The sequence below is a fragment of the Brienomyrus brachyistius genome, chromosome 15, assembly GCF_023856365.1.
Source record: "Brienomyrus brachyistius isolate T26 chromosome 15, BBRACH_0.4, whole genome shotgun sequence".
Classification (NCBI taxonomy): domain Eukaryota; kingdom Metazoa; phylum Chordata; class Actinopteri; order Osteoglossiformes; family Mormyridae; genus Brienomyrus; species Brienomyrus brachyistius.
The window spans coordinates 12,818,105-12,890,193 of record NC_064547.1 but is presented as its reverse complement, the minus strand read 5'-3'; the positions used below and the strand labels follow the sequence as shown (position 1 = coordinate 12,890,193).

The 72,089-nt window shown below is 38.4% G+C and overlaps 1 protein-coding gene across 1 annotated transcript; it reads left to right on the top strand.

Annotated features, from left to right (window-relative positions):
• Positions 1-18,316: 18,316 nt before the first annotated feature.
• On the top strand, positions 18,317-51,375 carry LOC125708925 (V-set and transmembrane domain-containing protein 2A-like). The gene is made up of 5 exons (XM_048976850.1): positions 18,317-18,602; positions 19,863-20,029; positions 42,446-42,493; positions 43,731-44,064; positions 49,444-51,375. The coding sequence occupies exons 1-5, from the start codon at positions 18,524-18,526 to the stop codon at positions 49,518-49,520; spliced, it is 705 nt and encodes a 234-aa protein (XP_048832807.1). The 5' UTR covers positions 18,317-18,523; the 3' UTR covers positions 49,521-51,375.
• The last annotated feature ends 20,714 nt before the right edge of the window (positions 51,376-72,089 follow it).

Sequence of the window (72,089 nt, the reverse complement as noted above, 5' to 3'; positions counted from 1 at the left end):
ATCAGACAAACTGCCTGTCCTGGAACTGGATTGATCAAACAAGCTGAGCCTCTGAGCTGATATACTGAAACAGTGTCAGTCCCTGAGCTGATTTGAGTCAAACAAGCTTACAGTATGTCTCTGCAGCCCGGCAGTCAGTTAAACTGAAGTTCCTGTCCTGAATTGACCAAACAAGCTGCTAGTTTGACCAAACAAGCTGCCGTGCTAGTGTATAGCTGCCCTGTAGTCGCATAATCAAGATCGGACTGGTTTCACATTATGTCAGTGGAAAAATCCGAAAGCGACAGACTGGCGAGGAATATGGTCTTGTAATCACTAGGGTTCTGGTTATAGTACTACAGTATAAGCATCCGTGTTGTGAAAAAAAACCTTAATTGTTTCGGTAAGTATCGGGCTACAAATAATGGTGACTCTAAAGCTGTAAGAGGCCATAAAAAACTACAATAAAAATTATCCTTATTGTCAACGTAATCATCACCATATATGAAAATGGAACTTGTTCTCCTAGGTACTGTGTTCTCCTAGGTACTATGAGCATGCCTTAAAAATATGTCAATCTGAAATACCTTTGCTATGCCAATTTTTTATATATATATGCATTGAACCATTATCAATACACAACACACGATGCACCAATAAATAATATTCCCCTTCAGGTTTTCAAATTTTTCAGCCAATCTATGCTTTGCTCAATCTTATCGCCAACATCTACATGGTCTCACTTCTGAGGGCACACTTTCTTATTCCATTGGTGAGTCTAATACCATCCTGTCATTTGATTTTCCAGAGAGCTGCTGAACAGCACAGAATATGAATGACGGATTTTATCAGATGATGCCCTACCCATGTCATTGCAAACTACTAGATAATCTATTTAGTTGCCAAACTTGATTCTGACTTTTACCCTGAGAGCCCATTTAGGGGTTTTGTGTAATGCAATGTGAATTCCTCTGATGGAAAATTATGGCCACATGATATTTTAACTGGCCAGCTTTGACAAAAACATTCAGGAATTTCTCATTTGTTTTAGGTGTCCTAATGGACATATTTTCTTGGCATAAAGATAATTCTGTTTGTCAGTTAAAGCTTTTTGTCCTGAGTCTGTATAGAATGTTTCTCCTTTAACATCACCAGGTCAATACATCAAAAATGTTGTATGACTATGAGAGAGATGAATATGCATTGTTTATTTTTAAAAGCAAACAATTTACTTAACATTAATTTGATTTGGGGGCGTCATGGTGGTGCAGTGGTTAGCACTGTTATGTCACACCTCTGGGACCCGGGTTCGAGTCTCCGCCTGGGTCACATGTGTGTGGAGTTTGCATGTTCTCCCCATGTCGTCGTGGGGTTTCCTCCAGGTACTCCGGTTTCCCCCCAAAGTCCAAAAACATGCTGAGGCTAATTGGACTTGCTAAATTGCCCGTAGGAATACATGTGAGAGTGAATGGTGTGTGAGTGTGCCCTGCGATGGGCTGGCCCCCCATCCTGGCTTGTTCCCTGCCTCGTGTCCATTGCTTCTGGGATAGGCTCCGGACCCCTCGCGACCCAGTAGGATAAGTGGTTTGAAAAATGGATAGATGGATGATTTTGATTTGGAGAAAGCTTACGTTTCTCTTCAACACGTTAACAAAGTGATATTTTTAGTAGGAAAAAATATGTAATAGACAGTATTGTGTTTATAAATGGATGCAATCTGGTGCAATTAGACTAATGAAATTGTCTAAAATTGTAACTGGAAGAAGAGTCTTGTTCCGACTGGCTTTCTGTCACAGTCTTCTCTTGACTTGTGCCCTTTGCCTTCTACAATAGGGTTCAGGCTAATCAGGACTGGATAAGATATTTATATATTTAGGATTAAGCATTTTGCTGTGCAGTGGGTTGCCATCCCATCCCAGGTTGCTCCCTGCCTTGTGCCTGTCACGTCCAGGATAGATTCTGGACCCTGGCGACCCTGCATTAGACAAGCGGGTATACAAAATGAATGGATGGAAGGACTATTTGTTATTTGCAAATTATATTTAGGCAATCATCCATCCATCCATCCATTTTCTGAAACCGCTTGTCCTATTCAGGGTTACAGGGGGTCTGAAACCTATCCTGGAGGCTATGGGAGCAGTTATGAAGAGAATGATGAATGACTGAAATATATATAATATATATGCATACATATACATATATAGATATTTTTTTCCTACATGACTTATGACTGTGGGGATTCTGGGATGGGAGCAGGACTTGGGGCATTTTTACAGTACAAATGGTGACGTACTTTTACAGGGGTAGAGCTCCACTTGAAGCACATTTACCAAATCTGTGGGCATTTCGATTAAGACTACAGAATCAAAATTATTCCATTAGTTGGGTCTATGTTTCCGGCCTGTAGTTTGGTTATCCACAAATTTACAAATAAGTGGTCCTTAATACCACAATGCATCTTAAATCCTGAAGGCAATGTTCAAACAAGAAAAGCAGCATAACTAGAGAAGAAACAATTCTTAAGTCAATAACATTTTTGTATTTTGGAAGCTGTACTCTAGTTTAAAAAATAATATTCAAATCAAATTATAATCAAAACATCAGTTCTGCAAATTCCAGTTCTCTTGTCACTTAAGGCACCGTTCCTACCATATAACACTCTGGTGAGGAATTGGTCACCACATCTTGTAAGACTAACACACCATATGGCCATTCCCCCATTTAACCTGTTGACAAATCCAGGTGGTTCAAGGAGAACAAAGAGATCAAGATATAAAAATATAAAAATGGGTCACAATCAGTGAAAATTGACTGGGCATTGACTGGCAATACAGAAATTGACTGGGCATATGTTCTAATTCCAAAGATGTATCTGTTAGTGGAGTACGTATCAAAGACTAAAAACTGTGTGGGAAAACAGGTGTGAATGGAGGAGAGCTGAGTGACAGAGGGAATTTGGGAAGGACAACCTGGACTTTATTCTCGAGGTTTCTCTGTTTCAAGATTAAGTAAAAGGCCACCATCTCAGTAGGGACTATAAAACAGAAGAAAAAGGCTGTATATAATCAGGACTGTGAAAACCTAACCCTAGTTCAGGCTTGGAGGATGGAGAGGATAAAAGAAAGAGCCACTCATAAATAATCATGGAAAAAGCAGCAAGAGAGTATATGTGAGAGCCTGTGCTTCTTACTCTCTCAGGAAAGAGACTAACGATAAGATCATCAGCAAAAGTTAATACTCTCTCCCTGAATATTTAATGATTTCCTCCTCAACCAGTATACCAGATATTGTGTACCCCATTTTTGGGTCATTCCTCATTGTTGGAACCTTCTTGATTGATTGTAGTGTGAGCTCTCCTGATACTATGTGGGATAGTAACACATATCGTAGTGACCTTTAGGTGAAACATGTAGATTTAGACTATTAGACTAGAGTATACCTTTCCTAAACGATGGTATACTCTTACAGCACCCACTCTATCTATCTTTAAAAATAAATCGGGGCACCATGTAAACCAAACAGCTCGAGCGTGAACAGAAAGAGCCATTGTAGGTTGCTTTTCCAGAGAAGGTCCTTTAGTCTTCATACTCTGTCTGGAAATTCTGTCCTGTTACTTGAAAATGAAAAACTGATTGATGTAGTATGAAGGGAATGCAAAGCATGACCAGATTAAACGATAACAGCTAAACAGCTACTGGTTAACCCTCTGGGGTCGAGTGCGTCGTCGGCGATGCAGCATGTTTCTCGCGTCTATTTCAGTTTATATCTCACTGAAATCTTTATGTAGAATCATGAAAAGAACACTGATTAAATCCATAACTTGTCCTCTTTTCAAAACTTCAATTATTGCAAGCATTAAAGTTTTAAAAATTAGGTTAAATTAGCAAAAATAAACCATGTCACCTTTCTTTGTTTTACCTGCATCAGGGGCGTGTAAAGCCGCCCTCACCTGAAGATCGCTATTCGCATTATAAATAGCTGCATTTCTGCGTATTCAAATTGCATTTGCATGGTAATTTGATTAACAACTCAATGGTGAAACGCGATCCAGATACATCTCCATCAGCGCCATAGAAGGAGGGGGGGGGGGGGGGGTGTGGCCAGGTGTGAATGGCTCATGCGTACACATAAAAGTTGCCACATATTCAATGAAAAGAGCCCAGAAATAGTGACATGAGTTTGCAATATCTATATTTTGATGTCAAATTACAAACTTCACATAAATCTGACATATTTACAAAGTACACTAAGATTAAGAGGAGTTTAATGCCAAAACAAATATATAAGAAATCATTTATTTGCCATGAATTAAGTTTATGATATTGAATGAAATGTGTGACTATGCCCCAGTCAGTGAAAGTGTGTTCCTTACCCCTGGACCCCAGAGGGTTAAGTGACAGAGAGCATTCAACGTTTGAAGGAAAAAGTGGACCAGCAACCTCTATCTTGGGAAAGTTAAAAAGACTGTGTTGTCCAACAGGAATACCCTGAAGGACTGCAAAGAACCTTGTGTTTTACTTACACAAAAATGTTCTGAGGGCAGATTAAAAAAATGATTCAGACTGATAACCAATCAGATTGTATAAGAGGGTCCAAGCGTCTGGAGTAGACAGGACTATTCAAACAAATGTCTTGGTCCTGCCTCCTCTAGTTCCATGGACCCATTTCCCCTAAAATTTGATTGGTTGTCACTCTGTACCAGTCATTTTTCGTTCTGCCCTTAGAGTACTTCAGTGTAAGTAAAACTTCCACAAGCTGAAAAGAACCAGAGACATCTTTCATGGGAGCAATATATATATATATATATATAGTTAGAGAAGGAGAAGAAGTTATATCAGTGTGACATAATCCAAAGTAGTACAGTGCTAAAATACAAGTAGCAGATTTTAATTTGCTCACTAAAATATATGGAATGGCTTGGAATATTAATAAGCAAAAAATGCAGCAAAACAATTCTGAACAATGAATCCAGCTCTGAGGGTGCTCTGTTTCACATGCATTGCGGTAATATGCATAATTAGTCCAAATAATTAATCTGGACTAATTATCCTGTCGAAAGTAAAATCCATTAATTGTGTGCACAAGAATATGTATATACTGCAGCAGCAACAAAAGGTGGGCAAATTAATTTATTTGCAAGTTTACTTTAAAATTTTGAAATATAGAACAGAATACTGATTCTGGGTTACACAAATGACTCGCAATGAGATGAGTCAGAGAGACAAGGCCCTTTACTAATTATCAGTAATTGTGTATTGAAAAACAATCAAACTTCCTTCAGTTCAACTTTTTTGACTTTGGCTCTACTGTGGCATGTCTATCAGCTTTACTTATGAATTACAGTTAGACGTTTGCCTTCACACTTCATAAACCTTCCATTAAATTATGGAATTTGCTTTTTTTATGAGGTTTCTTTTTGCAATTGAATGTGATTTGAAACACTACACAGTGAATAATAATTAACATTTAAGTGTAAATATTTTTCTCTGTGTGTCTAGGAAAATATAATTATACTTTTATGTAGTTACAATGGGTTTGCTGGAATGTTATATATCACAAACCTATTGAACCTTGTTTTAAATTAAGCTTTATAACTGGGGGAAAGGATAATATTGATATTTCTTTGAAGTAATATTTTAACTCCTTTTACTAGAATTTCTATTTTCAATAGTGTTGACTGATGTTAATAGAAGTGGTTTGGTGTTTCTCTCTTCGCTTTTCTTCTTGCATTCGGTTTGCCTCATTTCCTCCTTGTTTTATAGTATTCTGCTTGTATGTTGGTTCCTGCCCCCTTCCCAGTGTTAGCCTCCAGTTTATTAAGATTGATTAGTGTTCTTAGTTTTCTGATTGTTAGAGTTCTCTGGTTCTGTCTCCATTATTTTAACTCGCCCCACCTATTGCTTGTTGTTCTGTGTCTCAACCGATTGGTTAATTGTCATGTTCCACACCTGCCCACTCGTTGGCTGGTTACCTGTTTCTATTTAAGTGCCAGCCTGTGCTCTGGCTGATTTTGGTCCCTGTGGTTCTGCTTGTTTAGTTTCTTCGTTGTGCTTTATTTCATGGTTTTAGTTAATTCAGTGGTTTCCTCTGTTTGTTTCCTGACCCCTTGTGGTCCTTATGTTTTGTGGTTTTTACCCTGTGTGTTCAATGTTTTAAATAATCTCCTGTTTGTCTCAGAACCACAAGTGGATCGTCACCTTCCTTTCCCAGCCTGCCCATGCCCCGTGTCCGAAATAGATGACAGGTTGCTAGTGTTTAACAAGTTAGCCTTATTAGGCAATATCATTGTATTTGCTCATATCACCAGCATCCTCCTAATTAATTTTTGATTCGACCACCGACATTTCTCTTTCATTTCCCACCTGTCCCTGTTTCTGGATGTGTATTTTATATCTGAACTTTCTTTCTGCAGTAGAAAGAAGTATATGAAATTCAAAGCCATCTATGCTTTTATCACATGAATAACAAGCTGAATCTTACAGACGTCTAGTGCTCTTTCAGTGTTTGCCTGTAGCATTGGTCAAGGACACCTCTGGGATGGGCTGGTAGGTTTTGTGATGCAGGCTCTTCCATTGCCGTCAAGGTCATGCCTTTTCCTCAGAACCAATCAGTGCATGTGGCTAAGCCTAAGGCAAGGCTGATTTTAATTCCCTGGTATTCACTTAGTTTTTCTATTTAATAGCAAAACCAATATCTTCATTTGACAGCACTAAAAAGTGTTTCCAGACATTTAAAATGAGTTTTCTTAAATATTATATATTATAATACAGACTTTGATTAAAATGATACATGACGCAAAGGTCGCATCATGAACCAAATGTTTCCCACAATGTGATAAAAGCCTGTTTTAATGTTGTGGGGACCATTTTTCAGGTCCCCACAAAGATCTGTGAATGCAGTCAAAAAACCAAAAATTCCAAAAGACTCATTTTTTGTTTGGTTACTTAAGGTTAAGGCTGGGTAAGGGTTAAGGTTGGCATGTGGGGATTATAGTTTTCCGCAATAAAATGAATGGAGAGTCCCCACAAAGATATAATTACAAACCTGTGTGTGTGTTGGACTGACATTCAGTCCAAGGTAAACTCCTGTATTGTGCCCTGTGCTACCTGAGATACTGCATAAGTAGTGGGAAGACAAATGGGTGATGAATAGAATTTGTTTTATTCTTATGGAGAATGAGGAAATGGCAATTAATATGAGAAACAGAATATGCTTGAAATAATTTGGGGTATATTGATTAATCTGAAACACGATTGAAATGGTAACACTTTACTTGACGAGGCACAAATACTTAACTGAGTTATTATTGAAGTACAAATCATGAACAAATACAGTATAGTCATTACTTAAGATAAAAGATGCGTCACGATTCATTAAAAATGAACAAACAAGATCAGTATTTAACTTGTGTTTTCATGATTTGTTCCTTCAGTAGTTCATTCAGTTGTTCCTTCAGTAGTTCACAAATATTTACAGAATTAACAGATATACTAACTGCTTAAGATAAAACATGCGCCATGATTTATTAATGATAATTTAACATGAGATCAGTATGTAACTATTGCAAGATTTGGTTTGTGGTTAATTGATACATAAATAGTAGCACAACATTATATTATTTGTGTCCTGTCAAATAAAATATTAAAATGATTAGTTTACCTCTTTCAGTTTGTTAGTGTCTAAATAGCAGATAAAGTTGATTCAAAGTCAAACATTTCCTTCTTTTTTGTTAAAAATGCTTCTTTCCTCAGAAAGGACAAAATAACCTCTACTCAGAATTACTCTTCTGCTCATGTTTGCACTAAAATATTAAAAATGTGTCTTAAATCAAAACCATAATAAAGTGTGAAAAGGGGGAACGTGGAGGCCCTGATTATTTTGAAAGGATATTTTACCTATACTGAATTTTTGCAGTTCTGTCTGCCTGTTATATTTTGAGGTCATATTTGCAAACTGTTTTTTCATAATTTCAAGCTTATTTGATATTAGGCGGCATGCATGATTAATTTCATAATAACAGAAACAATATATTTTTTTGTTTCTGTTCCTCATGACAAAAAAAAATAATTAGTGATATTCCTCTGGTAATTCATCATTGATGTTTCAGTATCAGATTTGATACTGTATGTGTTGTATTTTGTCATGGAATTTTGATTATATGGGGTAAAATGTGGAGTAAGTTTCCCAAAAACTCCCATTATAGAGTAGAGATAGAGTTGGAACTGTTCAATTGTTAATATTATTTGTAACAATGCTTTTGGGAAACACATGTGTGATTGGATAATTGAACTCTGAAATTCACTTTTGTAGAAAAGTAGCACTGAAGTGTTATTGGTTTAAAAAGATCAGTATGTTCTGCATTTGTATGTGGCTAAATTCAGCATAATTTTATCGGTTGCTTGTTTGTTTAGGGTTTTTTGTTCACAAGATACTCAAAAAGGCAGCTGGCCCTTCTGACAAGCAGAATTCACGCTTTGCAAAATTTTTCAAATCCAGCTAGATTGCAAATGAAAATTTCATCCAATTACTCTTTTCATGTATAAGTGACATGATCCAATAGAAAAATATTTAAAGTCAAATTGAATTATCTATGTGCAGACATTGGAAAGAAAAACCAAAACATTGCTCCTTCAACAACTATTCAGACCTGGTGCTCTAGAAGCTTGAAATTCACAGCTGAAATGAATTGGCCTAATGAAGACCCCTCCCCACGTTACCGCCGGCCTTTGCTCACACACCGGTAAATAAAATGATTTCAAATCCGAAGTCAAGCACAAAGTCTGACAAAAAAAGCATAAAAGAGAAGAGCTTATAGAAAAATCTTCTTCCTTATGTTTGGTTTTCAAATATACTTTATTTTTAATTCAAACTTAAAAAACTACATGTTCAGGCTTTTTTAAGGTTCTTTTTTGCTCAGAACTGTTAAATACTCAATTGATGCTATTTAGGAGGGGTCTAGGAGTTAATAGTTTGTAAGCAACATTTTTTCCTGCTCTGTGACCCATTGTGTTTGGAATAAACTAATGTAGATGAAAATTCTGGGAGTTCAGCTAAAAGAGCATTGTATCACAAGGTTGAATTTTTGGGTTAGCAAAATAACTTGCCAAATTTAAAGTTGTCTGGACTGAATGTAAATGAACGAAGATAAAGTACCTTTAAACTGGGGTACCTTAAATCTTGCAGGCTATCTAGCTGGCCAGCAAATATCACTTTGCGATACAGGCCCCAGCAGAAGAGGAAACTAAGGTGTAAATCCGGAGATGGATTTTGATGGTTATGAGAACCTGTAAAATTGGTTGGTGGGATGGAAGGATCTGATTATGGTAGTTAAACGATGGAAATAGGTGAGTCGCTCTTTGAGGATCTAGTGCAAAGAAATGAACTGAAGTAATTGAGGTAGACGATTGTATGGTTGGAATGTAGCTAAAAATCACAGCTCCCTGAATGTAGGTTTAGACTGTGAAGAGGGAAAAGTAGGTCAAATTAAGATGAGAAGAAAAAAGCAAATTTTCGCTACTTTGAACTGACAGTAATGTTGATGATATGGCTGGCAGAATGACCAAGGTTAGGAAGAGACTGTTCTCAAAGTGCAAAGCTTGTGTGAGTCAGAGGGCGAAGAAACATCATCGAGCTGGACTTGAAGATGGAGAACAGAGGAGATCAAAGAAACCGGCATGGGAGAGAGAGCTGATAGCACTGACCACAGGCGAACAAGGGAGAGTTGGAGGCGAGGCCGAATACACAACTGAATGTTAGCAGGTGGCAAAAAATGATCAAATTTGCTGGGAAGTGAGATGAGTCTAGCTGACTTAGAAATGTCTACACAGAAGTATGTTGAGGGTGTTTTTTTTCTCTTTTAGTCCTAGAAGTAAATGTAATTCTTAAAGGAATAATAAAACAACATAAAATTTCATTCTTTGATTTATTAAAAAAAAATATTGGGAGGTAAAAGTAATACTGTAGCATCATGGTACTTCTTACACCAAAACTCCTTCCAGGCTGCAGTGGGATGAAGGGAATGTTAGACAATATTGTTAGACAAGGGACAATATTGCTGAATGTTACAAGGAGCTTAGAGAGAGTGTCTACTGTACTTGTCTGTGTGTGATATTAAGTATATCTAATGAACCACTAAAAATCTATACTAATTATTGAAATTAACTTGCATATTTGTCGTCTGTGTACAGAGTTATTTTGCTTAACCTGAGAGCTTTTAGGTCTCTCTTTGTTTTCTGTTGATACAGCAGATTTTGCGTTACTCCATCTAATTGGGTCATGACATCTAATTTTTTAACATTATTTGTTAAAGCTGGAACCAATTTTGAAATGTTATTACAGCTTCCAGCATAAAAGAAATCGGAATGTTAACGTGAAATTGACTTAAACCATTTTTTTTTGTTCCCTTTTACGCACCGTGAAAGATTCTGCTGTGCGGACGGCAAACAGAGACGCGGAGCCTTCGCAGCAAAGCGGCCTCTTTTATTTACTGTAACCTTCCCAGGGGATGGTGATCAAAGCGAGGTAACAAAAATGAGGAAACCACAGAGAAACCTACACAATAAAAGCAACAAAGAAGCAGCTTTTTCTGTACTTGGGGGGGGAAGGAGGACTGGGGTGACAAAATGACTGAATGAATACTGTCACTTCACTCGTTTCAGGAATGAAACACATAAACAATCGCCATATAAAGGATGGGTGTGGTAGTTATGGTTCACAATATGTGTTTGTTTGTGTGTGTGTGTTATATATATATATTACACACAATATAGTGTAACCCAGCTGTTTCCTCATCAATATAAATCATAAGCAAAGTACATGTACATATTTAGATGAAAAGAGTACCATATACCCAGACTGAATAAGTACCTATCAAAGATGCAAGCATGCGTCTTCTCTCACATGCAAAGAATTAAAGCTCAACCAGTGAACTCGGTGAGTGTGAGGCCGGGCTTTGTGATGTTTCCACTCTTGGTTCCTTTCTCACTTGGGCTGCCTGCTTCCAAGCCCTGTGTAAACGTAGCCCAGCTGCCTTTGGCTGTCTTACTGTAGGTGAGTGGCGAAAACTGACCGAGTATGAATGTGCTTCCTCACACGGCACTAGCATGTGACTGTGCACCTGTGTTAGGCAGATAGAAGAGTCAGTGTTAGTGATGTTCTTCTTGTGTTTTCAAAGCACTACTGCATTGATTCTGCTGTTGTGATTTATTACCCTCAATATCCTCTTATTAAACGTGTGCTACTTTCATAATATTGGTTCAGTGAAAATGCACTTTGTAATTACCATGTGGAATATTTATAGAAAGTAAACTCAAAACTAATTTAAAAATCCGTAAACTCAACAGACACAGAAGACGGAAAAGGGCTTCAAACTTGGATACAAGCGCACCAGCCGCTCGCCAAGAAACATAGCTCTGATTCCTGCACAAATCCAGACAAAGCTCCCTCAAATCCACCTAGCTGACCCTGTTTATACCCCGACAAGAGGCTCATCCAGGTCAGCTAGCTTTCACCACATACTGTACAGCAGTATCTGATGCCAAGTTGATAATGCATGTATTTTATAATAAATTTAAATGCTACTTCTGAAATGAGCTCTTTGAATTGTGTGCACAGTATTTTAATATTTAAACCAGGAGGTGGTTTTCCATCCAATTGGAACTTTAAAGACAAATAATAAATATATACAGTGTAAATACGTAGATTCCTGACTTCTACATTATACATGAAAACAAGGGAAGCCCACAGCTGCCAAAGCAGGTCATGTTTATTTCATTTCATGTTTAATCGACAGTTGTTGTTACAGTCTAAGAATTGAAGTTCTTAATTCTTGGCAAAGGCAGTTATACTTTGTATAGTATCCTGGCTCAACACAACCTTGTACTGATTAAGTAGTAATAAAAATGAGTGACAAACTTATACATAGAGCATTTGTCATTTGTGACCTGGACTCCAGACATCTCGTCACAGCTGTGAAAGGCCTTACCAAGGGATACGATAACTCTAGGATATAAGAATGATTTTTTTTCTCCCTCCTATATTTTCCTTCATATCAGAAATCACTTTATGTCAAAACACTTTAGGGATAAACACGTTTCTGTATGTGGTGTTGGCAGAGATATACCTGCATATAAGTAAGCTGTATGGCAGCCGGGAGAAGTCAATTCTGCATCCATAAAATCGGCGTATGCAAGAAGGGAAGTATTTTAGCCTTGGGCAGACCGTGTTGTGCGCCATCATTCCAACTACGGGTAATGGGAAATTTAAGGCCTACTTATGCTGGAGGAGAAGTAAATGTCAAATCTTCCACCTTATCCTCAAAACATCCCATATAGCTTCTTTAACTGGAAAGCTTTTAAGGGAATATATACTAATCATATCTGTGCTCTGGTGATGAAGACAGGAAAGGAAATCTGCGACACTGGCGGGCACAACCAAGTTTTAAACAAAATGGGTGGAGCAGAAAAAGTTTGGTGCAAAGCCCACACCATAAAAAATAATCAGCTGAGAGGTTTTAGGTCATTCTACAAAAACTGGTTACTTATGGTGCCTGGTATCTGAAACCTGTCCTAGATTACTACTGACATACCCTAAGTGGACCAAGCAAGTATTAACATTAAACAGTAAATACAGAACTATACACTTCTGCTGTTGACCATTCAACTTTTGAATGATAATAGTGTTGAAAATAATCTGAAGGAATACATCTGATCTTAAATAATTTGAAATGCCTGCAGGGTGTCTCCCAAGGGCAATGTAAGGAGTACTGACTAATGACATTCAATTTTATTAAAACTGCTAAATCACAGCCAGGCTGAATTCAATAATGATGCAAATATGCAGTAACAAAAACAACCATGGGACACCTTGTTCCCCAAATACTGACCATTTAAAGGTTATCCATCTTTTTCACACCGCAGAATTTCTATACAATTATATTTGCCAGATGTCATCTGTCATTCTTGGTAGCAAGTGAAATGAAATTACTACAATATATGAAGTGAATAGACATTTCAAATTAGGAGCATTAATTTCGATTCTGGATCTGAACATATTAACAATTTGTTCCCTTTCAGAAAAGAAGTATATTGTACAGTAAAATTCACCATCTCTCTACCCAGCACCTATTTCCACATTCCACTTGTGATGTTATGAAAGGTTATTGTTTATTTTTTATTTGGATATTTGTCATCAAAATTTACACAAGATCATTCAATAATTTAACGGTTCCTGTGGTTAGCAATTCCGTCAATGCCGTAACACAGTAACCTTTTGTCTGTCCAGGAATCTTCTCTGTTTGATAGTTGAGCAAAGGGGTCATTCCAATCACAGTCAGCACGTGCTTCAATTGCTCTATCAATCAAGCATGTCGACAAGCTAGGGGCCCCAGGACTAAGAGCACATATACTTGAAGCTCTCCTTTATAATACACTGCAGATACCTTCATAATGCATTATAACAGCCGGTATGAGAAACTAGGATGCTTTGTGCTGCATTATGAAGGTTGTCGTGATCGCTGGTTAAGTGGGTGTAGCGCACGGACAGGCAGGCAGGCAAGGAGGAAGTAGGTAGCCGTAAGTCGGGGTAATCGGGGTTTATTCGGGGAATAAGGCTACGAGCAGAACAGAACATCGACGAACATCAATTACGGACAAAGAACTAAGGCAAGACTTGGACTGAAATGGACAGGACTGGGCAAAAATAACAAGACACAGCTGGGTACGATCGGGGAAGCACACGTGGATAATCAGGGGGCGTGGCACACAGGAGGATAATCAGGGGGCGTGGCACACACGAGGATCGGACCAGCCGGGCATGACAAAGGTATCTATAGTGCATTATAGATAAGCGCTTCATAAAGCATTCATAATGGATAATAAACATGGCTATAACGTGTTATGCCTTTTTTATAAATATGTATAGTAGGGATGTAACGATACACTCAACTCACAATTCGATTTTCTCATGATTTTTTAGCAGAATGAACTGCAGACAAGTTTATTCAAAAATATTCCTTTATTTATCTTTCCAAACTGTGCAAAACATGTCCTCTTCTTAACAGTGCAACTGAATTTGAATAAAATACTGTTTTCAAAAAATCCCAAATCAAAATAAGTAAATAGAAAATCTTCAAATAAATAAACAAAGACTTGCAGCTTTTTAGCGTGGTTTGCCCTTTTAATAATCTTTGCCCAGCTCACTGTGGTGCCGGTGGACATGCAGAAGCATGTTCGTTGTACTATTTGTGTATGTTATCAGTCTTTTACAATGTTTGCATGTATTTTTTGTCTTGTCTGTGCTTTTCCCGCCGTTTTCATTTGTGATTACCGGAAAGCTAAAATGCTGCCACACCGCTGATTTAAGATCGGCGGTGCGTCCATCCATCCATTTTCTGAAACCGCTTAATGCCAACTGGGGTCGTGGGGAGACCAGAGCCTATCACAGGAACAATGGGTGCAGATGGGAACCAACCCTGGGCAGTCGCCTACACACCGCAGGGTGCACACGCTCACACAACTACTGGGCCAATTTAGACTCAGCAATCAACCTATCCTGCACGCTTTTGGACCATGGGAGGAAACCGGAGCCCCCTGGGAAAACGGGGATAGCGTGCGAACTCCACACAGAAAGGACCCGGGACCGAAGCCTGCTGTGAGTCAGCAGTGCTAACCACTGCGCCACCACGTCGTCCTCAATTTCAAATTCACTCGCCATCTCACGTTTGGTCAAAACCAAAAACTGACATACGACGTCGACACGAATACACAGTGACATCTGACGTCAAACTGACGTCGTGAAATCAAATGTGATATTTAACCAGTTTTTCTGTTAAAGTACTGTGAAGTACTCCTAAAGTAGCGATTAATTTTCCAAATCAGCCAGTTTAAATCATCATACTTTACATCGATTTTTAACCAATTCATGATTCATCATTACTGTACATGCCTAATGTATAGTCATGTTTATACTGCTTTATGAATGCATTACAATGTTTTATAAATGTGTTCATAGATTCTTACAGACATGGCATTCATAAAAAGTGTTACTGATATTCTTTTACTTAAAAAGAAACCATCTGTGAGTTTTTGGTATCCTGTATTACAAAGCCCAATTTCTTGCTGAGCCAAATAACTTATTGCATTTAAGGTAGTCTGGGCTAAACTCAAATAAATTTAAACTGGGTTACTTTAAACTGGACAGGTTATCCAGCCAACTAAGAAACCCAGCTTCAAGATACAGGCAGCTACAATTTGCGATTATTTCAACATACACTTAAAACTATGCACAATGTGAAGGCCACATGACAAAATGATTCATTATATGGAGGTGTGCATCAGGCAGATGCTTAATTTTATAAACAATATGAAAGTGCGAAATACTCTTTAGCTGGATGCATGATTATAAAACACTCAGAATATTGTACCGGCAAAATCAATAAACATTCATTATTTATTCATTTCCCAAAAAATGGGCAGAATGTTTCATTTTTTACCATTTGAAAGACTGAAAGAGTGTCATAGATTATATTGCTATGTATATGCATTTGTGTGAACATCCATCCATCCATCCATCCATCCATCCATCATCTTCCGCTTAATCCGGGGTTGGGTCACGGGGGCAGCAGTCTCAGCAGGGAGGCCCAGACTTCCCTCTCCCCGGCCACTTCATCCAGCTCCTCTGGGGGGATCCCGAGGCGTTCCCAAGCCAGCCGAGAGACATAGTCTCTCCAGCGTGTCCTGGGTCTTCCCCGGGGTCTCCTCCCAGTGGGACATATTCTAATGATGATTTGTGATTTCTTTTTAGCAAATACACATTACTTTGCACTTTATTGCAGGTAAAGTATTTATTGAAGCCTATATAGAGTAAATGTACAAGTGCGGTTTCTCCTCTTTGATTCTCTAATCAGCCCTTTAAGAAGAGTCTGGCCAGAATTTATATATATATATAATCACAGTGGCCTGATGTCTTATCTGGAAGCACAAGAACAACAGACACCCTTATGTACGCAGGAAGCAAATCAAGATATGTTTGGCATTTGGATATTAAAGGCAAAACAGCAGTTGTTCCTAGGGGTCTTGTGCTAGCTATGAGTGACGGATCTGAATATTTACTTTTCACAGACATTAAGTAAGAAAATGGGATTGTACATTATATTATGACTTGGAGTTTTATCTAAGCTAAAATTGGGCACTGTTTGAGGGTGAGGATTTCTTGAGACGATGAGTGAAATCAGAGTGGTTTGTTGATATTTTGGCAAGAAACATTTAAAAGCAGAGAAAAAATATAATTGCATTTGTTCTCAAAGATTTCTGATTGCCATCTGTTCACCTCCGTACTGCTCATCTGGCACTGGGCCAGAGGGATCCTGAAGCATATTCCAGGAGGTGCAGGGAACACCCAGTTTAAGATGCCAATCTATCACGAAGCACAAACACACACAGTCATGCGCTTTGGCCAAGCCAGCTCAATTAGTCGGCATTTTTTTGGACTGCAAGAGGAACCCAGAGCACCTGGAGAGTACAGAAGGACAAACTCCCCAAATGGGTTGTGATTCATATCCAAAACGTGGTGTTCTGAGGGTTTGAGTTGACAGTACTACAGTAGCTAGACAGAGGAATACTTTTTGGAGAACAGAAGATTTGTTGTTGTTTTTTGGTTTTATATATATATATATATATATATATATATATATATTTATATACACACACATATATATATATATATATACACACATATATATATATATATATATATATATATATATATATATATATATATATATATATATATATATAAAAATCATGGAGCATCATGTGGTCTATTATTCATGTACATAGTTGTCCTGTTTAGCTCGTTTACTGTAATTTGTCATTGATCAAAAGCTGAATTAGCCAGTTCTGTTGGGGGAACCTGTGTGCTTCTTGCTTAGCCGGATAACTGGCGGAATTAAGGAAGTCTGGGCTAAAAGTAAGTGAAGAAAGGTGAAATCCATTTAAAATGGGGTACCTTAAATCCGAAAAGTGATTCAGCTAAGTGTGAAATTAGGCTTCAATGATATAGGTCCCAAAACTGACTTATAAAACATGAACAATGTCACATAATGCGTGTGCTGTCACTGCTGACCGTTCAAATGAATGCGGTTTGGGTTAAATGGGAGAAGGACATCATATAACTCTGAATTAAAGTTCAAGTAACATAAAAAAACAACTGAATCACTTTTATGATTCATAAGAGTGGAGTGTTTATGACCTGTTATGAAATAGGTAAGATTTTCCTGTTTTTAGCTTATGGTCTGTTCTTGTGATACTTGTTCTGGGGTGACTCACAGTGAAATTTTCTAATGGACTAGACAGGCCTTTTGTAAAGATGTGGAACGAGGTTATACGGTGAGATGCAGTGATATTTTTAGGGTTGCAAAAGTAATATCAGATCGTGCTTTGTTAGTGTTGGCTAATTTCTTGAATGGCATGATTCTTGTCAGAGACGTGGTCCTTGTCACTTTTTGTTCTAGTGTTTTATTTATGTCACCACCAGTCTGTACAGATTCTAAGCCGTTCTTTAATTTTCAATCATTTCCCAAAGAGATGTATAATCAAATCAACACCAAATTAACTGCTTTGTTGCATAACTGGGCATTATAAAATACTGTGATGAGGCAGCCCTTTTGAGTTGAACCTATGTGGACTGATCATATGTTGAATGGATATTCTCTTTAAGGAGCGCCTTTTTTCACGTAATGTCATTTAATGATGCCGATTCCACTGCATCTTTTCCCGCTTTAGTTCAACCTCTAGGTCTGCGTATGAAAGGACAGGTTAACAAGTGCCTGCCTGTACATCGAATAAAGCTACATCATTAAAACACTGTCGGAAAAGGAGTTGGAAGTAGATAGCTGATCGCTGGAGTGTTTAAGCATCTGGATTTGTTTCCCATACGCTTCTGCTTCATGTCCTAAGAGAGCCATTGATGGATTACCTCCGATTCTAAAATGTACTGCACAGAATTATTTAAAATGAAAAGACATTATAATGTTAAACACCAAGCTTTTGAGAAGCAGCTCGATTCTAATCGGATGGCTCCCAGCGCTTCCAGATGGGGAATAAGCAATATTAAGAACAAGAAAGCGCTACAGTCGTTTTCTTTATAAATGTCTGGAAAAAAACTGAAGACTGCAGGTTTACAGTGTTCCGACAGATGTGAGCCATCCTCTAGCGTTACTCCCTAGTCGGAATGTGGCCCGTCGCTCACCACAAGCTCAGGCAGCGCAGTAGAGGGGCTGCATCCTGACGTCTGGCCAGCAGTCACGTAGTGAACGAAGGGGAACCGAGCCCCCTTATTACTTAGTTCACAGCGCCTTGTGCGGACGGCACACTAACGCAAAAAGCCGCGCACGTAACTTTGACAGCAAGGCTCCAGTTTCAGTATGTTAAACATCTGGTGCACAGCGCCGAAACAGATTTGCGACGCGTCTATTTAATTTGCACAACTGTTTTGGAACAGCGTTATTTTTTTTTTATTCTGCTGATGTGATTTTTGCCCCATTGGAATGATGTGGACGTTTCATGACTGTGTTGGAATTGTTTTCTTTTCCAGTTTCTGTATCCAGGTCGGTGTTTCTTTCAACGGTAAGCAGATACTCTCCGTAATGCTTCGGTTTTTCTCTGGTTATATATATATATATATATATATATATATATATATATATATATATATATATATATATATATATATATATATATATATATATACAATCAATGGAAACATGTAATTTGGCATGATAGTTAGCAATATCAATACAATTGAAAATAATAGAACATAATACATTGCACTGCTTGGTTTATAAAAGGAAAAAAAAGAAAAAACAGGGGACTGTGGGGGAAATGGTGCAGGGGAAAGTGTTCCAGCATCGACGGATCAAATGCAACTGTTGAGCATGAAAATTAGGTGCTATATGGCGATCTGCCGTTATGCTGCTGGTATCCGCGGGCTTCGCAGCATCTGCGCTTCCCCTCTTCTTTTTTTCTTTAATTTATCCCTGACAAAAGAGGAACTTAGATGAAACATGAAGCGCGGCTCGCATTCAAAGTAGCCCATGTGCTGAAATTAGATTTCACTGTGTTAATGGAATGCAGTTGTTTTAGGACTGGATAGCTCCCTTCATTTCAGATTTCCGATTAAAAAATGCAGCTCTTTATAAACTTTAGCTAGAACTAATATTTTCGGAAATTGTTTAAAATTATACATCTTACGTTTTGCAGCTTCTACAACGATGATTCTGTTTGCAGATGTGCAAACATGAAACGAGACGTCTTGAAATAAGTCAATGCATGGGTACCGCGTAAGGTTAAATGGCATACCCTTCGTAGCTGCTTATCTCTCTGTATATGGAGTATTCCGTATAAAAAAAATTCCAGGCACCTTTAAAACTGCCTGTTGCTTTAGAATCAATTTATATAATATATATATATATATATATATATATATATATATATATATATATATTTAACAAACCGATATGTTTTAGCATATAATTGTTTTTATCTATTGGTAGCCTATCTATCTATCTATAAAGCCAAGCCTGAATGGAAACTTCCTCAAAGTCGTATTAAAATATCTTGATACAGGTGAAATTAAGTTAAATTCATATCGCTTCCTGATTCGTGGGGTTTTGTGTTTAAATTCGGTCAGTCGGAGTTTTAGGTGATTTCGTAAGGTTTAGGGGAAAAGCCCATCTCCTTGTTGAAAGGAATTAATTAAGTATTTAAGAGATAAGCCCCAGGGCTCCGCCGATAAGGAGCGTATTGCTGATACTGGCCCTTCGCTGCGGATAATACGTGCGTGTGGAGCGGTGAATTTGCTTACTTACTGTGCTTTCTGATTTGCAGGAAAGTTTACTGAAATGCCGTCAAATGTTACCGCCAAGGAAGGTCAAAACATCGAAATGGCGTGCGCCTTTCAAAGCGGGACATCCTCTGTTTACTTGGAGATTCAGTGGTGGTTCATTAAAGCGCCGGAGGAGCGGAACGTCAGCGAGGGGGACAGTGACACGCAGGTCAGCATGGCGGTGCCTGACGCCTGGGATTAGGATACAGGATGGGTATCCGCTGGATGACTGCATGTTTTGCCGTGTATTGCAGCTGCTTGCATGCATCCTTTACTGCAGAACAGTAGATTTGGGAAATGCTGCAGTATCACCATTTGACCTTCTGGAGACAAGTAGTTCCCACGTTTAGGTCAAATTTGTACCCATGCTTTATCATAGAGATTTGAGGCTTTTACATGTATTTTTTGGAGTAGGAAAAAATACATATTAACATATGTTCGTAACATATGAATATACTGTATTCAAGTAACTTTTATGTTGATCTTATTCAGCATATGGCAATAGTTCAGGAATTGTACATAACACAATTTGTGGGAAAAGGGAATATTTATCTGTGTTATTCTATATTTATTATAATTTGTCATATTTTGTAACGACACAGGTTTTCCACATTGTTATGATGTAACATTTCCTTGAACTTGATACCTAAATACTTTATCTTTCTTTTTCTTACACTAATGGCACATTAGTAAGTTTGTTTCCTGATGCACACCCAGAGTTTATCTTCCGATATTATTGGCAGTTTTCAGGTTTGCATTTGCATACTTGATGCGTTTATCTGTACCTGATGTTCTGTGCCGTTTGGCTGTGCATTCTTCCGTCATTCGGTATATTTAGAGACAGGGATTTCACTGGCTGTCCTCCTTTCCAACAAAGAACAAGGATATTTCTTTATGAATATGCCTCTTCCTGTACATGCTGCCTGTAACCAACCGAGACCGCAGTGAAAACCAGGTGTTGAGGGGAGCTGGAGATGGCAGTGGAGAGGTTAAACCAGTATGTTGTGGCATTTTGTTATACCGAGAATTTAGACCAGGGACCCTCTTGGAAACCATGCTTTCTGACTAGGTCTTTAAGTCAAAGGATGTCCTTCCGTTTTGTTATGTGCGTTGGAGTCAGAAGAGATATATAGAAAATATACAGTGAGAAGGCAAGTTATTCGGGGGCTACAAAAAAATCGATATTCAAAATACCAGGATTTGAAAAATATTGCATGTAGATTGCTAAAAATAAAAACCTAGCCATCATGAATTGGACAGAAATAGTGATGTTACATTATGTCATTATCATGTTCTCTTTGACTGTATGCAATTTCTCTGATGTAACAAATGAAATATGTAACACATTTGTCTTGACACACTTAGGCAAATAGTTCCTTCTCTGTTGCTTAAATTCTGCAGTAATTTTAACACTAAATTATACTGAAGTTGGACAAAATCGATTTCAGTGAACTATTTAGACAATACAGTACATTTGCTAAAGAATCCCTGAATTGTTAAGAGTTGACCTTACAGATTATGGATACGTATGTGGTGTTGATGACTCTGCTTCTAACTCGTCTACGGCACAGTGACGATCTGCCACTTAATAAGAATCCCCATGAAATCACCTCTGTAAACAGCAGAAATCCACTTTTCATAAACCATCACGAGTGCTTATTCCAGTCTTTATCTGTCACATATGACAAAAATGTGTTTATGATAATTGTTCAACAGAACTTAGAATATACCAATGGAGCTATTAAATGTTGCAAACACTGGCAGTTTCAAAAAGTGTGAGCTGTTCCAAATGTAGTAAAATTATCTCCCCCTCATCTGAGCTTGAATATACAATCCACCTGTCATGTGTATCCCATGAAATCCCAGCCCGTTTGGGATGCATGAAGAACTATTGTCGCAATGCTTATAAATGCAGAGATTGCGGTCCCAACATAGAGGGCACTGTTCTGTTATGTTTGGCTGTGCAGTGTAATGATCACTCCTCTCACTCTTAAGCTAAAGAGATGATTCATTTCTGCCTGGAGAACGACTGCTGTGCAATCAAGTTAGTATGGATGGATACAACGTGATAAAGCGAACTGGAAAATCTTCATTTAAATCTCCTGCAGGTGAATTAATCGATAATTACATCCTGTGTGCAGTGGTATATGAAAAAATGATGACTGGTTTGAAATCATTGCAAAATATATAAAAGATATCATAAGTCATCATTTACATGTACTTTTTTCCATGAATATTAAATGTCATCCTAATGCAGATAAACGAGTAAAATATAAATGCAAGTGAGCGTCCAGCGTAAGCATTCTTCTGTCTGTTAATGCTGAGATGCAGCTACGATACTCTGGAGAAATTACACTTTCTAATATTTTTCTTAGCATATTATAAACTCTCCCTACACATGAACGCTATGAAACAGGACCATTATTCTTGAAAGGCACTAGAGTGGTTAAAAACATCCTCCAGTATACAAGAAACCAACATGAAATTGTTGGGTAGCGATATATCTGGATTCTTAAATCGTTAATGGACCATCAGGCGTAATATGTCAGCTGGAGTGTGATGGAATCTGGCAAGCAGCCTAAAGGTTATGGGCTTGGCTCCATTGCGTGATGGTTTCTGGTTCAAATCCCTTTGGGCGTTGCACTTTAACAGCACCCGACTTAGATTGAACTGCTACAGCCTGACATTGGGCTGTGCAAATAGGGAAGAAGGAATCGTCAGATGTTGCTTGTAATGTTATGGCAGGTTGAAGTCGCTGGTACATAGTAATAACACCCCCTCCATACAAACCTGGAAAAAAATCAGATGGGAGTCGAAATCTCGCAGTAGACCCTGAGAAATTTCCAGTTGCGTTAAAATTGTAGATGTGAGGAAGGAGTTGATTTGAGAAGAGGAGGTTTTGGGCCAGCATGACACAAATGTAAATGCCAAATCCAGAAAGCAAGGATCAAAGAAATAAATACACACACACACACACATACAGACATGGAAGTGAGGCTTAAGGATGAATGGATGATCATTTTAATGGGAGGAAATGATGGTTACAGGGATGAAGTCTGATTTAGTGGAATGGGATCCAAAAGAACATACCAAGAAATATTGCGCTTTGTTGAGAATGAAAGTGCAGGTGGCACTTATCAATGGAGGTAAACCTGGTCACATGACGATTTCTGGCTTGGAGCCAGCTGCTCTTCATAGATATTTTTTAAGAAGGTACGTTAGTGGCCAAAATTGTGGAAACACTTCCAGTTTATGAGATTGCAGAACTTTATTCCAGTGTATGATATTTCTAAACATTCGCTGATTGAATATTTGTGTAGTAAAGCTTAAAGTGTAATGCCAAGAATACTAGGTGTTTCCACAATTTTAGTCACTAGCGTAGGCATTTGCATCATACTAAGGCTATTCTGGAGAGTGAGCCACACCAGCAAACCCAACCCAAGTCCCACGAAGGATGCATTTTTCTCTAGCATGAGGTAGCTAATGGCTATTTTCTGGACCGGATCGCAGAAACTGTCATTCAGGTAGCTTAGAAATGGGCTAAGGGCATCCTTCTCCCAGAGAATGTTGATCTCTCAGCAGTGGGTCTGCACCTGGTACGCAGGGACATTTGTCATGACAGAGTGCTGTGTCAATGGGTCGTTAGCCTCAGGTAAGAGGAATGGCCTACAGAGAGAGGTTCATAACCTCATTTCTTAACTCTGTTTAGCATCTTCTATCTGCTCGAACCTGTTTTCACTATCTGACTGGACCTACAGCTCTGCAATGAATATGCGTGGGAGTTTAGTCTAAGTACAGGAAATGCCACGTCCATATAATCTCACAGCCGAGTAGTAAATAAAAGCCAGTTCTTCAAAAAAGCTTCTACTTCAATACACTTCCAAGTATCCTATAGCATGAGGCTACAGGCCTTGGTCAGCCACTTGTCTTTTGGGTTGGGTTTTGGTTTTTAAGAAGCAGGACCCGAAAAGAGCCGCTGCAGAATGAACTGTAATTTTGTATGATGTGTTTCGCTGACGGTACAGTGAGCAGATTTTGAATATGTGTAAATTGAAGTGATCTAGCCTGACATTATATAGCCTACTATAATGTTTTGAGGGCTAATGGCAATGTTGTAGCGCTTAACACGGGGTTTGAGTGGGATGCTAACCAGTCATCTTAGAAACATTTTGCTGCATTTCTAGTACCAGTGACTCTGACAGTGGAGAGTTAAATCTGTCCAGCAACATGAGTCTCGGGTGAATGTGGGATTTACTGTAGCATTTCCCCACTGGCTTCCCCAAGTGAATTTCAGACTTTGATTGGTTGGGTGGCCTCTTTCCCAGCTTGCACTTGATTATATTGTGAGATATAGTTTAAGATTTTACTTAGATGGCTGCCACAATGGAAGACTTTAAGTTTAATTATCTAACTGCTACTACATCGGTGGTAATTGGGCACAAGGGAAAACAGAAATGACGTGTATTGTGTGTCGTGTTCTGTGGGGGTATCGATTTAAAAACAGACAATTCTGTACTCTTTAGAAATACAGTATGTAGGGATAAAAATATGTTACCATTGAGACACCTGAATAAAATAAGGGTCATGTAAAAATCACAGAGAAAAAGTTCAGTGCTGGAAAAAAAACATTCTTTATGGTGGAGGTTAGCCTGTCACCCTCAGGAAAAAAAATGTTCAAATATTTTACCTCCTAAATCCTGCATTAAAAGTTTGTTTGGGAGCAAGCAGCAGCGGACACCATTATAAACATTAAACTCGCCTGCGGTGTCCACCATGTATTCTGAATGAAAGTTTTAGAATTATTTTTTAGCAAAAAAACAGAAACACATTGTCTTGTACAGTGTGTACAGGGACACATTGTTTTAGTTTGTCCTCAGTAGAAATAAATTCAACATTAGGAGGGTATGCAGTACAGCTTTGACACCATATGTTCATCAAGATCAGCAACAGACTGATTGTTTTGCACAGATGTAATTAGCTTGTTGTATAATTAGGCATGTGGCTGTGCATAAGGAAACACTGAGGAAAAGGGATGTAAACACAATGCTATTAGTACAAGGTCCACAGTCTGACATATGAAATATTCATAAATATAATGTCACCATAGCCAAACAATCGGCCATTGATTTTTTTTTACATCGACTCGTCATTAGTTATAAAAATGTGTTTATTTAGCGATCGTACATCCAGGCACTTGTGTGACTAAATGTGGTCAGTGACTTATTAAGCTGTAGTGCTAAATGTGATAGGCGGAAAATGTGTGTATATATATATATATATATATATTTACAAATGGCAACAGTCTTGATGTTAAACGGGGCAGTTTAAATCAGACTTAGTAAATCTAGTATGGCTTGATTCATAAAGGGAGCATAAGTACGGACAATTTCATTATCAGTATCCAATAAAACATTTCAGTTGTGTCTCTCTTGGGCAATATTGTGAATAGAATATGGGCTTAAGATGGAACATTGCAGGATTGATTGTGTATTTTGACCACCTGCATCTACATAGCATCCACCAGTATTCGGTAAAGCCTGTAACAGTTGAGCATCATTAATTACATTAATTATCCTCGATAAATCAATAGTTTGAGATAAACAGTCTGACTGTGAAATTTCATTGTGGATAACAAGCACTGCTGCAGATAATGTGCTATCTATCATACCATTTAAACCCACCTTTTACAGAAATTTTGGAGGTATTTTTGGGGATATTTCTTGATTCTTAGCAAAGACATGAAATGGGCACAGGAAAAGAACTGCTATTTTCCAGCAAGAATTGCTCCATTAAAGTGATCTGACCATTAAGTGTAAGATATCCATCAACCCTCTCTCATCCATAACGACGTATCCTGTGCCAGGGTTCCTAGAGCCTGTTCTAAGCTGTATGGGGCTTAAGGTTGGGGAACACATTAGCTGGAACACTTGTCAAGTTCATTATATTTGAATTCAAAATTTAAAGAAATCTAAATTGGCTGTCCCTACAGATTTTTACAGGTCAGTAAGAATTATGATTAAAACAACCCAAGAATGGATGTTTCTGTAAAATGCAGCATATTGTCATTTCATATACCAGAACTTGAAAGGGGTAGATTTTCAGGCATGGATCTGAAATAAATAAAATTTAAAATAAATAAATCAGTGAAGTACATTTGTTCGTAAAATTTCTGTCCTGTCGTAAATGAATGAGGGAGACAGAGTTTCATGTTTTAGTCCAGTAGGCATTTCTTTGACATATCAAGATCGAAAGGAAATCATTAAGTGCCCCAGGCTTTTGCTAATCACACTGTGGAGACTGTTTGTTTACAGCATGCGTAAATGGGACCTGAAAGTGACGGACGGCAATATCGAAATCAGGAAGCTGGAAAATCCTATCTAAAATATTCTGCCCGTTTCAATAGGCTTTTAAAAGCCTTTTGTGGATGTAATAATCCTTTGTAGGGTGGCGCAGTGGCACACACCTTAAAGGTTGTGCATTTGATTCCCGCTCAGCCTGCGTGGAGTTTGCATGCTTTCTCCTTAGTATGGCTTGGTCATAGTGTGTGATAGTGTGTGGATGAGTGGGTGGATGGATGGATGGACGGATGGACGAATGGACGGACTTGTCTTTTATGCTGACCACAATGCAATGATCACTGAAAAGAACAGATAAGGCAGTAAAACTGAAACTGAATATGGTGGCTTTTAAAATTACACAGAGTGAGGCTGATCTGTGGGGAATTTGGCATTTCATTTCAAATGCTGGCAATTACCAACCACTCTCTTGCCGGATACAGCCGTTCGCAATTGAAACATGTTTCGAATTACTGCCTTTGCCGCTAAAGCAAGACCAGATAGCAGATGCCATTTTAGAAGTTGTAAAGGTTTGTAGAAGATAAACAAGTGTAACGTACTTTTAAGTTCACTTTGCATGCAGTAATTTTTGATGGATGAAGATTAATTGCTTAATTAGGAGCAATCCCATTGAAGGTCCCTTCAACACACTGTGGTTCTTACATTCATTTTCAGTCCGCTGTGCATGAAATACAATGGTCAAAATGCAAGAAAATTAAATGCACATAACCAATGAACAAGCACCATGGCAAGCTGCAGAAGTGTATGATTCGTCCAATAGTTCGTCATGCCATTTTTATGTAGACCTCAGCTATACCAAAATCCAGGAATCTTATAGCCTTAAACTACATGTGACTAAATTAGCAATTCTTGTCGGCTAACATGATTTCACTTTCTAGTAAATTTGAACGGCTAGGTCATTAATCCCAGCATGTTCTTTTTCCCACTAACTTTGTTTTTTTAAATAACGCACATGTATATGATCAGTGTTCAAGCTTTGTTATACAGATTTACATGTTAAGCATGTTTTTTTTTCCATATTTCAGTTTAGTAATACCAGGGCAGTACAACCACACAGCTCATAAAAATGTCATACTACGATTCTGTCAAATCAGAATACAAATAGCCAGTCACACTTTGGGCAGTAATCCTGGTCATGCATAAAACATGCGATGCCGTGTTCTTCTGACAGTCAGGCACTTGTCACTGACCGGCTCCACTCATCCGAATCCTCACTTCAGGACCTTACACATAGGGCTTCCCAATAATGGGTAGAGTTAATGAGGGCACATCCTTGATAACGACTATTGATCTCTGCCTCAATAAAAGAAGACACATTTGTAGCCAATGCAATTTCCCAGGGATCACAAATCCAGTGTAGGTGTCTGTGTTCATTTTATGAGTTTGTGCTTCCTCTGAGTCTTTTACTTAATGATCTCTTTGTTATTCAAAGCGTAAACGTTGACTTTGCTCCACAAGGAAAAATTATAAAGACAAACCAGAAAAGCACCCGAGTTAAAACTAATTCAGCTGTTATCATAAGATAAATTACACTAGAAACCAGAGCTACACAGATAACTAGATAAAATTATAAAGTATATACAACAACAGCAATAATAATACTTAATAACAACAATAAGAATTCATATTGTAATAAAACACTATAAATGAATAAATCAGTAAAATAAAAGAAAATAAGTTAGCTTCAGGAGCAATGCAATCATGTCCATGACTTTAATGTACATCCTTAGAATTGGTACCAGGTGTCATTTTGTAATTAAGCACTTGTATGGGCTTAAACATGCCAATTAATACAATTACAAATAAATAATCTGTTATAGTGATGTGCTGTTATCTAGCATCACATTATCTGAACATGACACAGTCAATAATTAAAATGCAACTTGTGAAATTTACCTTTGTTTGGTTATTATGAGGTAGACATGGAATCTGTGGACCATATAAAATTATCACTGAATATCCTTTGCGAAATTTTTATGCATCTATGACACACTTGATTAAGAAATATCGGCTATACTATGGTGGGAAAATGTCAGCAGCTTAAGAAATGAGATTTTGTCTACCACCTATCTGCTGTTTCCTGTTGAGATTTCACCACAGGAAAGCCGACCTTCGTTCTAAATGTGAGTGGGTGTAATTTAACAATTTAGGGTCATCCGGACGACACATGAATGTGCTTTACTTATTTCAGTTCCATAATGTATGTATTAGTCATTAAGAGTGCATTTCATGACATCACAAGCAGTAAAAGACTCACTAGTAAACTAGTAATATCATTGAAGAGACTGTTTGCAATGTCCGGAAACAGCCTCAGCAAGCTATCCTAGACCTAAAAATTCATGACATATCTAATGCCTTATTTCCTGCTGAACTACGCCTAATTTCATGCATTCATCATAAAGCACCACCAACATTAAGCAATTAACCACTAGGGTATACCTTCACAGCCTTCACTCATCAAATCCCATCGTGCCCAGAGTACTGGCTGATAAATAAATCTACCACCTGCTTCCATCATCAAAGAGATCCACACTGCTCCCTCTACAGGCAATACATCACTGTAGAAGCAATGTCTGCCGCTATTAGCCAGCCAAAAGCAACCGAAACAATCAGTCAGAGGCCCAATCAGAAAAAGCATCATAGCGTTGCAAGCATCTTAAAGGTAAATGCATGGTAAATTAAGATTCAGTTTAGTGAACGCCGATTGTTGACAACATAACCTGTTAACCACCACAAGACATACGGGTGCATTTCACAAAACTGACAAAGATGTGAAAGGATTTATGCAGCTTGTTCTAACTGCAGTTTTGAAGCTAGTTCTACATTTTAATTTCATACTTCATAAAATATTTATTTATATTTTGATACAATGTATAAAGTGCTCACAGAAAGTCCTTTGGACGCCTGCTTAATTCTGTGAAAATGCTGCAAATTTATTGGCTTCATATCAAAATTCTATTGACAAGTAATGATTAGTATAACTGCACATATCTTTCGCGCAGACATTTTCTTTTTATTAAGTCTCATAACTTTTTGACTGACTTCTCTTTTTGCCATTTTCCTATTAATTGCATTTCTAGTCATTAGCTCCCAAAGGGATACAAAACATTAATGTCTGGTGCTTAATGTTATTGCAAAGGTGTTACTCATTAAAAAGCACCCAATGAGACTGCTTGTCAATGAAGTTAGCTTTAAACAGCTCTTTCACAGCTATAATTCGAGTTTCAATTTATCACTACTTGAAGTTTCACTTAAAACTACTGCATGTTTCTAATGTGATGTCTGTTACTTGCGGACAAATGAATGAACTAATGTTTTTGTTATAAAACCAATAAATTTGCAATATTTTTGCTGGATTAAGCAGGCGTCCCAAGAGCACTATATGTTGTGAAACCTTAACAAATATAGTATTTGAGTAGGTGGCATGTTGGCTCACTGGTTTTGATTCCATTCCTTTGCATGTTCTCCCTGTGTCTAAGTGAAAGACGCATTTAGCAGGATTGTTGTGTACATGTACATCCAAGCAACACACTGAACACCGTCTAAACTCTCTGTGTTCTGATATACGCTCCTGACTCAATGTAACAACATTTAGGATACGTGGCTGTTGAGAGTCAATGAGTAGTTGTTAATATTTGCTACACAGATCCTACTCAATGAGGCACAGCTTCCTTTTCAACACTGAGGAATGGAACAGCTCTTAAAACGAATGTCTCTAACCCACTTGGCTTTTGAGAAACACTCAAGTAAACATAGCTATGTTCATTGCGCTTTGGGTTATTTTGTAGAAAGATCCCAGTAACTTATGATAGAAAGGAGACCTCTGTCTGTGAAGGCATTGGGGTGCTTTTGCTATATCTTCTTTAAAGCCTGCCAACGCCACGCCCTGGTGTGCTGGCACGTTTGAAAAGCAGGTGGCACAAACTCCTGCGCTTCGTGAGGTTCTTTATTCAGCGGCAATTCCAGAGGGATAATCCGGGCGGGAGATGGGAAGAGATGTCCAGGAGGCACTTTGGCATGCTCGGTCAGGCCCTCAGAGCCGGGACCGAGTGCTGGCCATCGCAGGTCGTAAGTGCCGCACTCGGAGGGTGCTTGGTAACACTTGAGGCCTCTCACTCAGCGGCTATGAAGTAGCGGCGTATGGTGTAGCATGCAAATACCTCTCTCTGAGAGCTGGTGGAGCACTAATTAGATTCTGGAAGAGGGGACGCTCTTGATAGATGTGTTTACTGAGGGAGGCTGCAGAGATATGGCACTTGGTAGGGCGAGGGTGCAGTCACATGCATTACCTTAGTTAGCTCTTCATCACTGTTAACCTGCGTAAACAGTGGATCTATACCGTACTAAATGAGAACTGCGGAAGTTCATGAATTGTCTGATTGCTGTTTTCCTGCTTATTTAATTGAATTGAATTTTCCATGTATGAACCTGGTATAGTGTTCAAACAAATGTTTTATTAATGGAACACAATGTGGTATGTTCTTTAATTTTCTGTTTAGTACGTGTTTCGTTTTTGTGTTTCTTTTTTTTTCAGACAAATCTAGATTAAAAAAATATCTAACACACAAGTTATTTCATATGTTCTATGAACTGCATTGCACTAGAAATGTAGTTCTAGATGATGGATGGATGGCACTTGCTAGATAATTTAATTTGGTAACACTTTACCTCACGGGGCAGAAGTACTTAGTAATAACTTCAGTTCAGAAAGGATTATAGAATTAACAGATATATTAACAAATCTAGTAATTAAGTCTTAGTTACATAGTGATCTCATGTTAATTCATCATTAATGAATCATGATGCATATTTCATCTCAAGCAGTTTGTGGTTAATTAATATAAAAATAATAGTGTAATACTATATTTGTGCTCCATCAAGTAAAGTGTTATCAGTTGTTTTTAGGCAGTGAGGCAAATGATCACTGTCTGATGCCAGGTACCCAGCCTGTGAGGTGAAGAGGCTGGATAACAGAATCACACAGAATGATCACTCAATAGCCAGTTTATTGGGTACACCTGCTTGTTAATGCAAAGAGTCTGCAATCAGCAGGCTGAATTCATACAGCATACAGACAGGGTCCAGTGATCAGTTACTACAGTGTATATTATCACAGCTAAGACAAGTGATTTTAAATCGAGTTTCCAGCATCAGAAACAGCCATTCTCCTAGGATTTCCCTGCTCTACAGTGTCAAGGATTTACAGAGAATTGTGCGTTAAATAAAAAAACTTCGAGTTAGGGCAGTTCTGTGCCAGAAAACGCCTTTTTAATGAAAGCTAACAGGAAGGCGACAAGTGCAAAAATACCTACTCAGTACAACTGCGGCGTGCGGACAGTCTTCCCTGAATGCTCTGTTTACCCTTAAAGTGGTTCTGGAGTTGAAATGGGTCCTACCTGGTATTATGTAGCGTTATCTAATAAAGTGGCCCCTGACTGTGAGCTAAATGATGCTGACTCCACTGGCCTCATGTTCCACCTAATGGGTCACCCCGGCACTGAGAGTCAATGTGTCTTGATCAATGATTGCAGTTTGCTGATGATCCTTGAATATGTTCCTAGTTTATTTCTGCTGGAGTGGTTGTTCTGCTGATGCAACGTAGCTAGCAGGCAGCTAGCAGTAACCTGGTAGATGCCAGGTCGGTAGCCATGAATTTCAGCAGGGGAAGTGTCCTCTTGGGAGCAGAGATTTTTTAGATAGTTTTTTGTGGTGGGGGGTATGGATGGTAAATTTCCCTGAGGGAGGTGGGGTGGTTCAAATGAGTTATTTTACTAAACGGGTATGCATCTGACAGAGTTGGGTAATTTAGGTCCAGAGAGTCAAAGTCCAGAACGGGATTTTGTTTCAACCAACCAGTTAAGCATACAGAATCACAGTATTCAACTGGCTGGTTGAAACAAAATCCCGGTCTGGACTTTGACTCTCTGGACCTGAATTCCCCAACTGTGGTACCCGATAAGTACAGTAGTACGATGTAGCTGCGTGCCTGGTAGGACAGCTAGATTCTGCAAACGCTGTTATGGGATTACCATATAATGTTTATATTAGGTGTGAGATCATATAAAGAAATGCATATGTAGGTGTAGTGGCTGGATTTCATTTTCATCCATCAACAGTACATTTAGACATTCCAGCATGTTGCAAATTGATGGAAACATTTTTGAAGGGTTGCATCAAAGGTCAAACCTTAGTGTGGAATTGTGTGGCTGTTCCCATTTAGTGATTTTCTTAAGTCATATTATAGATCACTTGTAACCTTTACATAACAGGCAACATAGATGTTATTCATATAGAACCCGTGGTATATGATATGTCAAACAACGACTTTGTTATCGTGGAATGGTGCTCGGAATACTGAGTGTCCACACATTTCAGTCTCCCCAGTAACCGCAAAAGGTTATGAATGATCTTGGGCTGACGGTCCCTCTTGGCTCTGTGTATGTTAACATTAAAGTGTAATACTGTAGCCCAAGAGTATCTTCTCTTTCAGTCTATATTAAAAAGCGGTCAACCTCACTGACTGGTATGAATCGCAGGAGCTAATCTGGAAAAACAGCAGCATCAAACAGTGAAACGGTGAATTAGTTTTGAAGCTACACAGGGAGTCAAGTAACGGCAAGAAAGGGACTCGTAATCAGACAATTTGTGGTTCAGTTATTAGATGGATTACTGTAGCTTTACTTATCATTAATTGCTCCTCTCAGGTCTTTATAAATATTTTTTAATTGTAAGTTATATATATATATATATATATATATATATATATATATATATATATATATATAAATGGTATTTGGATATCATGTCCTTCTAAGGTGGCAAAAACACATCTTAAGTTTATGTAACAATTGGCATTTTAATAACTGGCAGCCGTTTTGGCAGGAGAGTGGGCTCCTTGTTCCTAGGTAACAGAGTAACCCTTTCATTTGGACTCGCTGAGAAGCTTTGAAAGGGTCTTTGATCTTTTTGTCACTGGCTGAATTTCATGAAGGAGGCAGTTAGATGTGTAGGTGCCACCATCTCTGTGCTGTTATGCTACTGTCAGCATCTGTTCTGTGCTTCTGTAAATGCTTTCAGATTAAATTCGCAATGGTTGCTGCCATGATACTTTTGGTGTCCAGAGAGTATAAGTCCAGACCAGGATTTTGTTTCAACCAACCAGTTGAATACTCTGTGACTGTGACTCTTTGTGCTCAACTGGTTGGTTGAAATAAAATCCCGGTCTGGACTTTTACTCTCTGGACCTGAATTACCTAACTCTGATCAGTTTCATCATTATCATTGTACCCTTGTTTGTATCATTGTTGTTTTTTTTTTTTTTTTTGTTACATTGGTCTAATGCACTGTAGCAGCAAGGTTAGGGATGTGGGAAGGTTTAATAAGCTTTTTGTTGTTGCTGCTGTTTAAATAATTGAGATTGGCAGTCACTGAGATCAAGACTGAATGTGATATAAAGAATCAGATGTCATGTACGAACATGTAGGCTAAACTCGCATTGTTCCTGACTACTAAGCCATATGTGGTTCCCAGTAGTGGTGATGCATCATGCCTGGAAAATTCTCAGCAGGAAACGGCAGTGGTAGCTTTTGTTCTATTGCCAGAATTTATCGAGTATTTATGAATGAATTTCATTGAAAAGTTTATTGTCTGGAACTAGAATAAGTGGAACACTGATAATAATGTGTCTCAATGGCCTGTTATTTTATGAATAGTTTGCCGGTGAAAAAAGTAAAAATGTAAATCTTGCAAAAATTATTGTCTTTTGGGAAAAACTGAAAATCCATGATTTTAAACGATTTAAAGATTCCAAATGTCTGCAAGATACTAAGGAATATTTCTCTCTCTCTCTCTCTAACTTTATTCGTGCTCTTCCTGATTGAATTCACCACCCCCCCCCCTGCATTTTTATTCAGCAAAATATCCAGATTATTATTTAAGAATGAAAATATTGCTACATTAGCATTGGGCTTTGCTACAACAGAACAGAAGATGTACCGTCCATGAAATATATCCACTCCTATTGTGCATGCTCAGCAGGAAAGCAGACAGTGCATAGCAAGCCGATATGTAGCCATCTGAGATGGTTCCTACTCTTATATTTATCAAGCAGATGGAAATGTGACTTGCTAGACACCAAACTTTATGGCCTAAAACAATGGGGGGGGGGGGGGGGGGGTTGGCAGGTTATATTGGAACTGCCTCCAGCACTGATATCTGTGATTGCTGACCGAGGCCACCTCTCCTGGGTGGAAGTCATTTGAAGCTGCCAGTCATGGATGGAAGCCAAAGGTTGTGTCCAAATATTTAATGGAGGTCTGAAGCATCAATCAACCTGAGCCATCCTGCTGAGTCTTTGCTATAAGCTGGACTGTTTGTTTGTTCTGGTGCACACACACACCCACCCACACACACACACATGTCGGGCAAACATATCTTTATGGGACCGCTCATTCGTTTCTATGGGAAACTGCGAACGCTGACTATGACAACCTTAACCCCCACCCAGCCTTAACCATAACCATACAAAAAAAAGGTTTTGCATTTTTAGTTTTTTTCATTGCAGTCGCAGATTTTTATTAAATTTGAGTTTTCCCTTATGGGGACCAGGAAAGTGGACCCGATAAGGGAAAAAAAACGGGTATTCATCACGTTATGGGGACATTGTGTCCCCATAAGATAAGGTATCCCCGCTCGCACACACACACACACTAATACATACAGTATTGCACATCTTACCTGATTTGTGTTGCTATAAACCCATATCATTAATAACAATCAAGGCTTTTTATTGTCCATCCATTTTCAAACCATCTATCCTGGTCTAGGTCATCAGAGGGAGAGGAATCTATCACTTGTACTACTACCACTACTACTACTACTACCACTACTATTACCACTACTACTACTACTATTAATAATAATAATAATAATAATAATATAATAATAACAACACCTGGAGGATGGGGAGGAGTTATTCTTGACTCCTTCCACAAAAATGTGGTAGGTGTCTCTAAATATCCCATGGTGTTTAAGAGTGACAGAACACTGTTAGTAACTCCTAAAAATATAATTCATGTTTGGTGTCTGAGGAGTCAATGTTCTGGAGGCCTGCCAACATTATGAGATGGTCATGTACTGTAGCTATGCTCTATTCAACAAGAAGCAGAGCTGACCACCTTAACTCCATGACCCCTCCTCTGTTTACGATGGAGACAGTTAATGATGCAATGCTCCGTTTGATACCTAGAGATGGATTATGCCGGTCAGATGAGAATGTTAGAGGGTCATATCCTGGGCTCATTGAAGGCGATCTCTGTATCAGAGGTGCGGCTATTTAACACCGTCACTATTTGGCAGTCTGTCACGGTAAACTTCTTAGTGACTTCAGCTTGCAGATCATGACTCAGATTGTCCAAAGTGAAGAAGAAGACTGGGCTTTCCATATAAAGATAGTCACCTTTTTTAAATGTGCTTACACTTGAAATATTTGGTAATTCTTTACATTAACTGCACCTTCATAAAGCTTTAATGATGCATTTGTGGGACATTCAGTGCACCTTCTTAAAGCATTCATAGAACATTCATATGCAGCATGAAAGTAAACCTTAATACCCTAACTTATCTTAATGGCTTTAATATATATTAATAACAAACATTACAGGATAATATGATTATAATATTTCTTATCATACAATGTTTGTCATTAATGTATATAAAAGTTGTTCATATATGTTAGGATGTTAAAGTATAATTGCATGCTGCTTACATGTATTCAGTGAATGCATTATGAATGAACTATGACGGTTCAATCAATGTAAAGTGTTACCATATTTTCAACATTTTTTTGCAATTTATTAAGAGCTAGGATGCTATGTCATTCAACGCTCTTTCCCTGAGTATTTAAAAATGTTCCTATTGGTGCAGAAATGGGAAAAAAAAAGATTTGTGCATGCAGACAGAAACAGGAATGTATCACATTGTTTCAAATACCCCCCTGACTAGAAAGACATCCATGATTACATTGTAATACATTTTTTACCATGTTATATTCTTTGTCAAAATCTTTGACAGCCCATAAAGCAAGAAGCCAGTTCATAATGTTGATTACCAGAAAAGACGAATGCTGGAATTTATGCCTGAATGTATAATTGAAACACTAAATTCATTATGGTATAATTAGCTTCAGTACTAGGCTAACGCATTTTCTCGGTTAAATGTATGATTCTTTTGATAGTTTGCTAAGCACCTGTAAGTGAAACACATCTCATTGAGATGAAGTATCCCATAAAACTGAAATTCAGCACAGTGCAAACGGGACCTAGATTAAGGGCAATTATCTTACTTTACCACCTTAGCAAAGAGATGTGCTGTTAGGATTCAAAACTACTTTGCTTTTATCCACCAGCTTTGTTCTGATGCTTGTGTTTTCTCACTTGCATTATTTCGTTAACAATTATCATATGTCCTTCTAAAACACTTATTTGGATGAGTTCTGATTAAAGCAGCAGTTTTTATTTGGACATAAATTTTTCTGCAGTTTTGGTTCCTTACATGAAAAAAACATGATGCTCATTTAGAAACTGCATTTATCTGAATGCGTTAGACTAAATGATTAATTAAACAGCTGTTTCATTTCGTAAGGACTAGCAGTTACCCTCTGCTATGCCAGTATTTATATTTCTTAAATCAAATAATCAAATAGTAATATTACAACATTAAAGCAGATGCGTATTTCAGTACATGGATTTAAATTGTGGAATAATTTGGATGATGATTTGAAAAAATATTAATCAATTTAAGAAACTTCACAAAGAAAAAGGTTTTTATGAACTTTATTTGTTAATAAAGTTGAGTTAATAAAGATGATTGATTTATATTGCTTACAATATATTTTATATGTTAGTTTATGTATATGGCCATATGTAATTTACGGTGTAATCATTGAGAAAGGCATTTCTCAGACATAGAAGAGTCTTCTTCCTGCTCCCCTTTTCACATATGGATTGTATGTAATGAAACAGTTTGTGTTTGTGGCTTGATGATATTTGAAAAGAAAAATTTGACAAAGTGAAATAAACTGATTGATTGATTGATTGATACATTTGGGCATTAGAGAAAGACTCACAACTGAAATGAGCAGCCCAGTAATGTGTCTCCTTGTGAGTATTCAGTTTGGTGGCTCAGTGCAAATTTGACATCGCAAAGGGTAGTTTAACATACCAGGGATATCATTGCCTTGAACAGAGGTGGGACTACAAAGCAAGATTTGTAGGTAGCCCAGTTTAATTGGACTTTATCTCTGTTCACTTACATTTAGACCAGACTACCTTCAGTCTAACAAGTTATCTTGCTAAACCAAAAATCCAGCTTTTGTGATATAGGCCACTGGGCTCAAATGTAAACAATGCCAGTCTCCCTGTTGCTCTTGCTTACATGTTCCAGATAGTCTTAATATCCATCCATCCATCCATTTTCCAAACCACTTATCCTACTGGGTCGCGGGGGGCCCGGAGCCTATCCCAGAAGCAATGGGCACGAGGCAGGGAGCAACCCAGGATGGGGGGCCAGCCCATCGCAGGGCACACTCACACACCATTCACTCACACATGCACACCTACGGGCAATTTAGCAACTCCAATTAGCCTCAGCATGTTTTTGGACTGTGGGGGGAAACCGGAGTACCCGGAGGAAACCCCACGACGACATGGGGAGAACATGCAAACTCCACACACATGTGACCCAGGCGGAGACTTGAACCCGGGTCCCAGAGGTGTGAGGCAACAGTGCTAATCACAGCACCACCATGCCGCCACTCATGCCGCCCCTAGTCTTAATATATTGTGGCAATTCCCTCCATCCAACTTCTAACCACTTATCCTGATCAGGGTCCCAGAAGCCCTGTAGTCTCTCCCAGGCAGATCAGGGCACAGAGCTGGGGCACACCCTGGAGAGGACACCAGCGCATCACAGAGTTGTTGCAATTCCACTGATGCAAATTTAAATCAGATAGCATTAGCATTAGTAAAAGCATTAGTCAATGACGGTAAAAACCATCAGAGTTTTTCATGTGCTGTATGATCGGTGAATCGGTCGGAACAATGTAGAAATGAGAAGAATGTTTGTCATAGCATGGTCAGCATTTGGGCTGCACACGCGTTTGCCTGCCTTGTGCCTTCATCCTAACCACGGGCATGTTGGCAGTGCTGCCTGTCTTCTTGTCATCCTACAGGAACCGACACCGTTTGTAGCAAAACTGTAATCTCTCCCTATTGAACTAGAGTCCTGGCCTACTTTGTTGCAAGTGTAGTTATACTGCACATTAATATTTTACTTCTCTCTGAATGTAATATGACGAGATGTGGCTAAGTGGGTTGGGACTCTGTGCCTGTCAACAGAAGGTTACTAGTTTGAATCCCCGAGCTGACAGACTGATACTGTGATTGTGTTCTTGAGCAAGACCCCCTAGTTGGTCTAGGGATACTGGCAGACCCTGCACTGTGACTCCTGAGCTTGCTCTCATCTTTATATGTGTCTCTGTGTTCCTCAGAGAGTAAAACGGTGTAGATAAAATAAGATGGGGACAGATAGCATGTCACTCTTCTGTTCTAGAAGGTTCCTTCTTTTTCACCAGAAATATCTAAAATTTAGCATTCCGTTTTGAGTAATTTTTCTGCAGATGTGTTTGAAATTTCATGATGGGTGTTGTATTTATTTAAATAAAAAAAATTATGAAAACAATTCTTGAATGAAAACAAGATATTTTTATGTTCTTGTAAGTTATGCAGAAATATGAGTGATGTACTGTACACACTCCAGCTACTTTCTGTCTGTTCATATGTACATGAGTAATGAGTTGGTTATTATTGCTATATAGTGTAAAATATTGGACATTATATAAGTGTATCTCTGTTAATTGTGTTGTTTTAATGGAGGGGGGGCATTTGGAAGTTGGTTTAATTCTTTCCTGGTTTAAGTTTCTTTTTTGATGCCTCCTGGGGACTGAAAATTTTCGATTTTCCACACCTGCAACGAGGGTTTGACTGATTACTTTGCACATATACTACGGAATTCCTGAACTCACATTGCTGCTTATTTTTAAGATTGTCTTCCAGGTTTGTTTAATTGAAGACAGAGGGAAAATATCTACTAAGCATAAGAGAGCAGCTTTGCTTCGATGATTATTGGCATTTCACTGATTGCTGTAATGGTGATGCTGGCCAGGATCCAGTTTCCAATCTCGTCGTCTGACTTTTTTTCAGAGAAGGTATAAAAATAAAGTAATTGTAACAAAATGCATTTTTTAAATAGGCATCAAATAATTAAATGTGGACTCTTTCTTAATAACCACTTATCAGCATTACCTACTTAATCTTGAGTTATTAAAAATAATTATAAAGGGCAGACTGAAGGGAGAAAGTCTTACCTCAGCAAAATAGTTTTCTAGGCTTAAGTCCACTTGGCATCATTTTTCTGAATAAATTACTCATGTCCCCCTAAGACAGACCTGGGCTGTTGCTTGGAGCCGACACACTGCCCCTAGTGCCAGCAAAAAGAAAAACGCTTTAGAGGCAAATTACCTGCAGTAGTCAAGGAGCCAGCTTGTGTGTTTTTAGCAACTCTCCTGCTTCATATCATCATGGATTTAAGTCAGCGCTGTATTTACCTCTCCTCACAGAAATGATATGTCTTCATTTTGACTTCTGTCTGGATGGGTGTTACGTTTCGCTGTACATCTGTGGGGCAAACGGTGCAGCCATTTTTAACAGGGGCATTAAAGTCGAACCTATTGTCAGGGTGCATTTCCGTATCTTCAGATAATTAAAACATATAAACAGCACTCTGCCTTCCCACATGGAAGCACACAAATTGAATCTAAATTGTTTGTAAACTGGTTAAGTATGGGAATAGAAAAATATTGAGCGAATTGAGTGAATAATATTTTCAAAGAACAAAAAATTATTTTTAAATGGCAGAATGGTGATGTGACTATTACTGCCGCCTCACGTCTTTGGGGCTGGGGGGGCGGGGGGGGGGGGGTGTCAGCTGTTTTGAATGCTTGAATGATCAATATTTTTATTGTACACTGCTATGCAAATATGGCATGGGCAGAAATAAAAAATAATATAAAAAAACTTTTGGGTTAAAGAAATGTACCACGTAATACTCCATAGTGTGTTTGTTTGTGAGCCCCCTCCCATGTCATGAGATTCATCCTGATCCTATGCTGGATAAGTGGCTTGATGACAGATAAATAATTTTGTACCTCGGCACATCTGCTCTTTGCCAAACATAAACAGAAGTTAAACAAGGTCAATATTAAATGTTTTACTCCATCATCACTTTAGTGTGTCAATACCAAATTCATGAAGAATATCAATAAACACTGTTAAACAATATTTCTACTAAAGCTCAAACTGATTATTCGACTGATTCACTCAAGCACATGATTCTGCAACACGTTATTTTTACAGGCAAATGATTCCGAAACACATTCTTTTCTGAGGCAAATGATTCTGGAACACATTGTATTTTTTCGGGTACACGACACCCTAGCTGTCCCTATGAAATGTTACCGAAAAACTGGTTTTCATTTAAATGTGTGGTTTCCGAATCAATTTTAAGTATATTTGTCGTGAATCCAAACATACAACATACATGTAAAATGCCTTACCATATGCTCCTGAGACTACACTGAAAAATAAGAAAGACATAATAATAAAGAAGATAAAGCATGAAAATGTCAAATTAAATAAAATATGAAAGCAATATATAAATATATTTATTTATGCACACTTGCTAAACTCCTCTGGGAACTCCTTCAAGACTGCTGGAAAACCATTTCAGGTGACTACCTCTTGAAGGTCATCGAGTGAATGCCAAGAGTGTGCAAAGCAGTAATCAGAGCAAAGGGTGGCTATTTTGAAAAAACTAGAATATAAAACATGTTTTCAGTTATGTCACCTTTTTTTGTTAAGTACATAACTCCACATGTGTTCATTCATAGTTTTGATGACTTCAGTGAGCCCCAAACCTCGATACACTCGAGACAGCCCCCTGAGTGTGGGTAGCCTCTAACAGAATCCTCATTTCATATGTGGGTGTAAATATAAATGTTGATCAATTAATGAGAGAGGCTAATATTACTTACCCTTTGCACATAAAGCAAAGGGACAAACAGGATGTACTGCACAAAAAAAAAAACAGTCTGTCTTTAGCGATTATTTATACAACCTAACTCTAGCATGCCACTGCTCCCATGGTGCCTTTGCTGCTGAACTCAAGCCTTTCTCTCTGGCTGTGCTATCAGTTATAATTTATAGTCACTAATTTGAATTGATTTCGTGGCAGTAATGAAATCTGCTGAAGGTGTCTTGTGTGCCGTTGGGGTGGACAGCCTAGGCATTTGTAGTTAAGCATTGCCCCTTAAAGCCCTCTTAATCAATCTAGCGGAAGAGGTACAAGCTAGAAAGGGTTTCAGGCTATAGATTTTGTATTCAGGGACAAAAATTAAATAAGACTTGCACTGAAATGAAGATTTTTTTTATATTTTAATTTGTTGTAAAGTGAAATGTCATGTATTTCACCATTTTGAAATAAGCAGTTTCTTTTTCTCAAACAAATATCAGCATCAAAAATATTTTCTGTAAATGCATTATATACCATACATTGGTCGATATCTTTTACCAGAGGTGGCTTGTTTACCACCCTTAAAATTAGTTTTAGCCCCTGTGCAGTGTACCTAGAGAAGCAATTAATGTCTGAAATAAATGAAATTGATTTTCATTAAATCTATGAACTCTACATTCCTATAGTTTTCTTTAAGATAATTTTTAATACCAGTGCATGTATATATTTATAGAATCACAGCGTACATGGCATCTCTAACACTACAGTTTTGTGTTTTTGCTTGTCTAAGCAGCCGTCTTCCTTGTCGGTACAGCTCTTCCCCTCAGCAAAACAGGTCAATGACAGTCATAAAACATTTATTGACATTGATGAAACTGCGTTATGCCTCAAAGTGTACGTCTAAGGCCATCACTTCTCCAGTCATTGAGACTATGATTTACGCTGTTTTGTGTGCTGCTCATTCTGGCTTGTAAGCGTATCTGCATCAGTTGTTTCATGTGCCAATTATTGTGCATACAAAAAAATCTTACATTGCTGTATGTATCTACTGCATGTGAAAATGTACTTGTGTGATTTAACAGTCGTGCTGTATTTTTTTTTAGATGGAAATGACACCCCCCGACCCTGATGACGAGGGGACAAAAATTAGCGTAAGCCTTGAAATATGTTTATTTTAGAAATGAATTACATATTTTGAAATAATAAAAAAGCTTTCATCGTGAAGTGTAACTGACAGACCTCCCAAGGGTATTGTGCCAATTTGCAAGAGGACTGGGTGAATTTTGATAGAAAATCTGCTTTTTTGGAGGTTAGCATGCAGGAGCCTCTGAAATTTCCAAATATTTCCTATTTTTGGAGACGTTTCTTTCGAATTGGTTAATTTCAGTCCATTTTTTTCAGCCAATTAAAGACAAAAAAAACCCCAATTCTTAAGCATGAAAAGATTCATTATTATAATTACATGTCAGCAAAATATTTAACAGTTGCAAGTAATTTGTGGTTTGCTGTTGCTCTTTCTAAAATGTCCTTTTGATTGAAACAGTGACTTTCTGGATTTGGTTTCCATGGCACTGTACAGGCAAGATTTGGCCCTTTGAAGAAGAAAATAGTAATTACCATTGCACTTACTACAAACACTAAAAGGAAGGCTATCAATTTATCAACCAAGCCTGGTTTTATATTTAACAGCAAATAGCCGTGATTAGCCAAGAATAATAATAATAGATACTTCATTTATTGAAATTGTCTTTATGCCTCCATCAACTTGCTCTTTGTAGAGTAATCTGTCTATGAAGGGCAGCCACCCATAGCAGCACCCAGGGGGTTAAGGGCCTCGCTCAAAGACCCACAGACATGCTGAGGCTGGGTTTGAACTGGCAGCTTACTGATTACAGGCACACAGGCTTAACCCACTGAGCCGCACGCTGCCCCTGTGGACAAATGTTTTAAACTTTAACTGGTAGGCGACTCTACCTGTGTTAAAAGGAAAATAATAATAATAATAATGTGCTAAAACGGCAAAACATAATTTTTTTAGGGCAAAACTTAAACATGGATGTGTGAGAACAGAAGGGCGAGTGTGTGGGAAAATCCTTCCAGATACATGAGACTTCCATGAAGTGTATCAATCTTGGCAGGTCTGAATTCGCAATGCAAGTTTTTATTGTGCCTTTTTAAAAATACAATGATTATCGATAATCATCATTCACTTTGCATATGGTGCATGTTGTACAGTGCAAGTGATAAAATTAAAAGTACAGTCACAATGCATAGAAAATATTTGTGTAATTACGTGGCATTATTATGAAGATACAAACTATGCAATCAGATACACATTGGTCCCATGAATCCTATTGCGTTGATCCTGACAATTCTGTGTTGCTGCAGACCGTAAGGGTGCAAGGGACTGACATCTCTCACAGGCTGCAATTATCCAAAGTGGGAAAAAGTGACGAGGGTTTGTACGAGTGCCGAGTCACGGACGCCAACTACGGGGAGCTGCGGGAATACAAGGTGCAGGCCCACCTGCAGGTGAACGGCACGGCTCAGCTGCGAAACAAGGCAGTGAAGAAAACAGCACCACTGCACCTGACGGACAAAAAGCCCCGCAAAGCCAACCAAGCCGGTGCTCATGACGGCGCCGGGTCCGAGCAGCGAGTCCGCTCTACCTCTAGCTCTCAGACTAAATCAGCCAAAACAGGGAAACACAGTCACGGATCAGGTACGTGCTTCTGCCAAAGCATATTCGGGAAATAAACATTTCTTCCATGAAGAAATGATGATCAGTAGTTTTATTTTTATATTTATTTGATTTATCTATCTCTTTTTTTATTTATCAGTTTCTATTAACTGTTTGCCAACTTTACATTTGTCTTGTCTTTTTGGAAGTTAGTTATAAAATCATCTTATACCCATTGTCCTTCCATTCTAGAGTTTTTCCAGAAAAAAACTCCTGAAAATGAATAAATAATTGGGCACTCCTGGGCAAAAAAAAAAATTATGAACCAAACCCATTTGGGCCATTACGCTTTTAACAGCAAATAGTCAGAAGATATTTTGGAAAATGCTGAATACCCAGACATATGTTATTTTGAATTTTATATCTATCATTTAAATCTTTTTATGGCTTTATCTTTGCATGCAAGAAGACTGTATAAGTGAATTTCTCTGTTTACGACCTTTTCCCCCACCAGTTCACTGCAGCAACCAGTACAAATGAGCAAATGGTGGCACTGGGCTCTGGGGAGCATTTTTTAGGTCTTGCTAATTATTATGACCAGTGTTTTGTTGTTAAGCCCATTAAAACCTTAACATTTTGCAATTTTCAGTTTGGCCCATGTTTTTTGCTCACAAGTGTATTTTGTTTTGAAGTTTTATATCTGTTATAAAGCCCGGTGCAGAGAGACATCACACAAACGCATTATCATTGGTTTTAAGTGGTGAAGAAACATGTTCAGTCAAATCGGGACCAAACGAATTAAATACATATGGTGGCCCTCATAGAAGCCGACCAGGAAAATGCATACAGTACAAAGAATTATTCATTGCTAGTTTAGGATAATTATTCACTGCTTAGTTTGCTGGCATTCATTCAGCTAAATATTTGGTAAAGAAACACATCCCCATTTAGTCACATCATTTTTGAAATGGCAAATGTTTTTAGCAAAAGCAAAATGAAATAAGCACCTTGCTTAAGGGGATTACAGCACTGGTCCTCCTGGGACTCTGAACCGGGAGCCTTTATCTAACACATTTTTAATCGCTATTATACCTCCCGCTATTTGAGGAAAATTTTGCGCTCACTGCTTAAGCATATATTGCAGCACACTGGAGAGATGTGAATCCAGTAATCATTTTCACACATTGACACAGGTGTAACTACTATTGGCTGAGTCTGGAGGGGATTCACTACATAGTGCACAGTTACTGTACATAGTGATTGTAACAATGCTAAAAACTCATGGAGTGGAAATAATTGGAAGTAAAAAAGAGCTATACCACCATACCACCATATTGAACAATGGCTACCAGTAACTGTTGGTGGATAGTGGCTAAATCATGGATTTGCTTTATACACTCACAAACATACAGTGTTTCAGTCATGACTGCTTATTTATGACACTTACGGCTTTTATGCCACAGTAACCCTTCTGTTACTTTGTATCAGATGGGATATCTTTCATTTGCATCTTGCATTCATGTGTCTTGGCCATCCAACTCCCTGTCAGCAGTTTGTGGTTTTTCCCTCCTCAGACTGCTCTCAGTAGGTACTCACCCTGGCTGACTGAAAGCACCCCATAAGACTTGCAGTTTCAGAGATTCTCTGACCCATTCAACTGGCTGTGACGATTTGGCTCTAATCAAAGCCACTCAGATCTTTACTGCTGCCCTTTCCTTTGGCTTCCAACATGTTAACCACAAGTACCAAATGCTGCTCAATGTGTAACATACAGTATCCCAGATATTGATTTATATAATTTTTAAAATATAGTCAATCATATTCATTTCGGGGGCGGCATGGTGGTGCAGTGGTTAGCACTGTTGCCACACCTCTGGGACCCGAGTTCGAGTCTCCGACTGGGTCACATGTGTGTGGAGTTTGCATGTTCTCCCCATGTTGTCGTGGGGTTTCCTCCGGGTACTCCGGTTTCCCCCCACAGTCCAAAAATATGCTGAGGCTAATTGGAGTTACTAAACTGCCCGTAGGTGTGTGTGAAAGAGTGAATGGAATGTGAGTGTGCCCTGCGATGGGCTGGCCCCCCATCCTGGGTTGTTCCCTGCCTTCGTGCCCATTGCTTCCAGGATAGGCTCCGGATCCTCCACGACCCAGTAGGATAAGCCATCCATTTGGAAAATGGATGGATGGATATTCATTTCACTTGGTCAAAATGTTTCGGCTTATCGGTGTACATGCAATATTTTAAAGATTAGAATTCTTATGGTATGTATTTAATGGCTACTGAACCAAATTATACAGTACAAGTATTATATTATATACGTAAAGCATATGACTCTCCACACATTTCTTTTCTGAAGCTCCACACATAGATAGAGGCACTGTTTATCTACACAGGTGTCTTCTCTGAAATTTTTCATCATTTTACTGGATGTATTTTATTCCTGCAGTGTAAACCCACTACTGTTTATAGGACATAAACTGTACATGAAAGAAGCATCAGTATCATTTTTATAGCACTTCAAGTCCACTGCTTTTTGAGATACATAAATACTTAAATAATTCACATTCAAGTATAACTGCAAATTCTTTGCTCTGCGTACAGCTGCTTAATCTTTATCTAAAGGTAAAATACATTCAATACAAATGCAAATGACTCCTTATAATGCAACGCTTTCATAGCTGAACGGATGAAAGGAACTCATTCGGTAAAGATCTGATTGCTGTCATCTCTGTCTCTAAGTCAAAAAAATGAACAAATAAAAAAATGCATAAATGGTCCCAACCACTCAAGACAATGTGACGGATTCAAAATTAAGAAAAAAAATTTGCACCAATGGCTGCAATTCAGCACCCACAAATGCACTTTAAAATCTGACGTCAACATTCTTATAATGTCCTATGATAGAATTCTCTCCACCACCTACCATGGCCCAGTCGAGCTGGCTAGTATTTGCCAGCACAGAAGCCCAAGAAATATGGTGGCAGTTTACCGACAGAATATATACCAGAGACAGAAACACATGCTTTGGAAAGCAGCTAAGACATGGATCGACTTACACCAATACCTCAGGCTAAATTCCATTATTGTGGCACTGAAATCTTTTGAGATATTGGAGGGTGGAAAATATGCCACCCTTGTTGTTGTTATTTTGGTAGGGATACATATTTCTCTATCCAAGATGTTCTAAATTCCAATTGCAATGATATTCATAAACAATGTGCGTTCCGTTATAATGCAAATGCTTTTCACTTCAGGCAGTTTGGACTCTTAGCGAATCTTATTTGTGTTACGAATCGCTGGTTAGCGGGTGAAGCGCACGGGCAGGCAAGCAAGCGGGAAGCAGGCAAGCAGGCAAAATAAGGGAAAACTAGGGGTTTATTAGGGAACCGGAGAGCAGGAACCATCGACTGACGCTAACAAACATCAATGACGGACCACAAGACAGGGCAAGACGTGGACTAAATAGGCAAGACAGAGCAAAACAACAGGGTGCAACTGGGTATGATCGGGGAAGCACACGTGGATAATCGGGGGGCGTGGCACACACGAGGATCGGACGAGCCGGGCGTGACAATTTGATCATGTGATTTTTTTTTTTCCCCCCCATATCTTACGCAACATTCTTTCAATTGCATTTTCCAGTTGGTGCAGTGCGGGTGCTATAGATGTTAAAGCACTGCACAGTTTAATGTTCTGTAAGCAAAAGTCTTTAGGAATCCAACCTTCAGTTCCACCCCCACTAAAAGGTGTCACGATCCCTTTCTAGACAGGATTTTTTTTCCTCCACACTCATGCAGTAATTTCCCTTCAATTATTAACACAGAGCTGCAGATTTCATTTGATGTAATCACTTATCCTTTAACTTTTCCTTTAATAGGGGTCAGATTAATTACAGCAATTATGTGCTCGCTGTGACAGAGGGTGTTCCGAAGTGAATGCAAATAAATTTTCAGTAGACTCTTTATTAATATTTTTGATGACATTATCCAATTAATTCGTTTAACGTAAATGATTAGGTGCTATTTTGGCAAATAGTCTAATTAAAGGTGTGAGGTATGCACCCTTCTTTGTTCCCCTATTAGTGCTAAGAGTGATGTGTAATATATTTCTAATACCTCAGAGTAGTGTGGAAGACAATGGGAGCAGGCATTATAGGCTCTGGTATTGAAGTGACCCTCAAAAATAATTATCGGTCATGATGTTGATGGCTCCACCCCCCCATCCCCCAACCCCCTCACTGGAGCTCCTCTGCGATGTCCCTACCCACTTGATCACCCAAGGCCAAATTAAACTTGGCGGAGAGGAACAGCAGGTCACATATAGCTGTTTTAAAGATATTAAGCTCAGCCAGACGGAAGTGCTCTATGACAGTTCCCCTTGGAGAAAATTTGCATGGGCATTCAAATGTAAAATCCACTAAATGTTTTCACATTTGAGTCAATATTTCTCAGTATTTAGTATTTGTACTCCCTCTAGACAGCCTCTCATTTTTGAAAATACGAAGGCCGGTATATACTCAATTTCAGTGTCTGTGATGTATTGGAATTTTATGTTTTACATAGAACTATGCTTAAATTTCAATAGGATCCATATTATTGTATTCAGGGTAGATGCTACATAAACCTGGTTTCCACACTGACCCTTAATGCTAAAACAAAAATGTGGGTATCAACAAGACAGGACTGCAGCTGTTGTCCATAGCAGCCAGTAAAATAATAGCTAGTGTTAATTTAATAACTGCCAATAACATATTAATTTTTCCATTCTTAATGTATTAAAAGTCGATAATGTAATAACTTACTTGTAATTTAATAAAATTTCTAAATCAAAAATGTATTATATTATCAGCCAGTTCTTCCATTATTGAGTTCTATTGCAATGTGTTACATCATCGGCAGTTATTACATTAATGGTAGTTATTCCATTATTGGCTGATACGCATTTAAAGCCAATTTATAACAACCAAAAACAGCTTTAAAAGTCTGTTTTCTTTGAGGCAAGACCGTATCATAAATTTGTTGTGTGCAGTGTACTTCGCTATACTGTTCATTCAGCTTTTACTGCATACAATATTTAATTTAAGAATACTTTTTATTTATAAAGACAAAAATGTATTTGTGTGTGTCTATACACACAGACCTACACATACAAGCTGCATGCATAGGAATGAAAGATATTTGAGTGTTTTCTCTTTAATAGTGCATGCCAAAGATGTTACCTCCGATATGAGACCCAGATCCCTGCAGAGACACACTGTAACCATACAAGTGAACGATCTATATTGCAACTTACTACCACATGTGAAATTCATGAAGGTGTGCACATCCTCTTGTACAAGCTGCAACCTTTTTGTAAAGGCCTTAAAGGAAGTGCGCCCGAGAGCCCTGAGATGAGCCTTCTTCTTCTGGTTTCTTCCACAGGTATGAGGATAGCTGCAAGCCACGGACTTGCACTGGTGCTTCTTGCTTGTGGCTTTGTGAGGGGCGCTTTGTTGTAGTCCCCAGAGTTGACTCTTTCCGATATCACTTTCTCTTCGTAAAGCTAGAGAAAATCGCCGGTTCTTTCCATGGAACGGACAGCACAGTTGGCCCAGAATTCCAGCCATCGCTCTGCATCCCCCCCCCCCCCCCCACCCCCACATTCAGATTTCAGACACAAGAAGTAATAAATCTTTACCAGGACTTTTTTAAAAATAAATTATTTCAGAAGTACATTAATTGTGACAGTATCCAGAATATATTTAAAACTTGTTTATCTCTATATTGTTGAACATGAAATGTGGTCATTGTTTAGCACGCATTTTGCCCAGTTTCCCTTAATGTCGAAGAAGTAAATAAGTCATGTCTACTGTGGTTCAGACGGTTTAGCTGTGTAAACTTTTTTTGTTAAAATATGGATTTTTTTCTGTTATAAATTACAAATTCTGTAATTCATTTTCATCTTTTCCACATGAGTTTGGTTTTAATTGTTTGTAGGGGCACATTTCCTGATATAATAAATGTCACTTTTCTGTTATAACAATTTTTGGGATAATTTTTTAACGTGTTTATATATCCATAAAATGAAAAATATAAAAGTACTATTTGCTAGTATTCTGAAGTGTTTGGAATAAATGGGTAACGTGGAAAAGGCTTTGATTTCTGCTCTGACTGTGGAAAATTTCCTGTCCCCCTAAATTTCATGCAAATGTCATTTAATTTATTTGGTAAATTCATTCTGAATCATGATCTTCATGTTTTACCTCTGCTTTGTGAACCCAACCTAAATATCCAGAGGAATATGCTCCCTGCACCTAATTTACATGACGCTCTGACAATCATGTAACACCGTTTCAAAGGAATTTATTTCATGTCGAGTTTCTCATTCTAAAATTAGAAATACGTTTCCTCACATGATAAACCGACCTTTTTAAAATATGTTTTCAGGAAACAAATTCCATGGTGGGAATATTGAAATGAAACTGAAATATCTCTGAAAATGTGCTGGTATGTATTTTTACCAGGTCAAATTGTGTATATACATTTAATTAAATTTATTTATATAATGAAAATGGCAAAGGTATCAAGTCAGCCTGCCACTGGTTACAGTCCCCACCCTGGTAGTGAGGTCATTACTCACTACCATTACTTCCTCTTTCTTATCTGGTCACCCAAATATTCATTTTCTCTTCATTTTGCACTTTATCAGTCTATCTGCTGTTATTATTAATAACACGTACATATTCTGTATGTTTACATATTACACATACATATGTACATGGAGGACATTAGTACCTTTAAATAAACATAAACGTATGAGTCATATAAGCAGTGTATACAAGACATATATCATATATAATACATTTGAATTTTAATGGTAGTTAGCTTTATATAAAAAAAAAACAGTCTTTGACCAGAAGTCATCAGGCATGCCAGAATAAACATAAAACAAAAATGTTGAAATACTTGCATAAAAGAAATTCATGCAGCAATAATTTGTGAAGCTCACAAAATATGTAGCTAGTTAGAACAAGGTGAAGTAATAAAAAAGAAGAAAGCATACAGTCCAAGAATATTTATAGTATAATTATATGTTATGAAAATGAGTTTATTTTTCCAAAGATTAATTTGGACTGTATGACTGACCTATATTAAATAGTACATAGTAACATTTTCTCCCTCTTTTGTTAATAGCATTTAAAAAAATTTTGGTTTTCATTTGAACTAAGCGTTTAAACACATGATGTATATTTTGGTAATAAGAAAGAATTAAACTACAGGAAAATATACAGAGAATGATGTATGCATTGCAGTGTTGGCATCCATTATGTGCTGCTTAAGATGTCTCCTAAAATTGGTTATTGTCTTTGATTTTAAAGCCTTTTGATGTCTGTATATTTTTTGTCTGCGAAATGGTTATGTTAAAAATTAAATCTCAGTAGAAAATCTTCATAGTGTTTAGGCTACTGAGTCCATAATTTATTTTCCATCAAAAGTGTATAATAATTACTTAGATTAATTGACTGTCATCATCAGGTCACAACTGTCATGTTGGTTCCTCTGATAATTGCCTTTGGAGAACCTGCAAAATGAATTTCACGTACAGACTATGCCACATCAGCTCGATTTTCTGATGGGGGTGAGAGGTTCTCATTCAGCTTATTGCACAACCTATTTAAAATCTCTTCTTCTCGTAAACGAGAAAATATGGGAGTCGATAGTCAACACCCTAGAAAGAACTAGAGATGTGCTTCCCAACCCGGTCCTCAGGGATTCACAGCCGGTTCTTGTTTTCGCTCCCTCCCAGCTCCCTGCCAGACAGTCCACATCTTTGTGCCGGGAGCTAGGAGGGAGCAAAAACATGGACCGTGTGCAGGTCTCCAAGGACCGATTTTGGAAACACCACTCTTGAGTCAGTGAGCAGTGGAAACAGGGTTTGCCTGACCACAAGCAGCAGCACTGGGAAATGTATCGCTGCATTCGCTCATACCAATCAGCTGAAATAACATGCATTTTAAATTAGACACCAAGATATGCTAGAATATGACTGTAGGAAGGATCATCAGCTTGTTCATACATGAACAAACGTGTCTGTAGCAAGACTTGTCTGTGTACATAGTAAAAAAAAAACTGCAGGCTACTTCATTCGTTTTTAAATACTGTGTCTATTGTATATATTTCATTTTGATCACAACGTCCATCACATTTCATCGTGGTGTTGACCTCTGATATACAGAAGGACAGAGAGTGAGAGTGCACCATTAAACATGGTGGAATAAGAAACACAATAAACTATTTTGTTAAAACCTATTAATCACAACCCACAGCACAAGTGCTATTTATTGCATTTCAATGCCTGATGATTACCCAGCAAATTCTGCATTACAGTTCAGAGAAAACAGTTCATACTGTGCAGTTCAGTTGATACAGTTCAGTCTGTATCAAAACTTTTGGAAAGAGCAAGATGCCCCTGTGTTACAGTGAAAACCAAAATCAGTCAGGTCTTTCATATGTGTGTGTCCGGATATTATCACAGCACAAACTTAAGGAAAGGTTTCAAAAATCCAGGCCCTAATTCCAACCACAAAAGATCTTCGTATAAAAGAATGACACCTATACATTCAGTGTTCTTCACAAACGTCTGTAAGTACTACTGTAAATTTGTAACAATGTGCAAAGCATGTATTTTGTATGAAACCTGATTTAAAAGAGGCATTGCCTCGTGTTTAAATGATGTCTTTTTAAATTGTGGGTGGTTTTGTGTTTTGCAGACATAGGAAGCCAGTTCAACCCCGCTGAAGCTCCTTTTTTCTGAAGCTTTGTTCTGTTTTATCTCACTATAAACACATTAACAGAACTGAGGTGCTGCAACTGCCTCCGTGTTTTACATAGTGAGACTGCAGTACTTTCTCATTTCTGAGAAAAGGTCTCAAAGTGTTGCTCTTGGCCTTTAGCTCTGGCCGACAAAGCCGACATGGAAAACCAAACAAATCACAGGAAATGGCCCAGAAACATCACATTTGCATTATGAAATGGAAGAACAAATCGAAAGGTTAGCATTTTTTTACAGAGATATGCGTCTAACATGCATGCTGTACTCAGTCTAATCAAGTGTTCATGAAGGTAACTAAAAAGATCCCAGCTATATACAGAGGTTGGATAATGAAGCTGAAACACCTTAATATGATTCTGGGTCTCCTTTTGTGGCCAATACAGCATCAATTTAAGATACAAGTCCTACACAGTGGCCAGAGGGATTTTGAGCCATTCCTCTTGCAGAACAATGGCCAAGTCACTATGTGATCCTGGTGGAGGAAAATGTTTCCTGATTCGCTCCTCCAAAACACCCCAAAGTGGATCAATAATATTCAGATCTGGTGACTATGCAGACCAAGGGAGATGTTCAACATCACTTTCATGTCCATCAAAACAGTCTGTCACCTGTCTTGCTGTATTTATCGGTGTATTATCAATGTGATACACGGCATCACCATCAGGGTACAATGTTTGAACTATTAGCTGAATATGGTCCGCCAGACCGGTAGTCCTTGGCAGTGATGTACCCATCTAGCACTAGTAATGAGCCTAGGGAATGCCATGAAATTGCAGCCCAAACCCTCACTTATCCACCCCCGTGCTGCACTATGGGTACACTACAATACGGGTGGTAAGCCCACCAGATGTGGGAAAGACAGGGAAGGTGGACTCATTAGAGAACAATACATGTGTCACATTATCCACAGCCCAAGATTTGTGCTGCTAGCACCATTGAAACCAACCTTTGGCATTGGCATGAGTGACCAAAGGTTAGCTATAGCAGCTCGAGCATGAATATTGATCCTGTGGAGCTTCCGATAAACAGTTTTGGCGGAAACAGGTGACTTGAACTGCGCATTTAATTTTGCAGTAAGTTGAGCATCTGTGGTTTTAGGTTTTTTGGACACAATCTGGGTTAGTGCCCAGACATCCCTTTCAGACAGCTTCCTCTTGCTTCCCCAGTTATTCCTGTTGGATGTGGTCCGTCCTTCATGGTGGTATGCCGACATTACCCAGGATACTGTGGCTCTCGATACACCACAAAGACTTCCTGTCCTGGTTAGGGATGCACCAGCGAGACGTGCACCAGCAGTTTGTCCTCTTTTGATCTCTGATATGTCTCCCATTATGTTGTGTGAACTGCAGTATTTTATGTATAGCTGTGCTATTGCTCTGGTAATTCAAGCTTCACAGTCTGCGCTTACTGATGGAATGTGCAATCAGTAAAGACTGGACACCAGGCTAGGTGTATATAGGTGTGATTCCTCAAACACTATATTAATCAGCGTTTCAGATTCATTTTTCCAACCCCTGTATGTTATACGCAGTAGTGCCCCATATCCGAGGCAAATAAGAGCAAACTATGTGTGGACTCCATATGTAACTGGCACAAAATGGACAGGATGTGGAAGCAGGAGTTTGGGGAACACAAACGGGGCTTTATTAAACAAACGAAAAGCAAAAGGATCATGGGTAATCAAAAGAGGGAGCAGTCAACAAGCTGGGCTGACCTTATACCGCTATGATGTTATAACTTAAATGACAGGACTGGGGAGCACAGTAATGGGAAATATCTTTATGCCAGGAATAACAAATGAGAAAACGAGAGGCAGCTGGCATGAATCAGACAAGGGCTGGAACGAGAAGTAGGACGAATGATGAACAGGCGTGGCTCATTAAGGCCACACTGGGGAGGAAACAGGAAGGGCAGAGGCAGGGTGTGACAGTAACGTGATTGTTGTGTACATACGTAAGGTAAAGGTTAATTGATAAACTACACAAAGAAACACATTACCTACATCAAATACTTATAATAATAAAGTACACTGTACATTATTGTACAGTACTGTAATCTCTTTCAAATGAAAGGGATCCTGGTATTTTAGCCTCATTCTCAAGAGACGATAGAGCATTGAAAAAATATAATTTATCAAGGGATGACGGAGCAATAAAAATGATGTTTTTTTTATACATTTTTATAACACATGCAGCGAGAGCTGGAGGCAGACTGGGTAAGGGTTCTGTGGGGAGGTGTGGAGATGGAGACAAAGGGAGAAGAGTCATGTACTGGCTGCAGCTGGGCTTTTGGATTTCAGCATACGACAGACTACAGACAATTCAGACTTGCGAATGTGCTTAGCATGGAATGTGCAGTATATACTAGTGTTCCATGAAACAATTTTCTCAATTCAGTTCAACAAAATGACAGGAAGAGAAGAGAAACCATTTTATGAAATTGTCTGGTACATTTTATCCATTCAAAATTGCAGTATATCAAGCCTCCTGGACACTAAACCATCACGAGGAGTGATATTCAATAAACATGAATGTTCTACTGTAGCAAATGGCAACAGTCACATTCTGCCACCGAAGTTAAGGTATTGGTAGTACTATTGAGATACAATGAAAAAGCAGAAACAATTATGCAAAAACCTAAATTCGACATCATAATCAAATTAAAGGCCAAATGTGATATTTTTCATTTGTAGTAACAATGGATTGTTTACAATTCCTAGACAGTCAAGTCAGGATGGTGAAAAGATACTGTGTGATAATGCATAAAATACTGTCTCAGTTACATGCCAGAGCAAACATAATTCATTCGTAAGTCATCATTTTGAGTTCTTAAATGAATTAAAACTCAAATGAATCCAATTACAGTCACAGAATTACCCACAGACACCTTGTCTTTCTTCAGCTTTTGTTCATTGTCTTAAATTTTGATGGGTATGAGCATCATACTAATTGTTAGTGCAAGTGCTTTGGCTGAACCATAATGTATCTTGTTTGTCTCCGTTAATATTCTCCCTTATATTCTGCAGTTTATAGCCTCTTCCGATTTGTGATTTTCGTCTTGATTTATATTTTTGAATTTTGGACTTATTTTTCATAGTTCTACATTAAATATTGCATGTGTTAATTTTGGGGCTCCCATCTTCAGTCTTAAGCATTTGCTATCAGTAATGCCTTGACTGGGCTGCTTTAGAAAGGCATCACAGCACTGACACATAGTACTGGTTGTTTTTTTTTTTTTTTTAATGTTTAATCATTTTGGCCATCAGTTAATGATTCTAATCAATGATTTCTTAATGGTGTAATGCAGACTAACATATAACCTTCTACTGTATAACTTTATTGACCAGTTCAAAAATGATGGAAATAACTAAAATCAGGTTAAGAATGATGGTGTTCAAACCTTAAATTCATCAGCAGCTCAAATTAGGAAATATTATGACGCTGATACGATGTCTCAGCAAACACTGACAGCATTTTGTCATTTTCAGTAATCAGCTAGTATGTACATGCCATTTAAAAGCACTCTCCCTCTTTGAAATTGGAAACTTGTAGCATTAAATACTTGGAATTACTAATTTGTTTGTTGGTGGTAGTAATGGCACTTGTGCTTTCTAGATCTAATTATATTAAGATGGATGTAATATGAAATACTTTCTTGCATCATAAGCCTGTTATTTATTTATTTTTTTTTGTTTGCTTATTGTACAAAACCTTAAAGAACTTTGCAGAGATTTTAAGATTCATTTGGACTGATATCATTTAGTTCTAAACTGAAATCTTGCCCCTCTGCTATTTTCAACGGAAGAATCACTACACTTTTACCAAAAAATTAAATTACGAGAAATGCTTGACATTTCCATTTGCAAATGTGATAAATAACATTGGGGGTTCACATAAAAAATTTTTTTGTGAATTGTATAAGATCATAATAGTGTTAACTTCACAAAGCCACAGAGTAAAGTTTCCTACAAATCATCACTGTAAAACTCCAGTATTAAATCAATCTTAAAACTTAAATCAGTTCTTTGTTACATCCATTTTTTTCAAAGTGTGGTTATTAGCTGCAAGTTGTGGCACATAGAGCCTTGCAATCTCTGCTTGTATATATTCTTAATTAATAAAAAACAAGCATTATGTCCAAACCTCAGTGTTTCTCTCATGCAAATGTATATTGATTCAAAACTTAGTGAACATTAAATGATTACCATTATAGTAACTGTTTTGTGGATATTCATCTTTGTGTTTATTGTACTCAACAGGCATGGGAAATCAACCAACATGAAATGCTATACAATGGAATCAATCTAAAATCTCCTCGGGGAAGACAAGAGTTTCATCACTTTATTCTCACAGTCTGAGCCATTTAGATTAAAATATTTTATTTACATATATATTTTTAAGATTAAGGTATCGTGTACACAAACCATGACCCTCTCCGGGAGAAGTAGCAGAAAAATGAGATGAGATTAGATCCTCTAGACAATATAAAATATAAAAGTTTCATCTCTGTAATTTTGTTACCAGCAGCTATCTATTTATGTATAGAGAGGCGCAGTATGCGTGGTGGATCTCACATATAGATGAAAACCCTTCCTAAGTCCTCTGGGAGGCAAAGCATCTGGAAGCCATTTTAAATGATTAAATTTGTGGCTACAAGTGAACACTTCTTGAACTGAAATGCTTATTAACCTAATAAAAGACAATATGTCTGCAGCATAGTAATTTCCATACAGTATTTGCATAAAGCTCTCAGATAAAGCCCTTCTGATACAGCTGCTATTTTCGACATATTAATTGCACATCATCTGGATTTGCATTGTACAGGATCTATGTAGCCTAACTTCCAGATGAAGGTACTGAGCCCATTCAGTCATTGTGAGATAAGAAATCACACTTGTTAGCTGTGTTTGATGATGACCGGGTGTCAACTGTGTCACTGTGACTTTGTTAGGAAAAGCAGTCCGCCAGAACTATTCTGTATCTGAATGTGTGCAACACCAAACTATGCATTTATAAAGTTCCCTCTTGATGATTGGGACTTTCTGATCTCACACTAAAACATCACTGATGGTAGCCACACCGTCAGCATTTCAGAATATCCAGGTAAAGGATTAATGCGTGATTCAACCTGCTGATCTGCATCAAGCCTCCTCAATTTGGAAAAGTCCAGATCACCCAGCTCCAGAAAGAGGTCCCCACTTACTATCAGCCAACAATGGAGAAGCTGTCAGATATATATCTGTCGTCTGAGATCGGTACATGTATGAACAGCATTCTGCAGCAAGATCCATCCATTTTCCAAACCGCTTATCCTACTGGGTTGCGGGGGGTCCGGAGCCTATCCAGGAAGCAATAGGCACGAGGCAGGGAGCAACCCAGGATGGGGGGCCAGCCCATCGCAGGGCACACTCACACACGCACTCCTACGGACAATTTAACAAGTCCAATTAGCCTCAGCATGTGTTTGGACTGTGGGGGGAAACCGGAGTACCCGGAGGAAACCCCACAACGACATGGGGAGAACATGCAAACTCCACACACATGTAATCCAGGCAGAGACTCGAACCCGGGTCCCAGAGGTGTGAGGCAACAGTGCTAACCACTGCACCACCATGCCATAAGAGCATCATGTAATTTTTAAATAAAAAATACAAGATTGAAATCCATCATATACAGTATAAAACCAGCAGAAATGTGTATACTATTAATATATTTAAAATATTATTTTATTTGTATATAATTATAATTCATTTATATTGTTTTTAATCTGTGGAACACTACATACTAGAAAGCTCATTTAAAGAACTGGAACCCAAAAAGGCACCCTTATACCTGTATATGACATCATAAGGCACTCATATATATGTATATGTATATGTCATCATATGGTGTGTAGTAGCTGTTTAGATTTCTTGTGCTGGGCCTACAAACAATACAACCCCACTTCCAAAACACTTGGGACGCTGTGAGAAATGTAAAGAAAAAATGTAATGCAATGATTTAAAAATCATATCAACCCACATTTAATTGAAAATAAGAACAAGAACAACATATCAAATGTTGCAACTAATAAACTGTATTATACTGTAACTTCGAAAATATGCTTAATTTGAATTTGATGCCAGCAGCAGGGACAGGGGCACCAAAAGACTGGTAATGTTGTGTGATGCTAAAACAAAACAACTGGTTGAAAATCTCTGAACTAATTTTGTTAATTGGCAACAGGTCAGTATAATGAGTGGGTATAAAAAGGGTCTCCCAGAGAGTCTCTGTGCAGTGACGTTGGGGAAAGGTTCACCAATCTGGGAAAGATTGCAAAAATTTCAGAATAATGTTTCTCAACATAATATTGCAAAGAATTTGAGAATTTCATCATCTACAGTACATAATATCATCAAGATTCAGAGAATCCGAAGATATCTTTGTACACTAAGAGAAGGCTGAATACCAGTATTGGATAGCTATGATGTTTGGGTCCTCTGGTGGCACTGCATTAAAAACAGACACGATTCTATCATGGAAATCGCTGCATGGGCTCAGCAACATTTCCGAAAACCATTATATGTGAACACACAAGTCATTGCTGCTTCCACAAATGCAGGATGAAGCTGTACCATGCAAAGAAGAACCCATATCTAAACATGATCCAGAAACGCTGCTGACATCTCTGGGCCCGAGCTCATTTAAGATGGACTGAGGCAAAATGGAAAACTGTCTTGTGGTCTGATGAATCAAATTTTTTCTTTTTGGAAATCATGCACACCGCATCCTCCGGGCTAAAGAAGAGAGGGACCATCCAGCTTGTCATCAGCAGGCAGTTCAAAAGCCAGCATCCATTATGGCACAGGGGTGCATTAGTGTCCATGCCTTGGGTAGCTTGCACATCTGGAAAGGCGCCATTAATGCTGAGTGATAAATACAGGCTTTGGAGCAACATATGTTGCCATTCAGACAACATCTTTTTCAGAGAAGGTCTTGAATATATCAGCACAACAATGCCATTGCGCATTTTGCACGTATTATAAAAACATGGCTCCCTTTTTTTGGAAGTGGGGTTGTATCGCACAAAAAATCTGAACAGCTACAGTACTACCCACCGTATGATGACATATACAGCTATGAGTGCCTTTATGATGTCATGTACAGGTATAAGAATGCCTTTTGATGTCATGTACAGCTATAAGAGTGCCTTATGATGTCATGTACAGGTATAAGGGTGCCTTATGATGTTATGTACAGGTATAAGAATGCCTTTTGATGTCATGTACAGCTATAAGAGTGCCTTATGATGTCATGTACAGGTATAAGGGTGCCTTATCATGTCATGTACAGGTATAAGGGTGCCTTAGGATGTCATATACAGGTATATACTAAGTAGAAAAGTCTGGGTGCTGGACAGGCCTTCCTGCAGTCTAGACCTGTCACCCATCGAAAACATTTGGGGCATCATGAAACAAAAAATACAACAAAGTTGAACAGTTGAAATCCCATATCGGGCAACAATGGGACAACATTTCACTTTCAAAACTCTAGCAACTGGTCTCCTCAGTTCCCGAACATATCCAAAGTGTTGTTAAAAGAAGAGGTGATGCAACAAAGTGATAAACACGCCCCTGTCCCAACTTTTTTGAAATGTGTTTGCTAGCATGAAATTCAAATTTTGCATATATTTGTCATAAAACAATAGAACTTCTCACTCTCAACATTTGTTATGTTTTCTTTGTTCTATTTTCAGTTAAGCATAGATTTTTACGATTTGTAAATCATTGAATTCTGTTTTTATTTACATTTTACACAGCGTCCCAACTTTTTTTAAAAACAGGGTTGTATATTTCTTTGTGCCGTGGTCAGATTACCAGTCCTGTGTTCCTCTGCTCCAATCTCATCTGTCATAATCTTGTGAGCTAGATTCTCATTGATGTGACGAAAAAGATTTCGGTTGCAGGATGGATCTGAAGCACAATCAGAATATGCTTCCGCTTGAAAACATCTACCATGGAAGTGTATGGGTGTTTATCAATACCAAGAACACAAAGAACGTACTTGTATTGTATTCATATCAATACCATAGTTTTCCCCCATCTTCCAAAGACATTCAATGAGGCTTAACTGATGTCTTTGAATTGCCCATGGTCTCTATGTGTGCTCCATAATGAAGGGTGTTCAGTTGCCTTGTACCCTGTCCTGCTTGGGATAGCTCCACTCCCCGCTTCCCCTGTAGTAGTTAGATGATGAATGGAGATTTTATTCCAAACCTAAATTTATAGATAGTTACTTTATCCAGCCATCTACATTAAGTGTCTTTCTCAATGAGCTGAACCTGCATGTTTGAAGTTTTCAGTCCACTTCCTGATCTGTGAGGCTACCTGGCCCAACAGCTAGTGATGCTAAGTATGATTTGATGGCAGCAAAGGACGGTCATTTCAACACAGTCTTATATTAATTCATTGGATAACAATGTCAGTATCCATAATGGAAATTCCAGTGCAGGTTTACTTCACAATGCTTTCAGCATCACTCACCTGTCAAAAAAGCTCATTTGAAGCCATTTTATAAGGTCGACAGCCAGAAGTTACATTAAGGCTAGAGTCATTTTGAAGCCTTAGTATGGAAGAAATTAAATATTTAATTGGTTTTACTTTTTGAACTTTAAATACTTTTTATATATGTAGTTGTATATTTCTATCTAATATCATTTTATCTAAAGAGTCATGCTGATATATATTGCTTTTAAGGATTATGCTAGCTCATATAGATGAGTTAATGGCTTGTCAACATTGCCTCATGAATTAAATGCTGCCTGTATAGCCTACACATTGCTACAATATCAAATGTGTGGTAAAACCTTTGGATAAATAATAATGATGATACCACACAATCCTTTTCTTCTTGTGTGCATCAACTCCCACACGTCAGCAGTTACCGACCGTCAAACCATCATTACCATTGATGCACTTTGACCAGCGCTTTCCCTACATTTTTCCAGGACAGGACCAAAAAGTAAACCAATGTCCTACTTATTTTTTTTCCGAGGTAAATGGAAATGGCAACAAAATGTGGTTAGCATTAAAAAGCAGTGACTATCATTTCATTTCTTCTTATCTTCCAAACAACAAAGATTACTATCGCTTTTCAGAGAGGAGAACAGCATGAACTATTGTGCCTGATCTCTGCAATTCTCATTAAACTGGTTTACCTCAGTGCCATCTAAAACTGATTGCATTTAATGACTGCAAATAAATAATTCAGAGTCCTTTGCAAAGGTTTGTTGCCTGGAAAAAGTTACTTGTGAAGTATCTTCAGAGAATTTTAATAGGGTTTGGATTATTCAAACACAATCACACAGTGGGCCATTTAGAGACACCAATTCAATGGTGTGGGACATGAGAAAAAAAAAATATAAATATATATCAGAAATTAAAAATATATATCAACAAACAAAACTGAAAGCTCGTTTACCAAGACGGAGTCTTTTAAATAGACCTTCAAAGTTCCAGGATTACTTGAGTGTGCAATACCCAAAAAAGAGACAGACAGCAATACTTACACAAAGCACATTATCCTACTCACTGGTGGTAAATGAATTGACTATGCAAAAAGAGTTAGCAATTTGGTTTCCCGTTTACTGCAGATGGCTAGTGAGAGCTGACATGCAGCACAAAATAATCACAGCATGTCTGATGATTGTTATAAAACCATGCATCAAGGCAAAAGCCTCTGCTTTAAAGAAATGTCTAAATACGATTTTAAAGTGCAGTGAGCAACACTGGGTATCATCAGGAATGTGAGGGGACATTGCTGGCTTGCTTTGTTATTCCTTCTGAGATGCACTTAATTTGTGCGGTATCCAATATTTCATGTAATTGCTTTTAAAATAGAAATATATTTGGAATATATGAACAACTGCTGCAATGAGAACTGTATAATCATATCAAGGTACTAAATCGTTAGGGTACATAATAATAATTAAATACAAGCAAAGCCTTTAATGTTGTGAGTTTAAGTACATCTGGGGTTTCTTTGCTGGTTCGTAGTCATCTTAGGAGTATGAACGATGTATATTATTTATGCCATATGCTCAGAAAAAAATCCCAAAGACGTCACCATTCAGCATTTCTTACGGCATGGAAAATCCATAGCCTTGGGTGTCTGTGTGTTTATGAAAATTAATCCGACTCAAGCTGTGGCTTCGAGGAAATTTTTGAAGATTTTAATATATGTATGGCTTGGCGTGGGCTGTTATGTGTGCATCATCTTGTGAGGAACTGAGCTCACCTAAATATGCTGCACTTTAAACAAAATATAGCTCCCCATGGTGAGAAAGCAACTTCCTTCAAGACTTACTAACACAGGACTCTCTCCATTCCTCTTTGTCTCACTCTCCACTTTTACTTGCCACACTGTCCCCTTGGGCACTAATTCACATTGCGGTATTTGAAAATGCTAACAAGAACACCTTACCAATTGTGTATAGCAGTAAGTTATTCATTTATGTATATTTAAGTAACACCTTTGTATTCATACTGTAACTTATACATTTGAATAGCCATTCCAAGTACTTGTGAAAACAAATGTTAGAATGTAACATTTACATTTCGTCCATAACACCTTTAATATATGTGTAGCTTTGACAAGTTACAAAACTTTACTAAAATACATGTGCGTACAAAACTAAGACAAGTATGCAGAGTTTTTTAAAGGAGAAGGTTCTGGACATATCGAGGGCATTTATTTATACCTGTCAGACCAAGAAAAACGAAATGAAACACTAGCCAGACTCACCGAGCAGAGTCGTAAAACAGAGACCCAACCAGTGTCGCATATTAGCGTTTCATCGTAGCGAGACACAGCAAAGCCATACCGTAAAGAACGGAACATTCCGGAACATTTCAGAGGAGGAAGATGCCGCTCATGGGGGCACCGCGGCAGGGCCCAGAGTGGCGAGACGGGAGCTGCGACTGTCACACTTTGGCGTCATTCCTGGAGGGTCCCAGCGGGGGACTGAAGGAATCAAAAAGCCACCCGGCACTAAACAAGGAGTGGGGAACTCCCTCAGGCGGGGGGGAACGCAATCATTTGAAGTTTTAGGAGATTAGTGACCCGCTGGTATGGTACGGAGGCCTTGGATGTGTACCAGGAGGCCCATTTGCATAACGGATGGATTAGCATCAGACCGTGTGCTGGGGCAGCAGGCTACTTAGTCAAATTCCATGGCAGGGAAACTTTAGCAGGAGTGGGAGACCGCAGTGGTGAGGCTGTGGTCCCATACTTAGGACAGTAAACATGGCGCACGGTGCCCTATCTGAAGACAAATACATCTAGTAAACAAAATAATGTGCAATTTCAGCTTCAAATTACTACCAAAAACTGCAAACAGAGTACAGGCTACCTACACTCAAAAAAAAAAACAGATTTTCTCACTTTTTCTTAACGTACATTAGGCATTAAACAGTAGGGTATTGGTCAATCAACAAAACTCCTGGACTATAGGACACATATAATCAAAACATTGTAATATATTTCTGTTCTGTACAAAATGTGGTGCGAAGTCACACATAACATACATTTCTTGGTTTAATTATCTAATTTATGATTTTCTTTCTAAATGTACTGTCATGCACAAATACACCGTGGTGAAGATGGGGGGGGGGCGTTGTACTCATCCAGTCAGAAAGGAAGATTTTTCCGGTTAGTCGTGCACTTAATCACTGTCAGTCACGGCAAGCTGTGGAGATGCTTAACATGAACGCAGCGATGTGTTTGCAGTTATTATTGTATGCGAGAAATTGAGTGTTTCAGGTACTGGGGGGGTGTCATCCTCCCAGCTCCTACATCCACAAATATCACTGAGGGGATATTGAAGAGTGAGTCCAAGCATCACCCACCAGGTCGCTGACAGCATAAATAATTATATAACAGCCTAGAAGGTTATTGAACAATACGTGTGTTAATACTTTTTTTTTTTCTTTGTAAAAGGAAAATTCATTGAGCCGTGTAGGCAAATCTGGATTCGGAACTTGAGTGGTGAATTTGTAATGAATTTATGCCCCCGGAGCTATCATGCAGCCTGACATCCCACCGCTGACAGTTCATCCCCAACCTGGGCATGGGAGACTCTTGAACGTGAAAACTTACATTTCACATGTGACAGGCTTGTCCAAATAATTACACTTTAGGAGAACGGATTATCCAGCTGATCTTTTTTATTATCGTCGTCCTATATTCCTTTGGGGTGGCTGTGATTTTTAATATATTGCCTTGTCTTGGCTTGTCACTGGGATGTAAAAATTGTCTACCCTGCTACGCCTGCTCTGCAACTTGCACGTCCGGAAAGTACGAACACAAGCTACGGTCAATGTCTCGTGTTTGCTACATTAGCAAATGAAGACATACTGTCACATTATCTCTGCAGTGACAATCACGTGGGATACAAAATTCACAATATTAACTCTTGCAGTAATGCATAATACTACAAATTAACTGAGAGGATGCAACATCATGATGGCGGAAATGTAGCCGAGATTAAGGTGATCAAAGCATCTTAAATCCAAGAGATTAGCATTTGGAGAAGTGTCCTGTCTTCCAGTGCAAAAGCTCATTAATTTGTAGTACAGTAATGATAGTTGTAGTAGTTGTTGGGATAATATGGTTAATGACTGTATCAGTGATAAAAACTCCATTTAACATGTCTCGTCTCTGAAGTATAACCATATTCAGGTACAGTATACAGGTACGCATTAATTTTATGATGCTTCGGGACCTACCCACACGTGACACGGTGAAGTACCCTGTCAGATTATGGGACTATGGTTTTGGACACCTATGCCCAGAAGGTGAATCTGCCAGGGATCCGGAGACAGATGATCATTTTAAAATACCTTGACCGTGCCAGGAAGCAATGGCCGGGATGCCAACTCTCACGCATCTTGTGAGACTCTCACGCTTTCAGACTTTGACACTCATGCAAGAAATCTTACGGGAAATCTATATTATTCCATTATAGATCTAAAATTAGCTACATCAAAAGTATCGGGGTAGTTCGCAAACCTCACAGTCTATTTACAGGGTAATAAACCTGTTACATACAGTATGTATAAATGCGTGTGCATCCAGCTGACGAAAGTCGTCAGTCCTACAGTCGCGACTGCGCTGTCTGAGGAGTAACTTTGTAATAACTTTATTGATTTTTGTTTCAGCTTGTTTTTCTAAGCTTTTTTTTTTTCTTTTTGCTTACCCAACTGTCCTGCTGTGCACAAAGTTCAGTCCTGCCTTCACTCAATAAATGCAGCTTCTGCAATGCACATGTTATTCAGGACATACATCATTTCCTGCTTGATCATTATCTATGCCCCGCCACAGTATAATGGAAATATGTTAGGATATTGTGTGTTGTATCAAAAACATTATTGTTTTAAAATATGTATTTCGAAATATGGTCGACAGATCTCACTCCAGGATAGCGTTTGTAAGGGTGATTCATTTTACCTCAGAAGAATCCATGTTCAGATATAGCATTTATATGACGTCTTCAAAGACCAGGCCCCAGCAGAAAACGTCATTCTATTAAATACCACCTACATTTCTGACTAAGAACTGACATTACTGTAACACTTTAAAAATATATACTTTTTATATACTTTTGTATAAATTCTGACTGATTACCTGAATTATAAAGTTTAAAAAATGAAGGTTGAAAAATTACTGTGATTAAAATTCCTTAGAATCATTGTGACAGACAAGGGACACGTGGTCTGGAAGGGGGGGGGGGGGGGGGGGGGGGGGGCAGAGGTCACTGGTGAGCTTCCCCTGACTATTTCCACCACTATTTGAGTCTGCACTCTATGTCTAAATCGATGTGTCAATGTTGTCGCCCCCAATAACCCAGATGGCTATTGACACCAGTCCCAAGATCTTCCATTTCATCATTTCCAGCTTCTCATATTGGAATTTCCTCTTGTGTACTGTCAGCTCAATCACAAACTGCTCCATTCCGGCCCAAAAGGCGAAAACGCTGCCAAGTCCTCCAGACTCGCGACACATTCTAACAGATATTTGGGAAACTGAGAAAACAGCAGTTGCTGTAATCTGCCGAACTGGCAAGTGGACGGATTTGCAGGGAAGCTACAAAGACCAACACATGTACCCAGGATATTTTTAGAAATTGGACAATGAATAAAGAATTAAAAACTGTAACTATAACAACTAAAGCTGTAAAAATATGGAAGCATTTCTTTTACCTTTTTTCCTTATTGCCAGTTGATGCACAGAAACATCTGAAAATATGAGCTCTTGTGATCCCTAGATGTCGTCATTGTAAAGTAAAATTGTCTTGTTCCATTTGTAGAGTGCATGAGTTTGTCCGATAAGGAGAATAACATCAAAAAGGGTTAACAGGGTCAAGTGAACTGGTTCTTTTATTTAATTACAACAATTTGAATCATTTTATCCAGAATACAAATGTGTGATTAGTATATTAAATAATACTCATTATAAATAAAATCCTGTTAAAATCGTCAATGAGACGAGCAATGCTACGATTATTTTCTCCATGCATCTTCAATCCATTTACCCTGCTCCTGGACTAACATAATTTTCCAAACAAATGTTTTTGGAATGATTATCTGCCTACCAAGGTCAACAAAAGTCAATGCCAGGAAGAAATATGGGGGGGGGGGGGGGGGGGCAGTGATTTGGAAGTCATACCAATCAGATGGCTGCATAACTCTCATGACATGTGTGCCCGTCCAATCTGCAGGAGTCGTCTTATCTGGTTTAGAGACTAATGAGGCCAAGACCTGCAGCCAAAACCCCCAACAAGGCTATCGGAATACAAAGACATGTGTGACTTTTCCCAGCAACTGCAACAAATACGTCTTACAAATGCCAATAAGGGGGCTTTCATTATGCAGCAAGCAAAACATTTTATTGCAATGCATAGACATCCTGTTTCCATGCTATGGGCAAGTACCTTAATTTGCATTAAAGAAGTGAAATGACAGACTGCCTCAAACCCTCCTGACAACTACTGTTCAGATTTTACACTCATCGCCCTCTGTCTTTGAGCTTGTTTTTAACGTTTGCCCAATACTCTTGGTGCATCTTCCACATTCCATGTGCTGTAAAGGGTGTGAATGAGGGTAAAAAAAACTTGGCACACACCCTAGCAGTATCTATATCCTTCTCTCGAGACATTTTTGGGACAGATGGTGGCGCCTGTTTTTAATAGGGCATTAAGTCCCTTCTCTGCATGCTCTATACAAAAAGAGCAGGAATCCTGTTACTACGGGAGCAGAGACAGGTTGTGACTTTGATAACGTGCATTAGCATTTAAGGTGCCCAAGAAACACCGCTAATATGTGTTATATTCCCGAAGCTTAAGGTGCAATGCCCAGCAGATCTGTGCTGAGCTACCGTCACGAGGACCCACGGCTTGCAGGTGACAGAGGTGCCCTGTTAAATTACAGCAAATGTCAGCACACCGGAGAGCTTTTGTCGCGCCAGAAGCTATTATTTATGCTGCAAGCTAAATCCATGTACATTTATCCACTAAGAGGTCACATTCTTTTTTTACGAATAAATCATCTAGCTTAATAAAGCAGCTATCTGTCTGCCACAAAGAGCGTTCCTTTTTGTTAAGGGTGTAATAGAAAAAAACACACACACACACAAAAAGGTTATTCTCCAAAACATATATTTAGTATTGATTTTCAGTTCTACTAAAAAACTAAAAAACTGTGCTTGGCTGTCTGATATGTCTGTGAAACTTCCTGAAATGTTGTGATCAGTTTCCTTCTCCCCCAAATATGGAGAAAGATGTTTTAGGAGAAATTCTTTAAGCAGAGGAGAACAAAAGGACCTCAGAGGGCAGCGGTAGCGGTATCAGCGCTGAGACTCTGCTCTCTTGAGACATGTGGGAACTTCCCTGTGCACCTCTCCCTTTGTGAGGAAAAATTAAGAGAAACAAGAAAGAGAAAGGAGTGAAATTCATTTTATTGCCAAATTAATTACTTTATCTGTTAATCAGAAGATGGTTTTAAGCAGTAGAGGTGCTCCCCGGGTTACTATGGCCGTGTTGCGATATTTCGACTTTACGATGGCTGAATATTTTTCACTTTCAGTGCACAATTCAATAAGTTATATGAGATATTCAACACTTTATTATAAAATAGAGTTTGTGTTAATGATTTTGCCCAACTGTAGGCTAATGTAAGCATGAGCATGTTTAAGGTAGGCCTGGTTAGGTTAGGTGTACTGTATTACAATGCATTTTCGCTTTACGAAGTTTATCGGAACGTAACCGCAGCATAACCTGAGGAGAGGCTTATAGCTATGAACATAAGGGGATGTTCATGACTGAAATAATTAGTGAATATTTTTTGGAGTTAAAAGGGAGAAGGCTGATTGGACTCTTGGGTTTTTAAGGACTTTTGTTGAGAAAATATGTATTAAAGACAGTCCTTAGCTTTTGAAGTAATGACCATCATTTTGCGCTTTTTTTAGAACATTTCTGGGATATGAAAATTTATGAATGCAGTCAGCTGTAAAGAACAAGCATTTGAACATGGACCGAGCCTTGCCAAGAATTGCACTCTTACACTCTTGCACTCTTACACTTATCTACCCTCCATTGAAAGCAACTTAAAATCCTGACATTATAGCTTTAAGAAAACAGTTCTTTGGACAGGCAGTAGATGATCAGCCACTGATGATAACCTTTAAAAGTGCTGCAAAAATCACGCTTTCTAGCTGACATGTTTCCATGTGGGTTTTCCACAGTTCTGTCAGCTTACAGATTGGTGGAGGGTTGGGGCAGTACCAAGAAATTCTCAGCCTGGTGGACGATACTGTAGGTATTTAAACCAACCCCTCCCAGAATTTTCTGCCACTGGCCACATAGCATATGCACTGAACAGACCACTTCTGATGTGACTCACATCAGGGGCACATTAGACACACTCGGGTGGATGGACTAATGAATAACGCTGACATGAGTCCAACTGCCCAGAGGAAAAGGATTCTGGGAAGATTTTATGTCATCAGCCAAAGAGAAGCACTCACCTTGGAGCAACTATGGACACCAAATCAGTCTTTCATGCCCACACACATACACACACACACACACACACACACACACACACCCTAGCTGGCCCCTTAGGAGCTTAAATGTCAGGAACCTTTTATACCTCACAAGCCCTTTTTGTCCTTATTTTACTTATACTGTATTTATTTTGGGCATGTTTTATGTTCAAATTTTCACATGCTTTAGATATTGAAACAAACCCCATTGCCATTTTTCATTGTCATTAAATCTTTTCTTTTTCAGATAATGCATATTAATGGGGAATGGGGAATCTTTATGTTTCTAAGCCTATATAACAAATTCTTTTGTTATACATACCTACTCTGCTTACATTATGACAACATTAAGACTGTGAGTCATTTTACATTTTGTGGACAAGGTGATTGTAGTAGAGCTCATTGAGCTGATGTGAATTCCTTCTGAATATGGGCTGCCTTTTCCATGACACAAGTCTGATCTTGGATGGGCAGGATTTGTTACTGAAATCCAAAATGTGATGTCTTTTCAGTCTTAGTCATTTGGATGAGAGGATAGTGCTTTTCTTTGCAGATTTTTCAGCAGACAACAATGGTTCTTTGATGCCACTGGCTTCAGTATTTCCGAGTTTTCAGACATATGTAATTTAATATTCTTGCTGGAAGACTAGTTCCTAAATGATCTCTATGTTCGGACTTGTCAAATTTGTATGAAGCTTCTGTGTACATAAAACAACTTGCATGTATTTTTGATTTTACCTTTTTGTTCATGTTTTCAAATGACAGTAAGTGCCAAGAGAAACAATTTTTTGTGCTTTGCAGCTTAGATTGTCTATTATGACAGTCTTTCAGTTCTTCTGTTCATCACTAGATAAACTTTAGTTTACGATTTGGAAAATTCCTGTACATGAAATATATTCCTGCAGTATTTAAGTTTAGTGTACACTCAGTGGACACCTAATAAGGCAGCCTAGCTAATACCATTTACAGAAGACTTCCTGCACACCACTGTTGTCCTGAGCTGTGATTTCACACTCGGGGCCTTCCTGTTAGCTTTGTACAGTTTTTCCATTCCTACTTGATGTCTGTCATTAACAAGACGTTTTCAGCCAGAGCAATTCCACTGACTGAATATTTTTTCCTTCTCACACTCATTTTTGTAAACATTGGAGTGCATGAAAATCCCAGGAGGGTGGCTGTTTCCGAAATGATGGAATTGCCATGGAATCATCTGACACCAGTGCAGGCGGTCCCCAGGTTAGGACAGAGATCCATTCCCTACTGTATGTCTGTCTTCACATGAAATTTGTAGGTAAGTGAGAAAAATAACACATAAATAATAATAATTATTAAAAAGTAATATTAAAAGTGACTGACGAACTGTGGAAGCCACACGATGTATTCTAGAATGTCACAAAGTAGTATGTGCATGCCTTATTACAAACTATTGTGTTTAACATGAATTTTTAATATAATAGGCTTTATGGAAGTCCGTCCGTAAGTATGAGTTCTTGCCTTCAATCAAAACACATTCAAATTCCCTTAGATCCAGTGTCTTAGTCGTTCTTGTGCTTAACCCCACAGTATCTGAACCCCTTGATCCTGGCTGCATCCTGTATGTGTTTAGGTGCAGACATGAGAAGCCCTCTTAGGAGGAGCTGGCTGTCTGCATTAACGTACATAAATTCGCCATTGAGTGCACATTCTAATAAATGTAAATCTTATTCCCATTTATGTGCTTAGTTTAAAAAAAGACTCACCCAAGCTACATTTATGTGACCTTTAATTAATGTTTTAATTAATTTTAAATGGATGACATTATGATTGCCATTGAAAAATACTTTAGTAATCCAATTCAGTCTATCCGCAAATGAGTCATCCTACATAGAATTATATCAGGTCAGAATGGCATGACGAGATGGTAGCTGGTTTAATCATCAAGTTCACTGGCTATGCGCATCGCTCTCTAAAGCACAGGTTTCCAGGTAAACAATGGGTCACATGATCTCATCCAGCCCACAGCTGTCTAGACTAGGAAGGAAAATCCGGAAATGTTGCCGCATCTTTAAAAAGCAGAATGAGAAAAGAGGGGCCTCACTGGCTTTTGTTGTCACAAATGGACCCCGACGCTAACTAAAGCAGACATTATAAACAGAAATTGAATGACCATTGAGATGGAAATGAATAAGCAGATGGCTGCA

What these genes read in the sequence shown, in the direction of transcription:
- LOC125708925 (XM_048976850.1), top strand. Translation starts at nt 18,524, where the DNA reads ATGATGTGGACGTTTCATGACTGTGTTGGAATTGTTTTCTTTTCCAGT. An exon ending in AGGGGGACAGTGACACGCAG is followed by an intron (nt 20,030 to 42,445) that starts GTCAGCATGGCG and finishes ATTTTTTTTTAG; the next exon opens with ATGGAAATGACACCCCCCGA. An exon ending in GAAACACAGTCACGGATCAG is followed by an intron (nt 44,065 to 49,443) that starts GTACGTGCTTCT and finishes TTTCTTCCACAG; the next exon opens with GTATGAGGATAGCTGCAAGC.